Source organism: Haemaphysalis longicornis, unplaced genomic scaffold (genome assembly GCF_048455015.1).
Source record: "Haemaphysalis longicornis isolate Haplotype H1 unplaced genomic scaffold, Haemaphysalis longicornis Haplotype H1 scaffold_1, whole genome shotgun sequence".
NCBI classification, from domain to species: domain Eukaryota; kingdom Metazoa; phylum Arthropoda; class Arachnida; order Ixodida; family Ixodidae; genus Haemaphysalis; species Haemaphysalis longicornis.
In genome coordinates this window covers 376,559,277-376,621,706 of record NW_027526203.1, presented here as the reverse complement: position 1 = coordinate 376,621,706, position 62,430 = coordinate 376,559,277, and the positions used below count along the sequence as shown (strand labels likewise).

The 62,430-nt window shown below is 47.9% G+C and overlaps 1 protein-coding gene and 2 long non-coding RNA genes across 7 annotated transcripts; 1 reads left to right on the top strand and 2 right to left on the bottom strand.

The window, feature by feature from the left end:
* Window positions 1–7,099: 7,099 nt before the first annotated feature.
* LOC144155128 (uncharacterized) lies at window positions 7,100–26,758 on the bottom strand. 3 transcript variants are annotated; one of them, XR_013319511.1, is made up of 6 exons: window positions 26,491–26,758; window positions 8,858–8,941; window positions 8,030–8,093; window positions 7,795–7,929; window positions 7,569–7,664; window positions 7,101–7,469 (listed from the first exon to the last, which is right to left on the bottom strand). It is a non-coding gene; the product is annotated as an uncharacterized LOC144155128 (long non-coding RNA). The 3 variants fall into 3 exon arrangements; XR_013319510.1 differs by lacking the exon at window positions 26,491–26,758 and having other exon boundaries at window positions 7,100–7,469; window positions 7,795–7,949; window positions 8,858–9,739; XR_013319509.1 differs by lacking the exon at window positions 26,491–26,758 and having other exon boundaries at window positions 7,103–7,469; window positions 8,858–9,739.
* LOC144155127 (uncharacterized) lies at window positions 9,878–26,327 on the top strand. Of its 2 annotated transcripts, XM_077686381.1 has the most exons (4): window positions 9,878–10,254; window positions 24,788–24,992; window positions 25,559–25,692; window positions 25,909–26,327. In XM_077686381.1, the coding sequence occupies exons 1-4, from the start codon at window positions 9,997–9,999 to the stop codon at window positions 26,179–26,181; spliced, it is 870 nt and encodes a 289-aa protein (XP_077542507.1). In that variant the 5' UTR covers window positions 9,878–9,996; the 3' UTR covers window positions 26,182–26,327. The 2 variants fall into 2 exon arrangements, with proteins under 2 accessions (XP_077542507.1, XP_077542508.1); XM_077686382.1 differs by lacking the exons at window positions 9,878–10,254; window positions 24,788–24,992 and adding an exon at window positions 24,999–25,482 and having other exon boundaries at window positions 25,909–26,131.
* LOC144171678 (uncharacterized) lies at window positions 13,057–17,057 on the bottom strand. Of its 2 annotated transcripts, XR_013322963.1 has the most exons (5): window positions 16,806–17,057; window positions 13,568–13,694; window positions 13,410–13,489; window positions 13,268–13,354; window positions 13,057–13,198 (listed from the first exon to the last, which is right to left on the bottom strand). It is a non-coding gene; the product is annotated as an uncharacterized LOC144171678 (long non-coding RNA). The 2 variants fall into 2 exon arrangements; XR_013322962.1 differs by having other exon boundaries at window positions 13,268–13,489.
* Window positions 26,759–62,430: the final 35,672 nt, after the last annotated feature.

Below are 62,430 nucleotides of genomic sequence, written 5' to 3'. Positions count from 1 at the left end.
CCCCCCCCCCCCCCCCCCCCCCCCCCCTTCCAAAGTGGCCTAAATTAATCTCAAAAGCAGCTTTGGTGCATGCTTCAACTTGAGCTTTCAACCTCCTGCCCTTCCGCTGCTGGAATGGCAGGTGCAGCTGTAGTAGTAGTTACATTTATTGGAGGTGTGTGCGAGTATTCGAAGCTTGGAATTTTCTATTTGAATTATTTGTATTCGATTCGAACGACACATTTAATTCAAAATATTTGACCCCCCCTCCAATTTTTAAAACGTTCCAATTCGAACGAGGCAGTCGACGAAGACTACCTACTTCGAGGAGACAGAATCGAAGTCGGTAACAATGCAGGATATCTTGCTGTCCAAACTATCAAGTGACACCAGCACCACCTTTTTGCGTATTAATGTTGCTACAAACTAACTTTGGGCCCTATTCTCGACGCACTAAATTCACCATGAACTGTGAATTTGCCGGAAGCCTTTTTTGATTGGCTTTCAATTTCGGTCACGTGCTTCTAGTTGACAAAGGAGTTGTGTTTGTTTTCGTCATTTTAAAGTTTTGTGACGTTTACTGGCACCAGTTCTAAAAGTTTGCGTTATTTCTCTCAATTGAAAATGCATAATTCTTGGTCGGCAATGTAAAACTAGACGAAATGCAGCGGACATGACAATGTAGGCCTGTCTTTGCTATTCAACAATACGGCTTGTATGTAACGCCCTCTCTGTGATTGGCAGAGAAGGCGTGACATAGTATGATGAGTTGGCAGGAACGCTTATGTCACACACTGGCAACGTAAAAATGACATGATACGTAACAGCTTGCGAATGGCTGTTGCTGTCGCCATGAATAAGGGCAAAAAATTTCATCGACCTTTGGCGCTGTAAAATCTCCGTGAATTTGCAGCAGGCGCAATTTCGCACAGTGTGCAATGTAAAACTGTTTTCTAGCAAAAGAAATAATTCTTTTGACTGTTTCTAAGTCAGCAATAACGGTGCATAAAAATAACGTCCTGTATTTTGTTTTTATGTTTCGCAATAAAATAACGATTATTTGTTTGGCATAACAGTAACATAAGAGCAGTACAAGCCTCTCCATCACGAAGAACCCAACGCATGGCATTTCGCCACACTCCTCTTAGTTGTAGAGACCATGCTCCTGGTAGGCTGGTGGGTCACGTGATCAAACTTAAAGGGGCCCTGAAAGGCATTTTGAGCACACTAAATGAACTATCGCAATCGTTAGATTGGGTCGTCAACGTCAGCTGTGCCAAGTATTACTCTTTTACAAGCAGCGGAAAGCTCACACTTTTGTTGCAAAGTTTGTCGCCCTTTTCTCACCCTTCCCTGCGTGTTTTTGGACGCCGCCATCTTCACGTCTACGTCATCGATTCCCGGATGTTCGTCATGAGGTAGACATCCTGTTATTGGCCGGCTTTTTCACGCACTTCCGGCAAAGAGATGAGTCGTCTGCTCAGCGTCGGCTCGCCAGCTGATCTGCGAGCGGAGTGCCGGAGTGCTTGGACATTTTACGACAAACAAAACAAGTGTAAACAAATGCTTAACCGCTTGTATTAAATGACGGCCATAACACGACATCGATATTATCTTACGTGAGTATGCACCATAAAGAAAGCGTCGAAGCCCCGTGGCACTTTTTTCGTGCAATCGCATAGAACGCCCTGAGCCGAATGCCTGGGTTTGACGCATACATTTTATCCAACTTCAAAACAATCCAGAGATGCGTTTCAAACGAACACAACGTCACAACATGCGTTGCAAGTCTAAACCGCGATTTACAGACGATCGGTTGCTTCCTCCTGCCCGTCGTAAATTCGGCACTCACCTCTCACCCGGTTTGCGGGGACGAACAGCAAGTCACTTAACTCTGGTGCGCAAGCCGAGAAGGCTTTTAGCCAGGCACACTACAAACCCCATGCGAGGTTGAGTCGTAGGTCGCTCGAGAAAGGTAATCCAAACCATGGGAAGCGCTATCCACCCGCAGAAGTACCACGTCGCATTTAATCGCGAAACGAACGCGTCCACAACACAGGAGGCGACACACGCACGCACGCGCGTGCGCTAATGCATACAGCGCCATCTGTCGAATGGACTCCAGCCCATCTGGGAGTGAATGGGAACGAGATGGCGCACGACCTCGCGCGAGAAATGACACGCCGCACGAGGAGTGCAGACACCGCCTCGGAGAGATTTACTCCCCTCCTGACATATACAGAAATGACGCAACATCTACGCCTGGCCCGATGCACCCTTCCCCCACCGCACCGACACCTATCTATCAAGCTGGCACACCACTACCGTGCCTTGCAAACAAACACCTTTCCCCACCCAAAAAGAGTCTACCACTACTCCAAAGAAATTACGTCCCCTAGGTGCCCCTTCTGTGGAGCAGAGTGTACTCTCTTCCACATGGTTGGTGGATGCCCCTCCCACCCTCTCCCCAAGCCGAATCCTTACAACTCTCCCGAGCTCTGGAGGCGCGCCCTGTCCAGCTCATGCCTGTCCGATCAGCTTCGACTGGTGGAGCGGGCTGTAGCGGCTGGCAAGGCATATGGGGTCCTAACCTGAGGACTCCACCTCCTGAAGACGCCACGCAACCTTTTCCCTCAATAAAGATGTTTATCCTCCTCCTCCTCGAATGTTTTGCGAAATGACTCGCCGGCTGATCTGCTAGCGGAGTGCTTGGACATTTTACGACTATCCAAACAAGTGCAAACAAACGCTTAACACATGGGTGCAGCTTGTCAGAACACAGGTGCTCGCTGCTCGAGTGCGGCGCTGGTTTGCTCTGCACCTTCCCGTTCATCGCCACCGATAAAGCGATCCGATCCGGCGCGTTTTGTGTACGGGTTCTGTGTCGGTTTAAAATGTCTTTTTCACATGCCGCCGCTAGGAATTACCACCGCCGCAAAATAAGACCCGGCACCAGCGGGGCCATATCTGAGACGACTTTTTGGATAAACAGTGCACGGTGCATCAAAGGGAACGAGCACACGATTTTCCCCGTGCGGCTGTGAGTTCGCCGCCGATAGCACCTGCCGCAACGTACACCGCGAAAGGGCAAGGCCAGGCCGCACACATGTGGCCAGGTCTTTCGTTCGCTTTTCCAGCCTTGAGCGGAGTGCGGGATCGATGTCCATGGTGTCAATAAAGATGAAAAGGCCGAAAGAGCTTGCCCGTAGCAGACGGCAGTCTGAGGAGCGCAATAGCGGAAGTACGTCACCGCTGAGGAGCGCAGCATCATGGGAGGGAAGGCTCGCACGCCGACAGCAGCGAAAAAAAAGTTGAAAGGAGGAGGAAATACGGCGCGACGATAATGCACGGTTTTTTATTTACAATTTCTCAGCTAATTCTCATCACTTTAACACAATTTTTGCAGGAGGAAATTGCTAATACATTGCTTTATTTGGTTACATGTACATCCATGCATCGGCGGAAGGTATTCCAGGACCCCTTTAAGAAAAAATAACAAGGAAAACTGACTGTTTTAGTCATTACTGCACCAATTGAGGTCGAGCTTTACGAATTAGTGAATCGACAGCATTGGTACGCTTCGCCGTTACCAGGAGTAGCGTTTCGCTGTCCTAACCATGTCATAAGATGGCCACTGCCGTCTTTTTCTGTGATCATGCCATAAACTTGCAGCGGGGAAAGTGAAATGAACAGGTTGTGTTTCACTCATACAGTGTATCGGCCCGCATTAAATCTATCGGTTTTGTCGCTCTTTGGCAGATTTATTGGCTACATCTCATAGACAACTGCAAGTTCATATATATAATACGTTTTCTGCACAGTTTGCTGCTCCCATATGTTCTGAATAGTTGCTTTCCACGCATGAAATAACAGCAGTGAAGCTGCCAGTCTCATTGGATAACGATGATTGAGATGGACAGCGCACATGCGTTTGTCACAAACTCGGACAAATTGAGCAGCATCAGACAGCCTAAGAACAATTACAAATGAACAGAAACGAAACTTGAAAACAAAAGTACCAGTTGTTTCGTTACACTGCGAGTACATATGAGTATGCACGCGCGCATGCATATTGTCACGAAGCCAAAGACGAGGACGCAGTTGTCTTGAAAGAAAAACAAGTTTATTGGAGTGAACTTGTGCTCCCCTAACAACTCAAAGAATACACAGGCGGCAAAGCAGCTGTCAACGAAGTGATGTGCGCGGGCGGGTGTCAGCGAATCGTATGCCGCGGCGTCTGCTCTGCAACCAACTCTCGCCGATGACCTAGCTTCGTCGGATCAATTTTCGCACACCAAGACTGGCATTGATGTGATGAGCTCAATGCTGTGTTTCAAGCATGCTTCGAGGGGCTTCGTAAGCTACGGACAATCCGAAAGCAACGCATCATAAAACTTCAAGGCATGCAGCAGTCGCACTAGCTGCTGGGTTGGATAACTTACCGGTATGAGTTCCCACTTTTTTTTTTTTCCTGCCATCGCTTCTTCCTTCTCTTTTCGATGCCGGCGTCATGTACGAAGGGTAGTATAGGAAAACACTAGGCACAGCATCTTGCATCTTTTCGTGTCACTCCAAAAATCTTCCTGCCGAAAGTGCAGACTGCGCAGACCACTGAGTAATTGGACGATGAGTTGGGTTCCCAGTTCTTTCTAGCAATGTTCTTTACACATTGTGCTTTCAGGGCTTCGTTCACTGAGAACTCGTGGTAGGAGACATCCGGATCCTTCCACACGCTGCAGAATGGGATGCAAAAGCATCACATTCTTCGGTTTTAAATTTCACAAGAAAGCCATCGTCGGTTGATTAGTAGGCAGGTATTATTTACACGAATTTTGGAGGTAGGTATTCTCGCAGATAAGCCGTTCACTGGCAAAAAGCGGGAATGCTCAGTGCGTGGTTTGGCCGCGGATCGTCTGCTAACATGCGACCTAGCGGGAGAGGATCGGTGGGTGGTGCCACCATGCGAAATTCAGATGCAGTGGGCGAGGGAAGGTGGCCACGCTTTGTGGTGACGCCGCAGGCATTGAAATAATAAAGGGGGCAATGGTCTGCGTTGTTGTTGCGTTCGTGACCACTGCGCCGTTCCAATTCGTATTTCTTTAACGCAGTGTCTAGAGTGCCGTCCGACAGCACTCTAGCTGATCGTTTCAGGCATGGCTAGAGTGCCGTCCAACGACATTCGAATATTTAACACTAGGCTAGCACCAGCCGAAGAGTCTATCGTCGTAGTGTAGAGGATCCGTCGGTGGTTCTAGACCGGCTCTTGCCTCGGTTTTTTTTTTTTTTTCATTATTTATTTAAGTGTAGTTTTCATACCTTAGGTTAGTTTTGGTGTTTTAAATGATTTTTTTTTGTGCGTTAGGTTATTTTATGTTATGTTTAGGTTAGGTTGCCTAGCTTTACGTTATCTAGCGCGATGTACTGCCAAACGCGGCAATTTTGTTATAAAACGCTGGTGGACGTCGATATAGTGAAATGCTTATAATACCGTCGGACGGCACTCTAGACACTGCCTTTCTTTAAACGTCTGGGGCTCTAAAGCAAAACCCTGTTCTGTGGCAAAACGTAAGCAGGCCTCTCAAGCTTGGACGTTCCCTGTCTTCCCTATAGGCGGCGTAAAATCGACGCCCCACGTGACCAACCTAAAGCGCTGTTTTCGACCATCAAGCCCACCAGACGGCGCAGGCAAAATGTTACTTTTGGTATAGAATACAAAACATTCATTCCGTGACTCAAAAAGCCCACACAGTTCGCTTACAATGTGTTATTTAAAAATACTATTAACAAGTTCCGCATCAAACATCCGTTGAGCAAAAATGTACGCAACTTTTTACGAACAGCCGACTGGTGCACCACCTCGTTTCTGAATTCGCAACCACAAAGCCGCCAATTCAAATTGAAACCGCTGCAACGGCCGACCGTTTCAATGTGCGCGGAGCACCGGTTTCGTGACTGTTATTGCTGTTATGTGCTTTTGCGTCCATCAGTTGTTGAGAGGACTGGCAAAACACGGGAATTGAGTGCTTGTGGAATGACAAATGTGGGAAATTCCGCATCGGAAGGCAGCTGTCGAGGCCAGAATATTCGATTCTTCCAACAGAAGGTGAGTGTTATGCACTCCGCTAGAAAGACGGTGCAAAGGAAACCGTTGTCGCCGTCAATACTTCATTTGTGCCCTTCGTTCGAAATCTTAGCGCAAGTGAACGAGTTGTTATGGCAAAAAAAAAAAAAATGTTGTCACGAAAGCGACGTACAATTGCAGCGATCGAAATGAAATGATGTCCTGGCCTCTAAACTTGCGGATGTCAATAAACGATTTGTTCTCACTTGCTGCTCACTGTGGTCTGTGCCAGTCGAGGCCATCTGGTCACCTGGCGTAACATCACTTCCCCAAGTAGCACCAAAACATTAGAAGAACGTATTTTTTTTGTTTGGTGCTAACGTTAGAGCAATGTTCTTAATGTCATTTTTTTTTAATGTTTAAATAATGTTATCAAAAACGTTGCAGTAATGTTTTGTCAAACATTATGTAAACGTCCACAAAACATTTTTACAACTTATTATTAATGTTAGTGTTACATTTCCCTAACGTTGCAGCGAACAAGCTAATAACGTTCAAAAAACGTTTAAAAACAATGTAAAACGTTACATCACATTTCGCCAAACGTTATGCGAACAGTAAGAAAGCATTTCTACAACATATAAATACTTTTGGAGTTACGTTTACCTAACGTTGCAGAAGCACCCTACAGAAACATTTTAAGAACAACTAAAAAACGTTACAGTAACGTTTCGTCAAACATTATTAGAACTGTGAGGAAGCATTTCGACAACATAGTAATTATGTTGGATTTACATTTACTTAACGTTGTAGAAAACACGCTTGAAACAATCTTTTAACGTTGCAAAACCTTTTCAGAATGTGGACCAGGAACGTTACAGTGACGTTTTGCCAAACGTGTGGAATGTGTATCGTGGAGCATTGTTTCTGTTATCCACGTTTGCCGGTTACGATATATTTTAAAGCATTTTCAAAATAACAAGGAAAAGTGAAATTTCAAATGAAATTTTATTTTATTTTTGCATGGTTACAACATTTTTTTTTATTTACATTTCATTGCTGCTGCTGTGCAGGAGAGGAGGCTCCATCCAGGGGCTCGCTGCGTCTGTGTGGAAAAAGCAAACAATTCCTACTTCAGTACGCTGCGGCAGTAGGCGGTTTTTGCGCGAAAAAGTAGTCGCCGCCTAAGGATTTGTTTAGTTAATGAGCGCACACACGCACACACACGCACATGCACACACGCACGCACTAAAAGGAGAATAACTGAACAAGCAGCTACGCAGCAACTCGTGCTAACCATATGACCAGAAGAAAGCAAGCGCACAAAATTTTGGGTCACCTGACTCCCAACTTGAATCTCCCGAGTCAGTAACCTATACAGGTTAGTGACTGTCCGTCAAAGTCGCTCGCTAGCGGAGTGTTGTGTCTTCTGCATGGTTCAAGTATTTTTATTAGGCAGAGATTAGGATGAAAATCATTTAAATATAAATGCACAATTAAATTTTGAGAATATTAGTTTATTGCTTACCTTGTGGGTTCCTGTAAGCCCAATATTCGCAAAGTGGATCCAGTCACCAATGATGTGGCCCGCTATCGACTGTGACCTGCGTCACACCAGCAGCAGCTGGAAAGCATAGGGCGCGACTAGTTATGGGCTGCATAGCAGATCATAAATTGAACTACTAAAACAAATCAAAATACGCTCTCAGAAATTTTCTACACTCACCAAATACTACTCGGGAACGGATACTAACCTCTCGGACCTTTTTCTTCTTTTCTTCCTGTCCAACTGTATATAGATGACCGCTACCTCAATCGAAACAACCCATCTGAAAATTCGCTTGGTTGTAGAAGCGACGTTTACTCCTCCAGTCCGGCAGATCTTTCACCTAAAAAAGAACACAAAGTGCTACAGGGGTATTACAGATGGTTCACACAAAAGAAACACCCATTAAACACGAATGTGTATAATGGTCCAAGTTTACTTACGTAATAAAGGGAACCAAAGTGGGAACTCATAAACGAACAACTTCGATCCTAGTCTTTCTCAGCACTGAAAAGAGTTGTGTGACATGTTTAATACATGCTTGGAACAGGCTAGGGGAAGAAAGGAGGAAGAATTTGAGCATTTTACAACAACCCGGGCATTCTTCTTTTTTTTTTTTTTTTTTGCACGAATGCAGGAAGGTTCTGTTTTTCAGTCAAAGCCATGCGTATCATTGCAGCCACTAAATTTGTTAGCGTTCACTTTAACCATGGTTTTTGTTTTTTCACGCTCGGCGTTGTTACCTCGTCATATGAAACGCACCCTGTTATTCATCACTGCTGAGCATTTACAGGATTTTTCAAAAGTTGGGAAGAGCGCCTGGAACCACGGCTGTAAAAGCCTTTGATTCAAGCTGTTCGAAACCGCACCACGGATGAACAGTACTAGAACTAGCCTTTTAGCTCGAAGCATGTCGGTTTTATTTCGGCGAACGACGGCTGTGCATGATCAATGCGGCCCCAATGAAAGCGTTTTGGTTCCAAACTTCTGATAAAGTACGCGCAGTAGGCAAAATTCTGTATCCAGAGTGACCTCTTTTGGGCGTAACGGTTCCCTTTAGAGGGAGTGGGTGATCGCTAGCATGACCAAGTACCTTTCACACCTCTTAACCCCAATTCCCCCCTTCGGATCTTTATCGGCTTAGTTGAAAGTGGCCCCTGCCCTGGTCATTCCAGCTCCTGTTGTGCTGTGCGTTATCGATTGAATTCGCTTTTCCATTTTGATTCGCTAAACCCGCTAGCCATTTACACAATTGAGCAATATTTACTTACCAGTTTCTATGGTCTCGGGATTGGCACTCATCGTCGATGAACTCCGCGGCTTTCCCGGTTTGAGGGTATCTTGAAAACCATAGCCTGCAATGAAAGTGACTTCGACTCTTTACCAGCTGCTATTTACCAGCCTTTTGGGGTGCATTTCTCACAACTCAAGAACGCGCTATGCTGCTTTAATGCATTTCAAAAATGTAAGTCGCAAACGAACGCATGTACTCGAACAGCGCACTTTTTCCCACCCTCTGTGACACCTTCAGCCCTCAAAGTGGCCCTTTCTAACAAAGTTGGCTATATAGTCACGCAGGTTGTCTGGTTGCTTACTCGCCAGCGAAGAAAGCTACGACAAAAGGCTCAGGTTTGCAGCTTTTAACAATATATCCCAGAAGTCTGACGAACTTTTTGCGATAGGTACACCGTCATACCGTCTAAGTTAACCAGCGGCAAAATAGGCTACCAAGGGGTGCATTCTGACCTGTTCGTTTGCATTTGTATCGACTACATTCCGAAGTAGCTGCACTGGCTGCACCCCCCCCCCCTTTTTTTTTTTCACGTTAAGGAACCCCGGCGTTCCCAACATAATTATCGCATCGCCAGGCAATTAGGGGCAAACGTAATGCTTTTTTTTTTTCAAAATTTCGCACAGCGAACTAACGTGACACGCACATTATTTTGTTTCGCGTGCCCAAGCCGCTACCTCACTTGCCCGGCTGAAGTGAAGATCATTCGAGTGTGGGCGAGGTTAGTTATCCGAATTCACTTTGCTTTGCACAAAGCGCGCAAAAATCGTTTCCATGCAACGAACAAAAATCGTTTCCATGCAACGTACCCGTAACATCGATTCTTCCATCAATACTGCCTACTATATAGTTCACGAAACATATAAGGCCCGTTCCCACTTGCGACGATGAGACGCGATTTCGGAAAATTTTGCCGCCCGGCGATCCGTTTTGTCGTTCGGTCTCGGCCAATTTGTCGCCGCGACAGAAATCGCGTTGTTCGTCGCAAGTGTGCACGGGGCCTCGTGCGCTCGTTTGGAGGCGCCACTGAATTGGAACCGGTGGCGCCCCCTCCGGCGCCGCGCCGCATTTTTTGCTTGTCCGCCGTTCCGTGCAACGCAGCTCCGCAAGGCTTTCTCTATGGCTCGGCCGCGTCCGCGCGAGGCCAGCATGACGGCGCCAAGCGGATCGTGCGCGCTGTATTGCGGTTTTAGTAAAATACAGAGCCCTGAGAAGTATTTCAAGGGAAGTTGCTTCAGGCGCGGCATCAAGCTTTACGCGAGCAACCACGTGTACGGCGTAAAAGAAGAAATCCTCAGCGAGACGGCGCCGTCTGAAATCGTGGCCAGGTGCATTCCGCAGATGAAGAGCACTTGCGACTACGACGTGCGGCTGGAGGTGAGTGAATTGTATTTGAGATACCCTTATGTGCTTATTTCACGTACATGCCCTAGTAGCACAGAATGTTGCCCGAACATTTCCACAACGTTTCCCCTTAACGTTGCCAAAACGTGGCTAATGTCCGCTTTTTTTAACGTTAGTGCAATGTTTCCCAGAAACATTGCGTCAACATGATATTAGCATTGCTCCAACATGGGGGCAACGTTTTAAGGGTGTTGTTTTAATGTTTGGATAACGTTGTTTCTGACGTTCGTCAACGTTGCTACACTCTTGGAGCAACCTTCCAGCCACGTGCGGGACACATTTGAACAACGTTATGAGACGTTTTCTGATGACATTGCAGCAACTTTTCAGCTACATTTTCGCAACGTGCATACCACATTTAAGCATATCCCTGTACCATTCGGACGTTGTGATAACATTGCTACAATCTTGCAGCAACTTTATATCCACACTTTTAACATGAAGTTAGCATACAAAGAACGTTGCTGCAACGTTCAAGCAATGTTTTTATGAAGTTGCAATAACATTCCTACAATTTTGCGGTAACTTTCCAGCTATATTTTTCCAACGTGCGGGTAACATTTAGAAAACGTCGCTATCATGTTCAAGCGATGCTTCCTACAACGTTACCGCGACTTTACAGATACGTTTTTTCCCCACGAGGACCGCATCCGCGCACTGTTGATATGACGTTCAAGCAATGTTTCTCTTACGAAGCGATGATATTGCAGCAATGTACAGGTAACTTACAGTTACATGTATCTAATATACATGCAACAATAACTAGATGAAAATATTATAGGTTAACTTTTTCCTAGACAGACGATTGTTGACTGCATGATAAGCGAGCACTTCACACCTCGTCCTCATAAACTCCTAAAAGGTATAAACTGGCATTTTAGACTACATGTTCATACATTTGATCCCTACACTAACCAACACACACAATTAAGGCAGTCCGGCAAAATAACAAACTAAGAAATGGCGGAATTTTAAAGCAAGGAACATGCCAGCTAGCGTAAATAACAACACTGACACTCTTTAAGATGAAAGAACATGTGCGTTTTATTTTACCATTAACAATCGATCCGAATACGTATTGTGTTAAAGGGACACTGAAGTGATATGTAAACATTGCGGGATTACTAGCGCAAATTGTAGTCCGGAGTCCCCAGGCCATGTTTCGACCACTCTAGGCGCGTTTACGCGATTTTATTTAGTAGAAAAACTAATTCGAAAACGCTGTCCTCCTCTCTTTACGCTCGCCCATTTTCTGTGGCGTTTTCGTGTGACGTCAGGAGGGGATGAGCTGGCAATTGGCTGCGCCACGGCTGCGCTACTACACGGCTCCCCGGCCGACAGAGTCAGTCGGCCCAGCGTTTCGTCCGCCGGCCGCCGGCGGGTCGTCGCAATCAAGGAGGTTAAAAAAAATTGCTTGGTCGCAATTCGTTCGCTTAGTTGAAACGAAGCCAGGACACGTTTGTGAATGGAAGAATGTGCCTTTCTTTACTTGGTTTGTTTGTACACTGTATCTAGCTCCAAGTCAAGGTCGCTTCACACAAGCGCTGCACATGCGACGCTTCGCTGACTGGTACGCCAGTAGGAAAATATAAGGCCTCTTGAAGGCGGGAGAAGAGTCAGCGAAGTCAATATAGGTACTAAGCAAATAAAATCAACTGATATTTTTACCGTACAGCGTAAAACTAGGGCGCGGGAAGCATTTTTTTGCGCTGGGCGAACAAGCACAGCGGTCAGCAGCACGACTACGCATCTGCGAACGCTTTTCCGTCTACGAAATGCAATTGGTAGACGTGAGCTACTGTGGAAACTCGGGCGACGCTTACTGCACGATCGCAGTACAACAAATAGTCGCCTAAGCGGCTTGAAATGCCAAAACTAAATAAAAGTGTAAACCGGTTGTACAATATATACCCTATATTAGCGAGGCATTCCCGTCCCGCTCCGTGGCCTAGCAGTCTGGGGCGCTAGGAATTCACCCCAAATGTTTTGCGAGGCACGAGTTCGAATCCCCGCGTGTACGTGCTTTTTTTTTTGTAAGTTCACTTTTTTGTTTTCCGCCTATGTTTTCTATATTGAGTTCACCTTTTTTGGGGCCGCAACGTTCATGGCTACACGAACTAGTTCACAAAACGCGCGCAGGCTGGCACTGGCGCGCTAGCGACTTCTCGTTGGCGTGCTGTTGCCATAAGCACCGACTGCTTGCAGGCAGTGGGCACAGGCCAGAATGAACAGACCCTTGGCCTGGTGCGAACACGCTTTTTACGATACAGGCATGAGGGAGGCAAGCTCCAAATATGGGGGAAAAACGCATGACATTTGCGCGTCTGCGGGTACGCGGAGGGCGTTCATGCACTGCGTAGGTCTCGGCTAGTGAATGCTACGACTACAAGCCGTCCTGGGAGGCTTATCTTGTGCATTTTGCAGCCGACAACATGGCAGAAGCGCGGTACGATGATTACTGAGATATTGAGAATGCCCATCCAACAAAGCCATTGGTTATGTTTTACAGAACCGAAACCGAAACCGAAACTTGTGTGATTGCTAACCTTGGGCATCGTCCAATCACGGCGCCCCTCCTCTCAACGTCACAGCCTTAGTTGGTGCGGCCGCCGCAAACCGCGCATGGTAGTTTTTCTTCTTTCGCGCTTTGTAAAATAATTACCGATTTGTCAACCGTATAAACGATGAAAAGTGTGCTAATTTGAGCCAGTCTACGCAGTGCAAGCAAAAACGGGAGCTTGACAAATTCACTTCAGTGTCCCTTTAAAGCAATTGCAATTTCGCAAGTACGCTGTTTCAGCCGTTGTCTTCGTTTTTCTCCTCCTGGGCTTGCTTGTTCTTCTGCCTTGACAAGTCAGTTTGATGACATACTTGACGGCCATGAACCCAGTAACATGGGGTTGTTACTGCCACGCTTCTGCGAAATGAAAAAAAGCTGTAGTTTAGGAGAAGTTGCAAAGTTGTTACAGCATAGACAATGTCTCACCTCTCAGAACACCAGGACTTTTGGCATACAATATGGCCTCATCAATTTTCTTGTACTGGCACTTCAAATGAGGTTTGACTGCCATTCCTGGAAAACAAACAAAATGGCATTGCTCTAACACACAGGGTGCTCAGAAGCTCACCTGCAGTTTGGATGACGCTTGCTGCCAGATGAGCTTATTCGTGTGTCAATGTTGTGGTGCTGGTAAATCATAAGGTATTTCTGAAACAAAACAGAGTGTATAGAAGTGGTTCAGAAAACTGAAGTGAAGCAAATTTTAGCTAATAGAGAAAACCTTACCTTTAGGAAGGAATATTATAGCAAAACAGGCCTCTTCACTTTTCACTTTGTCTTGCTTGTTTAACTTTTTCTAATGCCCGTGCCAACTTTATGACGCACATCGCTTGAGTTGGTTTCTCAAGCATCCCTGGAAAACAGAAAAGGACAAAATACCGAATTATATAAAATACCTTACAGCTTTCTTTCCAGGCCATTGAGTAATTAAGTGAAAAGTCTTCGATCAAACAGCTTGCCAGAGAATTTTCAATTAACAAGAGAAGCCGACCACCTGACGACGTGGTACGTCGGCAATCATTGAAAGAGGACGATAATTACCTCAATGGCCATAAACATAAAAACGCAACGAACAAAAATTAGTAAACAGGCAAATGTAAAGAAGGGAAACATTACATGTACAACTAGATAAAATTACAACCGTGTATTTTCTTGGTTGCCTAATTTTACCTTTTGCTCTCGAAAAATGTGCTAAAAACTGGCTTGAGCTGTTTTATTTTCTTATTTTTATTTATTTTTGATCATTTTATTTATTTATTTTTATTTGTCATTTATTTTTTTTATAGTTATAAGCATCCGACGTAGACCAGCCTTTCACATGGAAAATATGTGAATACTACAAAGACGTCAGGCGTTGTTTTACATCGTAGGATGGTTCGCATAAGCAGCTGATAACATATGGTTTAAAGGGAAGGTGAAGCGGTTTTAGAATTAAAAGAAAAGTTGACTAGCAGCAAGTACACATTGAATAGTTCATGTGTACGAAATATTTTCGCAATACATGCAATAGAAGCGGCGCAATGAGCAAACAAAAGTGGCCCGATGCCCCGCCCCCATCTCGCCGCGCGATGCCGGAAGACCGAAGAGCGCGGGCGAAAACCGGCTGAAAAACGTCATACCTGGACTTCCGGCCGGATCGGCCGCCTCGTCCATGCGCTTTTCGCCGTGTTTCCTTGTGAATGATACTTGTTGTTGTTGTGGTTGATAGCACTCATTTGTACAATTTTCGTGTTCAAAAAGTATGCACGAACGCCAAACGAGGCATACGTTATCATGCCGTATTCCTAAGCAGAATAATGCCACGCCGGGATGTTTGATAACATACGGAAGCGACAGCCGAGGTGGCTGTGCTTGATGACAGAGAATATACAACACTACGTTAAATACTTTGTAAACCGCTCCAATGCGTTTTTTTTTTTTTTTTGATGCGACGGACGTGAATGTTCACATTAGATTCTAGATTTAGGAAGGATGGGGAATACTGCTGTACTTTGGCCGGGGATGTTTTGTTTCATTCCATAAACCAAGTCACATTTGTTCAGGAAATACTTGTTTCGTTAAACGCGTCGGTTTTCTTTTCCTATGGGCTCAGGACAGTGTTCAAAAAAACAATTTTTTGGCGAAACTAAAACAAGGGGCCAATCCTGATAGAAGTTCTCTCACGGCTAAGAGGTAAACAGTATTCCTACAAAGTAAAAGAACCAAGGCAACCAGATTACTTATTTTGCAAGTATACATGTCACGATAAGGTGATGTTTGTCTGAAATTAAAAAAAAAAACACCACTCCGAACCACCACCGTGCCATAATTTGTGTTGACTGCGGGGGCCCAATTTTTTGCCCAAGATTCCGTGTGGCTGCATATTATAACCTGGCAAGCACTTGTTGTCACTGAACCTCAAGTGTGCTCCAGTGATAGTTGGTGATATATGTAATGATGATACTAAAAAAATTAGGAGCGAAGAGTAAATATACGGCCTCTGTCCGACTAGCGCGGTAAATGCTTAACTCTAGAAATGCTGAAACAGGTTAACGATTCATTATCACAAACGTTTGGTGATTGTTACCTAAAGTAACGTAACTACAACGTAACTGCTTTGTCCGACTGGTCTGTTAATTGTAACAAGGTGGCCGTAATATTGTAGCAGAATGCGCAACGCACAAGCGAAAATCAAGCCCTACTACAGCCAATAATGCTCAGCAGGCACTATTATGCTGCAGTGTTTTCAGAATAAATGCATGTGAAGCAGTAAGACGCCACTCATCGAAGTGCAGCTAGCGGAGGCGCCGTAGCGCCGCTGCCGAAATAGCGCGCGCGTGTGGGTCTGTGTACGGGGATGAGTAACGGGGCTGGGGTGGGCGACAACGAACAAAGGAAATGCGGAAGCAGAGTCTGCTTGTTGGTTTATGCGTGTACCGGCAAGATGTGTCTCGCATATAGGTTTACAGCGCATGAACGCTATTTTTTTGTGCAGTGCACGTACGTGCTTTTCGCTGGTAGATTGTTTATAAAACGCCCATTAATCTTCGGCATAAATGGTTTTGCGTATAATAAGAAACAGTTCAGGCAGTACCTAATATTAACATAAGGTATAAAATCCCCCTTTGCTGGTTGCCTAATTCAAAAATAATTTGATGGAACCCACTAGTCGACTTCACAGTCACTGCTTTGGGGTTCTCTGTCGTGTAAAGCAAATTTAAGCTCCAAGATAATTGAACCAACAGCACGGGAAATTATAAAACAAACTTCCAGTCATGTGCGAAAATTAAACTGCAAGCGAAATTGCCGCAAAGGCAACCGTGCGATCGTTCGCAATGCTTCCGACAACCCGCGCGGCCGAAGGGTGTCCTCCTTTGACGTCATGACGGGCGCAACCAATCAGGGGCGTCAAAAGACGAAAAGCGCGCGTCTTTCAAACGGGGCCGCGCTTTTTGCAAGATAAATGCCACTTGGACTCATGTACGATAAATTTCAATGTGATATTCGGAATCAGCGCGCAAGAAACTATATAACTGTTAATCTAACTCAAATTTTTTGGAAAGCGCTTCAGCTTCCCTTTAACTGCAACGCTAAATTGTGTTCCGTTTCAGCATGCCGCCGAAACTCGCGTGAAATTAAACATAACAAAGTTATATTTATTAGTTGTATTTTTCGCGTTCGTGAGCAGCTGCGGCGAGAAGTAAATTAAAAGCCAATCGTACATATCAAGGTTCTTGCAGAACATATATACATTCGATTTCAGCATCATAACAAAAAATCTACTACTGAGCGCCCACCTGATTTCTCATTATACTCTTTCCATAAAATTTAAGTGAATACGTGTTCCCCTTTTACAACCGTACGCATTCACAAAAGCAAGGATATGCTTAGAAGTTAGAAACGGGAGGGCAATCTTGTTCCCGCTCTTTTACGAAGTAAACTGCATTCGAAAGAACGAGGTGAGCTCAGAAAATCGAGCGCTTACCTTCACTGGTCGGTTGCTATGAACTTTCCGGCCCGCAAATATTCGCCGTAACATGCGGCCACACAACAATATTTCGTATGACATGGTTCCTTCTCCATTCCGTTTGATTGTCACTATGGCTGCTCCTTTCTGAAAAAAGCGCGCGCATTTCGTCTACTCTTCCCAACCCACCGCCGGCTGCCAGTCGCAAAGGAGCATGAGGGGAGGACCCCTCTGCGAGGGGCGCGCACGTGTGCGCGTATGAGAGGAGGGTAGGACGCTGGCCAAGGACGAAAGCCTTTTCTTTCGGTCTTTTTTTTTTTCGGCCATCCCCCACTTCGCGCTCGGCTGCTGAAACTTACTTCGCGACACACAGAAGGGACGGGACGGGACGGAGCGTCGACGAAAACAAAAAATAAGGCATGCAGGAAGAAAGGAATGCGCGAAACAGCGTGCCTGATTCCCAGCTGAAGTCTCGGAAAAAGGCGGGGTTCCGAGAACGCCTGGCGCCCTGCTGTATTTCGTTTCGCGCCAAGCAGAACGCGACAAGTGTTCGATGCATTGGAACCTCTTACGAATAAAAATTACACCAGGAAAAATCTGAAGATAGTGTGTGCAATGCTATTGGAAGGGAACAAGAGCAAAAATTTTCAGGTTACTTGGAAGGTTCGTTTGTATAATGAGAAAAGATCCTTGAAATAGGCCAATGAGCTTTCGTACAGGCAGTATCTCCTGGAAAATGGGTGTCACACCAGGGTTAGGTCTTTGTTTTGTTTTATTGTTTCATATATGTTACAATATCATGGTGCTCTGACTTTGGCGCTCGAGGTAGGTGAAATGTCTATGGGGAAGTTGAAATATAAAATAGCCCACTTCATGTTGTCTATTTCAAACAAAGGTGCAAGGTGTGGACTAGTTGGAACGTTCGCTGATCAGAGGGGCTATAACAGTGACTAAATGTCACAAGAAGGGGGCAATTTAAAGTACATGAACTTTGGGCTTTAATCTATTTCATAAATCAACCGTAATTACTGCGGCAATGTATATATGAAGGGAAAACACACGATTGTAATTAGCTGGCGACATGTATACGGCTCGCACACCCATATGATGCACAGAAATTTATATAGCTTGCATATAAAATTTCTCCAGTAAATTAATTTTTTCGAGCAATTATGAGGATCCAGCAACAAGGCAATGTTTGAGCCTTCTATCTAGATTATTTTTGTTTGAGGATATACAGGCGGCAACATAAAACAACCCGGCCATGCATGCTTTAAAGGGGCCATAAATAGGCTTCCGAAGGTCGCCATTGTAATCGCGCAATCGCTAGAATACCCATTCACGGCAACATTTACCAAATATTACACCTATTACACCTAACGAATAAAAACATGAAGCAAAAATTTGGTGTCAGTACTCCTTTAAGAGAGAAAGTTAACAGTGCGAGTCGCTTGTGAAAACTTAGCAAAATGGAACTGGAAATTTTCCTTGTCGATGCACGATTACCTTTTTATAATGCAACCGTTTACTACCAAAGGAAGGCGCGCAATGTTTTAACAATAGGAAAGGAAAGTTGGGAAGTCATTTCTGGATGCTGTTTTCAGGCAGTTATGAAAGAAATGTGCGCGAACTTCTTAAAGATACGGCCAACACGTCGAATGAAAAACACGGCGTATTCCCGATCACTTTGTCTTTCCATATGGTGCACGTTTCCCAAAAGAACACATCTCCATTGTAAAGAGGCCGCGTTAAATTTCGGTATGATGTCATGGTGAAGTGAGCGGCTATGGAACGTAAAGGAAGCCAAGTCGGAGTAGATACCATTTGACGATGGCATAAAAAGCTATTTTCTTGTTGAAATTCCAGTTTGTTTATTTATTCAGCAAATAATGATTGCAAAATAACACACGGCAATGAAACCCAAGTTCTCATTCGTGCCTCACGACGTCGAAATGCTGCGCCGTCCGTTTCACGCGCGCGTTGGGTTAATTAGCAGGCGCTGTGCATTTGGTCAGTTTCCTGGATATATGCGGCATGCACATGGACAAAAACGCACCCGAGTGGCATTTGTAAAAGACTCACGAAAACAGCCCGATAGTTGGCCATACGTGACAACGCACAGTTGAGGGTGAAAGCTGCGCGGCTTTATCGGTGCTCATCAGCTGTGTTTTGCTCTTTAAGTTTAATGATGTGTTAAAATCGCCCTAAAATATCTGATTTGACTGATTATGAGGTTTCATGCGCCGACGCTACACAGGCGATGAGGCGCACCGTAGTAGAGGGCTCCGGATTAATTTTGACTACCTGGGGATCTAATTAACGTGCACCGAAATCCCGAACACACGGGCATTTCCGCTTCTCGCCTCCACACACACACACACACACACAAAAAAGCGGCTGCCGCGGCCTGCAATCGAGCCCGCGTCCTCGGGCTCAATCCTTGGACTCAGCGCTAGCACAACAGCCACTGTGGTGGGTTTCTAGAATAACTAAATCACACTATAAGATGAGACAATCAGTATACCAATTGCATGAGCGACACGGCCTGCAGGGGCTGGTGCGAACCGTTGAGCGCACGGATGTTCCAATAAGAGCGCATTCGCAAAATGGAAAAGTTGGTTTCGTACATCAGTGAAATTCTGCTTAAAACACGTCATTATTTGGGTGTCATTTACACGGATCTAAGTTGATTTACGCTGCAGGTATTGATTTTTCAGAGCGTGACTGTCGTACCTATATAATTTGATTGGCTTTTTACTAGGTGTGGCACAGCGACGTTTCATTGCACACGTTCACAAATTTCGCGGGGACTGGACTTCACGGAAACGCGTCCATAGCCAACAAAAGCGGCCGCTTAGAGTTATTGTAAGTCCAATCTGTCCTCAAGAAACTCATGTGTCAGATGCACGCCGCCAAGAAATTTTTGCGTGTATACGTCGTATGCGTATATACCTTTAGGAAAAGTGAATGAAAAAAAAAAAAACGGGTATAGAAATAAGGTGCTTCGTTGTTGAGTCATATCTTCAAATTATTGTGGGCACCTCACCGTAAAAAAGTAAAAATTTGTTCATCAACTCCATAAGAAAAGTGCGACTAGCATGACGAGTATAGAAAAGTCATGATTGCTTTTGAAAGTGACTGTTTTTGAGCGATATTACGAAGGCTGAAGTTCAAATGGGGCATATAAATGGAGCAGGGATAAGCAACAAGTAGGGGGCGAGGGGGAACACAAACTTCTTGTTATTGCATGTTTACTGATGAAAACAAATAACGCGCTGCAAAGATTGGCTTAAACTGAGCTTGCTATTCCGTAAAACTAAGAGGAAACATGTAGAATACAGATACAGTAATCCCTCGTTATAGCGAAGTCAGCAAGACGGCGAAAAATTTCGTTATAAGCGGTATATTGATATAAGCAACCACTCGAGAAAAGCTAAACCAGTTTAGCTTATTATACGCAACAGCTGCGAGGAATCAAACCATAATGTATTCACTGAAGCAAAACGTTATTCAGAGTAAGCTGTGGTGGCTGTTTCATGTTCTTGCCGGGCGAGAGCAACCCCTGCTACAATTTGACCATTTGGCCAAGCAATGCAGGAGGCTATGGTCGCCGCCCACAAAAATTGGCAGCAGCAGTGCCCTTTTATAGGGGGGCGTGCGGGCGTCACGAAACGCTATACGAGAGTTTTGCGCTGAAAAGCGCCGCAGATGCCGTGGCTCGAGACGGAGGTTGTTTGTTGAGCTCAAAAAATAAATAAATAGTAATAATAAAAAGATTAACCGCTCATTGGGCGTACAAAGCACAATCATGAAAACTGATCGGTTTCGCATTAGGGGCATTGCATGATCACTGGGAATTGTTTTCCCGAGTTGTGCAGCCGTGAAGTTTGCAACACAAGAGTTCTTCGGCGCCTCGTTGTCGGCGACACTGCCAATTCTACGGTTCGATTGCCAGTGTTCGCGCACCGTCGTGTCCACGCCCTTGACCAATGTGTTGCGACGAAGTTCAATGACCCTACCACGCATTTGGACCGTTTTCCCAAAATGGGGATCACCCGAATCGAGCATGACCGGCTCGAGAAAACCGCCGGCGAAGTACCAGCTTGTGTTGACCTGCCATGTTGACAGCCTGACTCGCCACTGGGTCACCGCGGCACGGCGACGCCTCCGCTCGCGACTTAATTCGCTCTAAGCGGGTCAAGCTCTTCTGGCGCTTCGAGTAATGCGGCCTAAAATGCATCCGTTTGGGTTGGGACCAGAATAAATTTCGAATGAAGCGATATTTCGAATAAAGCGATTTCGTTATAACGACTGACTACTGTATTTATATTTATTGGACGTAGTTTTTCGATTATTATAATAATTACGCCTGCGTGACTAATAATAGAAGTTCGATTTCTTACACGTGGAGGAAATCGCCGCGGGCCCATGTGCAACACAAAGAAATGCCACTGCCAACACGATCATTGCGGGGTAATTTGCGGATGACGCGAGCTCACGCACGACACTGATAACTTAGTGAGGCTAGAAAGTATTGGCTATGATCGGGAATCTGCCTGCCTGACCTGTTAAAATTCTGTTCTCCAACGTAAACGAAGCCTGTTTGTGTATTTTTTTAGCTTTACAAAATGATACAGCAATAAATGAGTGTTTTTGTAAGTTTTTCCTGAACAAAAAAATATTTTGTTCGCGCTCAACCTTCAATCGAAGGTGCCATATTTGTGGTATATTTTCATTAACACCAAGAACGGCGATGAGATTTACCCGCTTACTAAAAAAATGAAATAAAAACGAATTTCATTCATGGAACAGCCGGCGGCCATCTTGAAAAAAATGACCGTCTTAGAACGGTGCAGCACCTGGCTATGTAACGCACGATGCGCGGAATGGCGGTATTATTTTATTCGAGGCTGCATCCACTCTAAGATAATATTGTGTGATCATCCAACAAATTAGGGACTAAAATAAACGGATCTGCCGCCGAGTTTGGCTACGCCATCCGTCGGACCGGCACCACGCGTTTCTTTCGTTTTGAGAAACGTTCAAACGTTCACGGTTCCTTTAAGATTTCATGGGGGAATCTACACGCCCAGCGTGACATTTCTCCACATGCATTTCTGCAGTTTTTCGAGAGCTGTGTTTCTAAATGATCACACATCGATGTAGGGTTTTTGCGGTCTGCCTCTGAACCCAGCAAACCACGAAAGTCCATAGGATATCCACAAATGGTCACAATATCCAATGTCATTTCAGGACATTCATGTGATGTCCATACAATATGTTTCACCCAAGATCATCTGCTTGTGGACATCCATGCGATATCACTGCAAGTGTGTTATAACATCATTACGCGATATCACTAGGACGTCCACAAATTTACATTTTTCCTTGCACTGAGAATTCGCATTCATAGCGCGGTGTACATATAGGGCCCCAGCCACACAAAGTGTGTCTTAGTTGAAATCTCCCCTCATCCCCGTCTTTCCAGCTCCAAAATATTTTCTGGCCTGTTTGTAACTCATATTTTAAATGAAGAGCGGGTAGTTATTTGATTTGGAATTTGAGCGAAATCTGGTTTGCCTTTATGTTTGATTCGCGAATTGGATTCTATATTTTAGGCTGCTTGATTTATGTGGATGAAGAACAAGTGGGACTGTTGATTTTCTCATTCAGTTGTAGGTGAGCACTGGTACGGAGGCTGCAGTACGGAGCCAGTTACGGAGCCTGCTGAGTAGGCAGGATTCTTGTCACCCAAATTTGATGCTTGGGATGCGAGCGGGTGCATTGCATGATGCAACCCACGCGTATGGGTATTGCTTGTTTGGTTCTTGCGCGATGGAGTGGCGGGCCTTGTCCAGTCTTGTAACGTCGGGGGAGATGAGGGTGACGGCCGAGTAATTTTGCAACGTTTTACTGCATCGTGAATAGCCTCGTGGCGTAAGCGGTCGAAGGCTTTGCGAATGTTCAAAAGGACGACAAAGGCCACGGTTTTTGGTAGCCTTCGCGTTTTCTAGTGCAGAGACAAGGTCGGCAATTGAATCCAATGGCACTGCGCTGGCGAGGAAAACCTGTCTGCGGCCCAGGGTTCAAGTTGCAGATTCGTGCATACTTGTAATTCGAGGCGTGCGAGCGCCATGGATTCGAGAATTTTGGAGGCAACGCTCGTGAATGAAATAGGACGAAAAGAGGAGAAAAGTTTGGGAGATTTGTTCTTTTTTAGGATGGGAGGGACAAGTAGGAGGCCAAATTGAGCAGGGAGGGTGCCGGAAGACAAGTGGAAGTTGCAAAGTCAAGAAGGCGCGAGTGCTGCCTCGATATCTCGGCTACGGGCGCACTTTTCCTTTTTGCATTTTGAATGACCCGCACGAGCTCGGCCGCCATGAAAGGAGCTTCAAAAGCCGTGCTCAGGGCGAAGGAGGGAGCCGGCGCGGGGGCGTCAGATTCTTCGTTTTGGGCTGCGGCAGGGTTTGCGCGAGAAGAGAAAGCTCGGCCACGTTTTTTTTCCCTTGCGATGGAGCGGGCGAGGAGGGGGGGGGGGGGGGGGGGGGGAGGTTGTATGTTGGTCGGGGCAAGTCGGGGTCGCGGAGATGGCGCGAAGCAAGTGCCGTGCAAGGAGGAAAGAATACTTTTCTTTCCTGCATGGGTGAGGCCCTCGTCCTGCAGTAGACAGGCTGACGATGGGGATTTCATTTATGTGCGTGCGTGTGCGTGTAAGTGCCGTATTATATGCAGCTAAAGTACAGTAATTAAAGTACACGAGGCGATGGTACAGTGAACCAACATTTTCTAAACCAACCTAATCTAAAAACGTTGCAGTGTACTGTGGCTAAGACGTCCATTGGGCATAACCATTTGAACTTTTATAGGCGACGTAATTTCTCCAAAACATGGGTTAGTGTGGTGTTTCACATAATAAATAAATGGAAAGCTGCTATACATTCAACATTCCTCAATATTGCGACAACCTAGATAAACATGTACACAGACAATGTTAATTTGAAGGTTTTTCGTGAGCATTGCTAAATATGTAGAAACTGTACGTACGCGTTGATCACTTTTAACCACACTCCCGAAATTAACGTATCCTGTAACTATATCGCAAACATTCAAGTGTGCTGTACGGGATCATTTGAATTTTTAGGCAGCTTATGTAACTCCACGTGAAATCGTTTATCATCATAAATATGACATTTGCCAACATTCGGCAACATTGCTGCAACGCGATAAAAGCGTGTAAATGGCAGTTTCTCATGCGTTGTTTTTAAACGTTACATGAATGTATCCAACGTTGGCCCACATTTGGCAACATTGCTGCAACGCAAGAAAATGTGCATGTGGGCAACATTGCCTATGCGTTAAACAGTAGTATTAACTCTATGCGTTAAACGTTGCGTGAATGTTGTTGGATGTGTCCAACACTGATTTTACGTTGGCCCACATTTGGCAACATTGCTGGAACGTGAAAAAACGTGCATACGGGCAACGTTGCCCATCCGTTGTTTGTAAACGTTGCATGAATGTTTTTGAATGGGTCCAACGTTGGCCCACATTTGGCAACATTGCTGAAACGTGAAAAAATGTGCATACGGGCAACGTTGCGCATCCGTTGTTTGTAAACGTTGCGTGCATGTTGTTGAATGTCTCCAAAGTTGGCCCACATTTGGCAACATTGCTGTAACGTGAAAAAACGTGCATACGGGCAACATTGCCTATACGTTGTTTGTAAACGTTGCGTGCATGTTGTTGAATGTCTCCAACGTTGGCCCACATTTGGCAACATTGCTGCAACGTGAAAAATGTGCATACGGGCAACGTTGCCTATACGTTGTTTGTAAACGTTGCGGGAATGTTGCTGAATGTGTCCAATGTTGGCCCACATTCGGCAACATTGTCACCACGTTGTGTAACGTTGCCTAACGTTACACAACATTGGCAACACGGCAGAAACGTTGCGGCAACAATTTGTGCTACTAGGGTGGTGATTTGTTTTGTTTATGTAGTTGTCGCCGAACCCAAGGCGCATTGTGCGAGGCCGCTGTTCGTGCAAGGCTGGCTGCCGCGGTTGGTGTAAACACGCGGCGGCGGTGGCCGTTTTCATAAACAGCCACGAGGAGAAATCGTGCACGGAGTTGCCGCGTGCTTGGGGGAAACCCTCTGCGCGACCGACCCTGGACACGAAGAAACAGATAAAGGAACTATTTGCAAGTAAGCACGAGGAGCGCTTTCTTGAATTGTTCAGATTATTCAACATTGAAGCATGCGTGCTTTTTTGTATTGCATCATACAACTTGATAATTATTTATACAGGTCGCCCCTTGCCTGCCCCAGTACTCAAACCCCTGTGCCCGAAAACGGTACATGCCCAATTCTCGGGCGTGAGGTGTGCGTTCGCGGACATGATCGCGTGCGAGGACAGCCACGACGAAAATGCAGATCCAACCGGTGCTTCCACAGAAGCTGTAGACGAAAGTCTCAATCTCGGCATCGAGGTTGTCAGATCGCTGCTCGGGGAAGCGCGAGAAACGTACGCAACCATGCAGGTGGCGAGCGTGGTACCCCTGACAATAAACAGGTGCAACCTGCTCGCTATGCTGGAGCAGAGAGAGGAAACGTATTACAAAACGTTTGTGAAAAAAAGCGTGGAGCAGATAGCGGAGATCGCGCTTTTAACCCTGGGCCAGGCTGCTGTAGACAGGTTTGTTATATCTGCAGCCTTTATGTGCTTCACAGCGTGTTGTGCATTTTATACAAAATGGCACATTTTGTCGCAGATGGCACCAAGAGCGGAAGCACCGCATCACAAGCACGATGGCCCACCGCATCAAAACGAGGAGGACAGAGTTTGAAGCACTTGCAGCTGCACTCGCTTCACCGCGCCCATTCTGGGCGCAAGCCACAACTTACGGTAAGGATTCACGTATGGGTGCACAACCTTAAACATTTGCTCAATCCGTCCCTTTTACTTGCAGTAAATAGAGTCTTAAATGCACGTGAATAAACTAAATTGCATGAAACAGGTCATATTAACAAGAAGAAGAAAGTTTGTTGAACAAACAAACTTTCTCATGTTAGAACTCCTCAGTCCACATTAACACATTTATTTTCTTTTTTATTTTTGCAGGCAGAAACACCGAAGCCGAAGCCAGGAGGGAGCTGTCAAGAGAAGAAAATTACGAGGCCAAAGATGGAAATAACGCCAGTTACAACACGCAAATGGACCAAAAGAGACGTCAAACGCGCTTGTTTACCTTGCACGACGCACAGCCCTAATCCAGCGCAGCCTGCGCTCCTCTTCGTACGGCTTCCACGGAAAGGAATAAAAACTGGTTTTCGGGAGCTTGTCAGCAGTGTTGGCGTAGCTGTTATGGCATCCGTAGACGCAACAGTACACTGATTTGCGTGTTTTCGCCCGCACAGGCGCCATCCCGCAACACTTCGTTACCGGCGGCGGCTGACTTCGCTAAGACCCGGACAAGCAAAAAATGCCGCGGAGGCTGCCAGGTGGCGCTGCGTGTACGGCCGAAGTAGCAGCGCAAATACTCACGAGTTGCTCCTGCACACCTTCCGCAATTCTTGTTGTCATTGTATGTCGCTCACATTGCCCAAACGCCGCCTCTGGCGCTCGGTTGGATAGACCAGTGAGAAAGATAACTCGGTCGAACAGACTACGACTGAACAAGCATGCGCTTGCGCATATACTTACGTCTACAACTGCAGTGTTCCAGGTAAACGATCCGGTGTAACGACTGGAGCTGGGTGCGCACGGGGTCGGCAGTGGCGAGAAAAGACCATAGAGTTAATACAAGACCCCTTGAGCCCTTGCCCTTTTTTCTTTCCCTCTCATATGGGGCGAGAAGGCAGTGGATCTCCAAGCAACTTTCCGCAGCCGCTGTCTGCGGCTGAAACCTGTCTGAATGAACAAAAAGCCGTGGGGGGATGCTACACAAAGGAACGTCGCACAATGCGACGGGAAACTTCTCCACCTGCCCTTGGGGACAGCGCCGCGAAGTTCGCCTTTTACATCGCAGCCTTACCTGCTCGTCTCAACGAACAGAATGAAGAGGACTCGCGAACAAGATTGACTTTGAACGAGACTGATCGTGATGCCCGGATCAAGGAACGCTTCATAACCAAACATGAAATACGAGTGGTGTAGGGAGAAAATTTGTAAAAAACACCAGTGGCATTTTTTTTTTGTAAACTAGAACTTAAACGTTTTGATTCACTAGTCAGAAATATCATGCTTCGATGAAAAAAGAATTGTGGGCAACTTAACCAGTCCGGCTGGTGCGTACGGAATAACTGTGTGGTCACATAACTACAAAAAAGGGTTTTTTTTTTTTTTTCGTACATGTATGCTTTAAACAAGCGAGTTACCCCTGCAGCCTTGAGCACTATTAGCGAACACGATTACGTAATTTCTCGCCTGATCGCCGATAAAGCATGCCTTCGCCAGGAATGCCTTCGCACATGGAGTCCATCTCTCCCCCCCCCCCCCCCCCCTTCCTCCCCCGTTAAACGGCTCCGAAAATTACATAGTCTCACGACTAGAAATAATAGGATATCATTTCACAGTAAATCACGGAATATTACGCAAATTACGGGATATTACGGCTAGAAACTGCTCTTTCTAATGTTTTCTAAAATGTTTTCTGAGTGAATCTAGAGCAATCTCTCCCCTGCCCAAAGAACCACAACTTAATAGGAAATAAGCCGCAACGAGTAAAATAAATCTGCTTTATAATAGGTGTTGCTTGAAGTGTGTTAAAGAAAAACCTAACAATGGACACAAATCGTAAGATAAACTTTTGAAACGCGGCATTAATATAATAAAAAAATTCAGTAAGTGCAGTAAATAGTCATTCACGACATATGATTTACCAAAATCAAAATGCAACAATACGTTCAAAGCAAATAAGGCATACAAGAACCAGACCGAAGTAGGTGGCTAGTACCAACAAATATATTTTACATGACCTGCTCGAGACAGCTAGCGCACCGCTGGCGTTTTCCAGAAAACTGCACGTGCACTGCTTGCGTACTCAAACGCTTCGTCGTCGTTTTCTACCGTCATTGTCTTCTTCCATCGTGGCACGTTAGGAGCACACTACGAGTAACCATATCTGTTCTTCAAAATGTTTTCGCATCGAAATGCCTTTGAACCGAGAAGTCCGTGCATCGGAAAGCCCGTGCGCCGAAACGTGCTTCACCGAAATGTCCCAGACCCCGTCATAACAGTAACAGGGAGACACTGAGATCGGATGATTCGTTTCAAATTAGCTCGATGGCATAGGCGCCAACAAAGTGGGCGCTGAAAGGCTCGATCCCCCCCCCCCCCCCTCTCCCCCTCTTCCCTCACCCTCCCCATTTTTCGAGGGCTTCGTGTCCTTACGCCGCACACGATGATGGGAAAAATATGGGTACGCAGCTTTTCAACAACAAACGCAACTCAAGGTTTTAAACGAAGTTCGCGTAATTGGAGGCTAAACATTGCGCTTCGGCTGATTATAAGGACTCGAATACTTCCTAATCGTCTTGCCCTTGCCTGTGAGAAGAATTCGGGCTTTGAGTTAGCACAATGTCTGCAAGGCACAAAATGGGAAAAAAGGAGTCATTTCAATTACCAGGATGTAACTAACTTCCATGTGACGAATTCCTGGATTTAACAAAGTTTTTCAAATCCCCATTGCCAGCCTCATTGAAAACGATGCGTTTTCGACCTGACCTCTATATAACGAAGGCATTACACCTTCATGTAACGAATTCGCTACGCTGATGAGCCATCGTTTTTTGCACTTTTTCTGAAAAATTGGCTGGAGATATGCACTAATTTAGCGAACATTGCCCGCGCTGCAAACTACCGTGTGTTTCCAATGTGAGTGCTTAGGTGCTAGGCCCAACTGTCGGTGAGTATATTCTCGCGTCTCCACTGATTTCTGAGGTGTAGGTTCGTTGGTGATGAGTTCTGCTACTAGAAAACAAAAAGATTTGTCTTTTCAAGACAAGCTCGCAATTTCAGGTGCCGTCTCCGCCGGCAAGTAGGATCAACGTTGTCGTTCGGTACAGCATCCCAGCTAGCACCTTCTCAAAAAGTTTGAGTGCACAATTAAATAGCATCAAGTTCGCGAAAAGGCGCCCCTTCAGCACACGTTTGCTCCTTGAAACTGGTTAAAGCAGCGAAGAGTGTCAAAAGGCAAAATTGATAGTTACGTTACGCTTGCGAATACAGGGGTATAAGTGACCTTGATTCTTTGGACTGCCGTGTACTGAAAAACTTCGTGGAAAAGCAGAAGCCGCAAATAGAGCATTTTTTTCACTCTGAAATAAATTCTTGAAGGGAGAGTTCACTGTCCCTGATGTCAAGTATTCTGATTTAGTTTCGGCTTCATTTACGGGTGCCTTAAATCGTAACTTGCATATAATGAAAACCTGCATGTAACGAAAATTTGAATTTTTATCAACTTCTTTACATACAGGTTTAACTGTACGCGTAACTCTATATTTCGACGTGGTGCGTGCTTTTACACGGCGGATAAACCTAGGCTTGCATCAAAATTGACGAATTGATTACGTCTGCCGCAAAGGGAAGTTTTCAAAGTTTCAATTTCGTCGCCAAAATATTTTTATGAAGTTTCATCAAAGGTAATACAGTTGTCAAACATTATAGATTTTGCAGTGAATTAACAACACCGCAGCAGCAGACATCAAAATATTTAGGCAGCAATCGTGCCGCCAGCGCAGCGCTATGGGGAGGAATTAGAGCGACAGCGGAGTGCAGTTTATATACGTAGATGTTAAAAGTTGAAATCCACTCTAGAAATAGTTATGCGGCTACAAAGGAAGGCTGCACAGCTTGGTTAGATACTTCGCAAGGGTCCCGGTGCTTGATTTCACCTTGGGTCCACCGCCCATCGACATCATGAAGTCGATTTCCCGACTAAACTTATAACCAGGGGGCTAGCCGTTTGTAGCGCGAGCGTGAGCGTAGGGTATCATCGATAGTGAGCACTTACGCGCTCGTATAGGCTCAAGGCAGGAGCATGGATATATGGTTAGCAACCGCCACCAAAATGTTACAGAGAGGAAGACGTGAAACGAAAATGTATTTACAAGGCGTATTTACACCCGCCTTGGTGGCTCAGTGGCTAAGGCGTTGTGCTGCTGGGCACGAGGACGCTGGTTCGATTCCCGGCCGCTGCGGCCGCTTTTCCGATGGAGGCGAAAAGCGAAAACGCCCGTGCGTACGAGATTTAGGCGCACGTTACAGATCCCCAAGTGGTCAAAATTAATCCGGAGCCCTCCACTACGGCGCGCCTCATCGCCTTCGTTGCATCGGCGCGTTAAACCCTACAACCCATCAACCAACAAGGCGTATTTACATAACAGAAGGCTCCGCGCAGACCAAGAACGCCAGAGCTTCGGCTTCTTCCTTTTCAATACATGTACACCTCAGAGTCGATATGAGCGCGCCCAGCGTGTTGTTTCGGCTACAGTTTAGCACACGTGCGAGCAGGCTAGGCACTGGCGTTCGTGTCTTCTTCCTCTGTGGCTGATGCACCATAACAATGCTGTTGTACTTTATATGGCTAATGCGAAACAAAATAACGCGAAACTGCGGTGTCGCAGTCTCGCGTTGCATGCGCAGGGCAACTCTGGCTTTCACTGTAGGTGTGAGTTCGTTACAGATCTACCAAATCATCCAATGGGCGTTAATTCGATCGCCGCATTGATAAGAAGCAGCTCTCGCATTTTTGTTTTCTGCTTCAATGGCGCAGAATTTGCGGTGCAAACGTGACAGGAATGTAAAAATTACACATAACACTGACAATTCCTATTCATTTTTTTCTATTCCTATTCATTCCTAGTCATTCATTCATTATTTCATTCATTCATTCATTCATCCTAGTCATTCATTCCTAATCATTCCTAGTCAATTCCTAAAATAAATTTAACTTCATATGATGCTTACTGAAAATAGTTAAAAGCGTGCTTTCGTGTATATTTGAAGTAACCTGCATTTGACTTGCAAATCGTTGTTTACCGGCAACAAGTGTATTTCTCGATGACGCAAAACACCTTCTGCTGCTCTGTGCTGTCGCTCTTTCTTGCGCTCGGTGCAGATGACAGAAAAGAAAAATACCAGGCAGCCTCACGCCGAATACAAGACACAAGAACAGGCTTTTGACGCACTTCCCCTGCAGGTCTTGAGAGGGGGAGCAAGCCCCCACCCGCCGCGCGCACCCGCATGATACACGCCTTGCAAAACGAGGGGAGCGGCGGTTGGCAACAATAGGACTGGTCATAAATGGGACCGGTTGTTGACGGAGCTATTCCTCTGAGGGAACAAAAGGCAACTGAGGGGAAAGCCGCCTTGCCTGAGAAATTTTTCGCGCGGACTCGCAGCGGCCAAAACCACAACTGATGACACGATTGGCGCTGTAATTTATCCTCCTCAACACGTTGGCTTGCCCATGTCCTGGGCTGGGCTGGGCTCATAACACAAAATAAACACGCACGCATACACACTTACAACATTTGTCTCAGCACATCTCCGGCGGCGTCAAAATGCAGTCAAGCACTGAAATAATGTGGCTGCGATTTTTAAAAGCATTGGCGTAGCCAGGATTTTATATCGGATAAGGGGGGGGGGGCGTGGTTTGAGCTGCCAGAGCTGCTCAAACGAGCTGGAAGTTGACCGCGGAAGACACGCCAAAGATAGCAGAATCGGTGGCGACACGCCGACGGCACGAGATGCAAAGTTCTATATATGTGAAATAAGGAAATAACCCGAAATATCCTACCCCCCCATTTAATATGTCAAAATGGTGAAGAGGGAGCCAGAAGAACCGACAGGTACGTGCTGGAGCCTGGAAGCGTTATCTGGCGCGTGCGATTCACGTTCGCGCGAATCACCCGTCCTAGATGACCCCCCCCCCCCCCCTCCCCACTTCCCTCACGAGAAATTTCGGGGGGAGGACTTGTTTTGACCCCCTGTACCCCTGAAGACTTTGGTAAAAGCCAGTTGTATTGTGCAATTAGTTTGAACATTTCGCTAATGCTTCAAGCATAACATCACCCTGCCGTTGTAACATAAATGTTATGCTTATGTTCAGATTTATTATGTTACCTGACAGTATTACCTCGAGCATTTTAATAACGTTAAATTTCTAAAATTACTTCAACGTTATGCCTTGAACATTGTAATAATGTTGCAATAAAGATGTTACATATAACGTTGCTTTGCGGGTACTTCTTAACATTATAATAATGTTTACATTTTTACATCCCATTAATGTTCTGCCGTGAACATGCCCTGAACGTTATTATAATGTTTCAATTCGTACATTACTTTAATGTTGAGTCCTGAGCATTTTAATAACGTTACCATTTCTAACATTGGTGATAAGTTGTTTCCTGAACACGTCCTGAACGTTATTATAATGTTTGTATATTTACATTACTTTAATGTTGAGTATGAGCATTGTAATAACATTAGTATTTCTAACATTGGTTTTAAGTTGTTTCCTAAACGTTAAATAATTGTTGGGAACAAAACGTCAACATACATGTTTGTTTTCAACGTAAAAATAACGTTTCTAACATAACATAAACATTGAATGTTTTTTTTTAAACGTTACATAAACATTGCCTCGTAACATTTAACGTTATTTAAACTTTCGCAACTTCCAGATAACGTTATTCTAATGTTCTGTGCTACTTGGGTCACTAGCGCGGCGCAAGTAAACACGCGACCAGCGTGCCAGCCAGGAGCCAGCAGGAGCAGCCACGGCCGGACTCGACGCCCCTTTCGCGCGCGGGAGGAGGAGAGTCGAGTCCGGCCGTGGAGCAGCGAGCCGGCGGCCGCCGTGCGAGGGCAGCCATGTTATTAAGGAGCTCAAGCGGCCTGTGCAAAAAGCATCCGCCATGTTTACAAAGCCGTGTTTACAGCGCCATCAAGCGGGCGTACTGGGTAGTCCACGACGCCGCCACTACGCTTTTTCTGGCACTACAGGCAAAGCTAGACCTTTGCTTCTCTAAAATCCTCCCTGTTCTGTGACGTAAGCAATCAGTGACGTGATGCACGCATAGCTATTACGACTTGCAGTGTAATTTGATGCTATGCTTATAAAGATCACAACCCACCTATCAAATATTGTGCTTAAAGATACAAAAACACTTGGCATGTATTATAAAAATTAGGACTGCAGCTTAAGTTGGCAAAAGAAACACGTCTGTGGGTTAAAATTGGCGTCAACACCATAAGGCGATAACGTTGATCCAAAAACGAGCGAAAGGCGGGTGTAGTGCTCAAACTCTGCAAAGCTTGCTATGTGTTGCTGCACAATGTTGTAGCAATGAGCTTTGTTGGATGGATGAATAGTAGTCTGGACTATTTGAGCTTGTCTGAACCCTCAGCACCCTTTTAAGAAAACAGCAGAGGCAATTTGCTCATTTTGTTATTTCAAAAGTTGTTGTGGTGCAATGGGATAGACATTAGCTTCGTATCGTGAGGAACCCTGGTTCGATCTTGACCAGGGGAAGCGGTCTTCTTTTCGGAGCCTCCGTTTGGGTGCGTGACGCCGTATGCAAAAAATTAGCAGCTTGTGGGTGGGCGGTGTTGTGACTGAGAATCCCACCACAGTCGCCAAGGTTCAGCCATCAGCCATCCCGACGCTGTCTCCGCTGTTGGCACTGGGCTCGCTCACCGCAGCCACCATTGTTGCGACTAGCCAACCGAGCGCAGCCACCGGTGTAGCGGCGTTGCCTTGCTCCGTCCGCTCCCCGCACGGGGCACCTTGAGTAATCTTGGTGACGGTGAGTGGCGACACCGCGTACCCCGAGTTAAGTTGTTACCTACCGTGGCTAGAAGTTGAAAGGTGAAGGGTTAGAAGCCGTGAACGGTGGCCGTCGGAGCCTTGGTCAAGCTCCGGCCGATGGGCTCCCGCCTGTCTACCAGGCAGGGAGCTCCGGGACCTCTTTGGCTACCAGGGTAAGGTCAAAGAAGAAAGTACCCCCGTCTCCCTGCTTTTATACTATGCTATATGGCATTTTCAAAACCCCCCTCCAGACGTGATCGGCCCCCGAAAAGGGGCCGCACCGAAGTTTCTTTTCCACCACTTCCTGACTTGAGGCCTCCGAAACCGAACAACTATCCTCGCTTCATCGTGATGGAATCTGTAGACCAATCAAAACCTCTTGCTTCACAGTCGGTATTTCTCATTTCAAAGTTTCTTGACGGTATTGTAGGAGGGTCGTATAAGGCCAAAAAACATCGAACCGGTGAAATTCTTGTCGAGGTCAGTAGCCGGGACCAGGCCAATAAACTTCTTGCTCAAACCAGCATCGCCGATCTGCCAATCCGAGTCACGCCCCACCGCAGCCTAAACAGCTCCCAGGGCGTGATTTCCGGGTATGACCTACTAAATGAATCTGAAGCTGACCTGCTGGAGGGCCTTTGTAGTCAGGGCGTAACAGCGGTCAGGCGCATAACCATCCGCAGAGACGATAAACAAATACCGACAAAGCACCTCATCCTAACCTTTGACAAGTTCACCCTTCCAGAATTCATCAACGCTGCTTACATCCGATGTTCAGTCTGGCCGTACATCCCGAACCCGCGGCGCTGTTTCAAGTGCCAACGGTTCGGGCACGGCACAAACTCCTGTCGCGGCCGACTTACCTGCGCAAAATGCGCCCAGCATGACCAACCGTCCGACAACTGTAACGTTCAACAATTTCTTTGCGTAAACTGTCAGGGCCCACACGCGGCGTACTCCAGAAAATGTGAAAAGTTTCAATTAGAAAAGAAAATAATCAACATCAAAGTCACTGAAAACATCACCTTCCCAGAGGCGCGAAAGAGGTTCGCCTCTTTTCCCCTGGGGAGGTACGCCGACGCAGCTCGCCGGGGGGCGGAGCGGCGTCTGGTTTCGGCGGAGACCCAGTACCGCGAGTCGGACTTGGTCCCCCCCCCCCTGGGTTGCCTCTGGCAGCCCAACCCGCCTCCGCACCGCTCGCTGAGCCAGCAGCGGTTGTGGTGGCAACCTCTTCCGTCAGGACCGGTGCCGCTCCCGTCCCTGCCTCCTCATCTTCTAGTGCGTTGGAGGGTGCCATGGACACCACGGGCCCCGCACCGGCTCCTACCGCCACCGCACCGCCCGTGCCACTTCTGGTGCCTCCGATACCTGCGGCGGTGGCGGGTCAAACGAAGGGCCCCCGAAGGGGGGCCAAGTCCGGGGGGGCCGGTTCGACGGGCACACCCAGGACATCGGACGACGAGATGGACGTCGGGCCATTCTTGCCTGCAACGCAGCGCAAGGATCGGCCTCCGACGTCCAAGCCTACAGATAGGCCCAAAAAGCCCAATCCAAGAGTCACAGCCCCGAAAGACGACACATAAACATACACACTCCAGTAGCTCTCACACTAAATAATGGGAAGAGAAAATATTGTTCAATGGAACTGCAGAGGCCTTCTGAATACTCTTGACTACGTGTATGAGATTCTGCATACCAATCAGCCAAGTGTAATGTGTGTTCAGGAGACACATTTGAATTCTAAACACACAAATTTCTTGAATAGTTACCTGGTATACAGGAAAGACAGGGATGGCTGCACACACTCTTCTGGTGGTGTGGCCATAATCGTCCGGAAATCCTTAGCATGCCACCGTGTCACTTTAAACACTATCCTTGAGGCTGTAGCAATACGCTTAATAATATTTAATAGGTTGATAACGGTATGCTCCATATACATTCCTCCTGATGTTACACTTTTGAGCTCTGACTTCGAGGCGCTGGTTGACCAGCTGCCCGAACCATACATTCTAACAGGCGACCTTAATACTCACAATTCTCTTTGGGGCTCTTCTCGTACGGATGCCCGGGGTCGCCTGATAGAGAGGTTTCTTACATCCTCTGGAGCATGCCTTTTCAACAATAAACAGCCTACATACCATAACATAGGACACAACGCATACTCACATCTTGACTTGCCTATTGGTTCGGAAATTCTCTTTCCATGTCTTGAGTGGGGTGTGGGCACCGACCCATATGGCAGTGACCACTTCCCCACTTCACTGACATATATAGGTAAAGGTCCAAGCAGTTCATCTTCCCATAATAGGTTTAATGAGGCACGAGCTAACTGGAACACATTTACAGAGACATCGAAACTACACCACACATCCATAGGACACCTACACGTTGAAGAAGCTACCCAACTCCTCACGGCGCACATCCTCGACACTGCCGAAAAGTCCATTCCCCACGCCTCTGGTGCCCCGCGCAACCAGCGGAGGCCGTGGTGGAATGAGGATTGTAGGCGGGCGCGAGAGGCCCAGAACAAGGCGTGGGGTATCCTTCATAGGTACCCCACGTCGGGAAACCTCCTCTTGTTCAAACGGGCCAAGGCGTTCGGAAAACGTGTGCGCCGTGAGGCAAAACGAGAGAGTTGGCACACCTTCTTGACATCCATAAACCCTTACACAGACACACACAAAGTCTGGACACGAATACGAAAACTAAAAGGACAACAGACACACAGCCTGCCCCTGGTCAGTACAACAGGGGACACACTAAAAGATCAGGCTAGCACACTTGCACAACACTTCCAACACGTTTCCAGCTCTGCACACTACACAAACACTTTCCTGAAACATAAAACCGCTTGTGAAAAAAAGTCCCTACATGACAATAACAGGTCAAAATCTGGTTACAATTCTGAATTTACACTCTATGAGTTGAGGGTTGCCCTGAACACATGTAAACCTTCAGCTCCAGGGGCAGATAAGATTACATACACCATGATACAACACCTACACCAAGACACTCTTGAAACACTCCTACACCTATACAATAAAATATGGCTTTCGGGGCAGATTCCACACTCTTGGAGGGAGGCCATAGTAGTGGCGTTCCTGAAGGAAGGGAAGGACCCTTCCTCTCCCGCCAGTTATCGTCCCATCGCTCTAACAAGCTGCCTGTGCAAGCTGCTCGAGAAGATGATAAATCGCAGGCTCGTGTACTTCCTTGAGTACAACGGTCTTCTCGAGAGCTGCCAGGCATGCTTTAGGGTGGGGCGATCTACCAACAATCAACTTGTTGCGTTGGAATCCTTCATAAAAGATGCATTTGCTCATAAGCAGTTCTGCCTTACGGTATTCTTTGATCTTGAAAAGGCTTATGACACAGCCTGGCGATATGGCATCCTTAGCGACCTGAAGTCCTTTGGTGTGTCAGGTAACATGTTAAATACCATTTCTAGCTACATGTCCACGAGGACATTTCGTGTTAAGGTTGGGTCATCCTTGTCCGGGATACATGTGCAGGAAAATGGTGTGCCGCAAGGAGGAGTTCTTAGCTGCACATTGTTTATAGTTAAGATGAACTCCCTCCGAAAGGCATTGCCACCAACCATTTCCTGTTCCATCTATGTAGACGATGTTCAAATATCTTTTAAATCCTGTAACCTGTCAATTTGCGAACGTCAAGTACAGCTCGGTGTTAAGAAGCTTGCTGGATGGGCGGACCTTAACGGTTTTAAACTGAACCCGGGCAAAAGTACTTGTGTTCTGTTCTCCCGCAAGCGCGGGCTTAATGCGGACCCTGAGATTGCTCCTGGCCGTGCATCTATTCCTGTTAAAAGGGAGCACAAGGTTTTAGGTATCATATTTGATGACAAGCCCACGTTCATACCTCACGTCAAAGCACTTAAACATAAATGCCTCAAAACACTAAATATTCTCAAGGTCCTCTCCCACCAATCCTATGGTGCAGACAAAGAACTACTTCTCCGGGTCTTTACCGCCTTAGTCGGGTCTCGGTTAGACTACGGCAGCGTCGTGTATGGGTCGGCATCAAAAACCGCACTAAAAATGCTTGACCCAGTACTCCACTTGGGCCTCCGCCTTGCGTCGGGTGCGTTCCGCACTAGCCCGGCAAATAGTCTATACGTTGAATGTAACAAATGGTGCCTTGAGGACCAACGAACGTACATGGACTTGCTCTACGCTTTCAAAATTTCATCGATGAATAACCATCTTTTTAAACCTGTTTTAATGATGCATCCATATCACCAGTGTTTGTAAATCGCCCGTCCGTTCCTTTGCCATTCTCACTTAGAGTGAGACAGGAAGCTTCGGATTTCAACATCTCCTTTTCAGACATTTACACATCTTCTTTTACTGACGTTTTACCACCCTGGCAGCTTCAACCTGTGTGTTGTGACTTGTCTTTCATGAATATTGATAAAACCAGGGGACCACAAACTGCAATTTTGCAGCACTTCTTCTCCCTGCAGTACAAGTATCAATGTGCAGAGTTTTATAGTGACGCATCAAAAACTGCAACCATAGTGTCTTGCGCTGCTCATGGACCAAACCTTGATGCATGCAGAACCATGAGCACATACACCACAATTTACTCAGCTGAGGCATATGGCATCTTACTCATTGCACAACACATTCTTGAACACAAAATCTCGAAGTTCATCATATATACAGATTCCTTGAGCGCTGTGCGCGCATTGGCATCATACAAGCCATGCAAAAACAGAATTGTCCATATGGTTTTCAACACTATCATGTCTATATATGCCCAAAAACTTGTTCTGGTGGTGTGCTGGGTTCCAGTCCATGCTGGGATTGCTGGCAATGAGATTGCGGATCAGAAGGCCGCAGTTGCTGCACTCAGGAACACAGTAGATATAACAATACTACCACAGAGGGACCTTAAGCCACAAATTCGACAATACCTTCGTAGGAAATGGCAAGCACAGTGGAATGAACAGACAGATAACAAACTACACGTAATAAAGCCACACTTGGGACGATACACAACTGACTCACACAACAGACACACGGAAGTCGCCTTGGGTAGGCTGCGGATAGGGCACACCCATGCAACGCACTCGTATCTGCGGACGGGATCTTTTAGACCCCAGTGCAGCAGGTGCGGAGAGGCCCTATCCGTAGTGCACATACTAATCACATGCAAGGCACTTCACACAACACGACACAAACACTTCAGAGAACTCTACAGGCAACATATTCCCTTACATCCATCGTTTTTTCTAGGTGACGATGCCATTGTTTCCGTGAAACGTGTGTTTGAGTATTTGTCAGACGTCAACTTTTTAAACCTCGTTTCCTATCACACATAATGAAATCTGGCCCTATACACCAGCCATGCTCATTGTCGTTTTGTGATTTTACTTTTGTTTTTGCTGACTTTACTTAGTGTTTAAGGTTTCACCCCTCATAATGACTATTGTTTTGGCGCTCTTTGCCCCAGTTGGCCTTGCGCCATAAACATCCAACGATCATCATCATCTGCTCCGTCTGCTATCGACGCGGCGTAGAGCAGAGCGATGAAGTTCTCGAGCCGACGAATAGTTGAAGTAACATTTATACACAGTATGTACAAGGGTAAGCAAAAACGTTACATGACTCGCACAAAGGCGACGAAACCTCTCCACTCTGTGCCGCCGAAGAATGCCGCTGATAAGTGCTTCCGGGCGGATTTTTATACCCCCGGAAGTTCGTTGGAGCCCCGAGAAGTTTGAATCGCTCCAGTCAGGACTCTCGCTAGCTGAAGTTTGAAATCCGACGAATGGTAGCGAAGCGATTGCGTCAGCCGAGCCACCACGATGGGGAAAGGGAGGGCGACGCCCACGCCGTCTTCGCGGCGCCGCCCCCAGGCAAGCAGCCGCATGTCGGTTGCCGGTCGTTCACCCAATGCAGGATTCGGCCGAGCCGCCTGGACACAAAGGAGAGGCGACTCTGCGGTGCTGCATGTTTGAGCACGTCGGCTGCAGGTGGTTTGGTCTGGTTTGGACGAGGCGTGAATCGGCCCCGCTGTCGGCGCGTCGACCCGTGCAACGAATTTGGGCCGGGCGCTCTGGCACAACAGCGGTCACGTTTGCTGCTGAGAAGCAGAGGGACCCTAAAGTGCTCCGCACTTAAAACGACAGGGCAGAAGCTCACTGCTAACCTATTTTGTGCAAACAATCATCTCGCTATATATGCAAAGCATAATGATGAAATGGCTGGCATAGCCAAATAACTGGATAAGTGCCTGTCTGGTCATTTTTGTGATAACCGTCTCTTATTACGAGGGGGCCTTTTTTTCTCGGCTTTTCTACGGGTATCACGATATGTCTGTATCCGATAGTATATTATGTGTTACACTTGGCCTAGCAGATTTAGAAAAAAAGTGCTTTGGCAGTTCGAAAATTTTGGGTTTTGAATTCAGGTCCCTCTGCTTCTCAGCAGCAAACGTGACCGCCCGCCCACAAGCTTTTGCTAGGGGTGAGACAACTGCGCATATTGCGCAGTAGTTTTGATACAAATTGGTTTTCTTGCGCCAGGCTGCTCCAAAAGCTTGAATATTGGTAAAACTGCTCCAAAACAGTCTGAGAGCCAAGGATTTTAACGCTCCCATCAGTTTCAGTGGGCGAAAATGCTTACTGAGCGCACACTTTTCCAGCATCCCCAAAGTGAAGCTGTTTGTGATAATTGATTGATCCGCATAAAATTGTTTCCGGGATAGTTTCTTTCTTTTTTTTTTTTTTTCGAAAGTCGGTAATGTCTGGTTGCGCATGTTGTACTTGAGTTTTTAGTTTTCCCATTGAAAACCATTGCAAAGTCCTGCAGAAAAAATACTTATGTGTACTGAGGCGACAAACTACTTGTGCAAGTTGATGAAAAAAACGGCTATTTTTGGAGCGCCGTATTTCAGGAACGCAATTACTGGGCGCTGCCACCTTGGTGTGGTGAAGATTGGAAAGCATGCCCGCCGGGCGAAGCAGGTGCTTAATTTGTGGTTCAGACAGAGTGCTCTTCGCCGATTTCCACCCTGGTTTTGGTTATGGGGGTGGCTGGGTTTACATTTAGTCGTTTGATCTGTTGCGAGAAGTTGCGCGACCCGAAAGACGGGAGTTCATCAAAAACAACGTGGTGCCCTCGAATTCGCAGTGTTTCGGCCTTACGCGGCGGACTCATTGCGGTGTTATAAAACGCCGAGTTATTGCTGCCTTTGACAGCGACCTTGCGAGCGGCGGGAATAAAACGATCGACACTGCAGAATTGGCGGAGCAGGCTACATTGCCGCAAAATGTGCAAGCAGTGTCCGATAGCGGGGCGGGCTATTAGATGCGGCGCTTCTCTTGCTCTGAGGCATGTCCCTCCTGCGTCGTCGGCGACGGCGTCCGTCCGCAGCCCTCCTCCGTTCGCCTCTCCCACAGCTGTGTGCAACACTCTCACTCCGGCGCATTAGCATAACGACAGCTGGCGCGTTTGGTTGGCGCGCGCTTCGCTGCGTTAACGCTGCGTTAACAGCTGCTCCGGCGCGCATGCGCGACTCTCCTCCGCGGTCTCCTCTCCTTCAAGCGCTGTGAATATAAAGCGGGTATCACGCTGGGTGGTGGCCGCTAAAACACGAGTACTCTCTCATTTCGCGTATGCATGTGCATGAAAATGTAAAATTGCCTCCATCGTCCCGTGTATGAGAGCATCCGTATGTGATGGAAGCCATCCTACGAGTCCACGATACGTTTCACGCGATGTAGAGAATCAACCCAATGGAAACGCCAATTGAACCCCCAGATGCGCCGCATCACACCAGCTGGGTTCCCTCGCGGAGAGATGGAGGCAATTTTATTGCACGCTAGTAATAATGGTTCATCTATCTGAAGTGAAATTTAATGACAAAGAGAAATGGCTAAACATACCAATTTTACTCAAATTACAATCGTATATATAGTGATTGTGCACCTAGGGGCTTGAAATGGGAGGGCTGGTGGGATGCGACGGCTGTCACCTCGCTTTGCGCAACTTTTGCCGTGGCTCTATACATTCGTGTGTGAAGCCTAGTCTGGGATTACAAAAATAATAATTTCGGCAGTAAAATGATAATAAAGATATCTTAAGATTGCTTAGTTTTTCAATTAGATATTTTCAACGGAGCTCCAGGTTATTTTTTGTAAACAGGTAGTGCAGTTTGCACCTTGTGATACTCTGGTAGAAAAAACTTTATTGAAATGCCGCTTCAGTGTTATGTACGTTCAAACCCGTTAAAGTGCACTTTTCCCCCAAGTTGCCAAAAAATGTGACTTTTTAGGCTCCTAAGGTGACAATAAATGTCGCTCTTCTGCTTCAAAGTCGAGATTTTGCTGCTCCAAAAACTGCTCCCAAATCTGATTCAGCTGTCATTTTTTGTGTATGTGCGGCCTGTTTTAGGGATAAGAATCCCTGAGCTGCATGAATGGTAATATCCCTGATTGGCACGAAATTATAGTTAAAATGGCATAGAAAATGGGCAGAGTTGTGTCGCCTAGTTGAACAGCACAAGTGCCAGCAGTGGTGACCAGCGGCGTGTCAAAAATCCCTGAGCTGCATGAATGGTAATATCCCTGATTGACACGAATAATGATGTTAGTTAAAATGGCATAGAAAATGGGCACAGTTGTGTCACCTAGCTGAACAGCACAAGTGCCAGCAGTGGTGACCAGCGGCGTGTGAAGAATCACTGAGCTGCATGAATGGTAACATCCCTGATTGACACGAATTATGATGTTAGTTAAAATTGCATAGAAAATGGGCACAGTTGTGTCACCTAGCTGAACAGCACAAGTGCCAGTAGTGGTGACCAGCGGCGTGCCAAGAATCCCTGAGCTGCATGAATGGTAACATCCCTGATTGACCCGAATAATGATGTTAGTTAAAATGGCATAGAAAATGGGCAGAGTTGTGTCACCTAGCTGAACAGCACAAGTGCCAGCAGTGGTGATCATCGGCATGTCAAGAATCCCTGAGCTGCATGATGCAGCTGTAGACGTCTACCTGCCCTGAGTTCAAGAAAGGAATGAAGTGGGTACTGTGTACGTTTTTATAGGAGGGTTTTCAACTCATGCTTACGGTGGTAGATGATGGAGCGCTGCATCCTTAGCTGCTTTTCTGCGCTCAGCTGTTCATGTCGAGCAGTTTTCACTCATGATGATTTTGGCAGGTCCTGACTTGGAACTGCTGTTTTCTTTTCTTGGGAGGCGCGTCGTCTGCTTCTCGCAGGAAGCGGTATAAGTATGCACTGCTGTACTTAAATCGTGCCGTCACACAGAAGGAGACGCAATAAAGCTCCCTTGCGTGTTCGCTTTATCGTATTTGCGTTTTCTTTCAGCGGTACCACGACAACTACGCAGTTACGGCGCTAAACAAGCGTGCTGAGCCTGGGGGAAGTCCGCAACCGGACCTGATTGGGGCGCTTCTCGCGACGCCCGCCAGGTAGCGAGCACAAACGTGGGGTCGCCATTAGTCGCAAAAATCAGATTTTTAGCAATAATTTGGGATTATGCATTTTAATATGAGCATAAAAGTCGGCATGCGGATTTGCAAAAACTTTTAATCGAGAAGGGGTTATAATGTTCATTAAGTCATATACTTTTATTTTAAATACCAAGCACCTATTCCACATTTAAACACTCAACAAAAAGGGTGTTCATTATTGCAAGACCCAAGGGTGTAAAGCTACAAATTAGGGTCTTGGGAACTTAGAAAAAGGGTGTGAGAGACCGCCAACTAAGAAAAAGGGCGTACAAGACTAAACATTTTCTACAAGCGGAGGGATGTGTGGTACCTCACGATGTTTAAAACAATATGAATTGGCAAATTTTATTACCAGCGGAGCTATTTGAGCTTCAGCTAGGTTCTGTGGCGTTAGCCAAAAAATACCAAGAAAAGGAACTGCGCCGTCCGTAAGGGTGCCCCACCGCAGATAGGGTATTGGTAGGTAGGGATCTGCTAGAGTGTAAACACAAGGGTGTAAGCACCCCTCAGCACTTAGCCAAGCGTATCAAGAACATCGCAAAACCTAGCAAAACTTAGCAACACTGGAACAAATAAGCTAGGTCTTCCCCCAGATCCACTGTTTTTTTTTTTTTTTTGCAACTGAACACCTATTTCACACCCTCTCAACACTTTACAGAAAACCAAGGGTGTTGCAGTCAGTCAACACCCTTTTTGCCACACAAAGAAAGTGTAAAGATACAAATTAGAGTGATGGAACTTGAGAAAAACGGCGTAACGACTTTCCAACACCGTTATTTCACTCATACTACACCTTTCTAGTCAATAATATCGTAAGAAAATTTAGTGTTTTCTTTTTTTTTTAATTTAAAAAGTTCAAATTGACGTTTCACGTGCCAAAGCTAAACTTGGGCCATGAGGCGCACCGTATATCGAACCGAGCGATCATTGCAGACGAGAGAAAAAGAGAGAGAGAAAACGGTTATTGAAACAATAGCGGATGGGCATGGTAGAAAGAGTTAGGAGTGGTGGCTCGCCATCCTGGTCCGGTAGGTCGCGTGCCGCGGCTGCCATCCTCGCCCGAAAGATCAGGGCGTCCTGGTCTTTGAGCTGGCAGCTCTGCAATGCGCACTCCCACGGCTCAAGGGTAGGGGATCTGAATGGTGGAGGATTGGTGGGGCGCGTCCAGACGATGTGAGCGGTGGTGTTAGGCTCATCGCATTGGGGGCAGTTAAGTGGGTAGTTAGCAGGAGAGATGTGGTGGAGATGGAGGCGATTATAATACGTATTAGTTTGAAGTCGGCGCCAAATGCGGGCGTCTGCGGTAGAAAGGTATGGGTGGGGGATATGTGTGTTGGGTTGCTCCAAGGAGGTTAAAAAAAATGCTTGGGTTGCTCTATAGCGGTAGAGGATGTCCGTGTAGGTTTGGGAGAGGGTGGTAAGGGACGTCGCAATACCAGTGGCATTGTTGGCCTCTTCTGGGAATGTCCGGTGAAGGAGAGCTCGGGCGGGGGCGTGTGCCACCTCGTTCCCAGGGAGAGCAGTGTGGCTGGTTGTCCACACTGTGCGGGCATGAGGGAGGGTGAGGCATTGAAAAGGATGGCCAAGGTAAGAGCCGAGACTCGCTCGAGTGCAAAACGACGGCAGGCAGCTTGGGAGGCAGCCACTTGTGGCTTGGGTCATTGCGAGAACAGTGGCTGCTTCTTCAGCAGTGGTAGTAGAGGTTGTGCAGATAATTGCAGAGGTGAGGAAGGCATTGTCGAAGCGGGCAACAGCAGCGACTTGAGCGGGTCGTTTAGGGTAGGGAGAGGCGTCCGTATACAGGGTACGTGGTCGGGTCAGTGCCATGTTTCAGTGCCATGAAGTGTGTAAGATGCTGACGACGGTCGGCGGTGTAAGATGCTGACGACGGCCGCGCCATATGCACCCTATAGGGTGCATATGGCGCGGAATGGGGAGGACGTGGATGTTGAGTCGCATTGATGGAGGTATACATTGTGGCGAGTCTGGAGTTTGTACCACCTGCCGGCCTAGCGTTTTGAGCAGATGACGACCGGCAGGGTGATTTGTAGGCGTTGTAGTTGGTTTTGGAGGTGTGGTTCAATAATCTCCGAGAGGGTGTTGTGTAGACCCAGTTTCAGAAAGCGGTTGGTAGAAATGAAGGTCGGCAGGTCGAGGGCTGTCTTGTAAGATTTGCGTTTTAGGACATCGATCTTGACATGTTCTTGCGGTTTTAAGGTAATACAGGGTTCCCTGTAGGTTATGCGGCTGATCAGCATTACTTGTAGGTTGGGGCAGTTATCTGTTTCCGGGAGTCCGCGTCGGCGTGAGAGCATATTCGTTGAATTAGGTGGGTAAGTTGGGAGGAGACTGTCTGTTGAAGTCCGGGGAGTTACGCGGCCCCGGAGCCATCTGGTGGTGGTGCACACCCAGGATAGAGAATTAATATTTTTATTTATCGAGCAGAGGCTGATGTGTGGGCCTCGCCCCGTGGAAGGCGTATCCCTAGTCCGGGATGCCTTTACCCAGGATGGGCAGAGTTTTGACGGTGGGGATTGCTTGCCCGTTGAGAGTGAGTGAGGGGTAGGGGAATGGTTTGGTGGGCGGCCCCGGGTTCGTGTTCGGAGGACGAGTAAGGCGGATTTTTATGGGGCGCAGCAGGGACCACAGGTTTGGAGGCATTGGAGCGTAATGTCGACTGCCTGTTGAAGGCTATCTTGCTCTTGTACGGGAGAGCCTGTGTTGGACCATATGGTGAGGTCGTCTGCATATAATGCGTGCGACACGTGGGGGATTTGTTCAAGTTGTGTCGGGAGTCCCATGAGCGCGAACTTTTTTTTTTTTTTTTGCTTTTGAACATTTCTTACGAGGTGGGGAGGAGGGTATGAGGAGGGTATGAGGAGGGTATCTTTGTACTTCGCAATGCAATTATACATGCATACGTGGCCTTAATCAATCAACAGCTGAACACCTTTTCCACACCCTTAGTGTAGAAAAGGTGTTCCACACACTTTGTGTGGAACACCTAGGCTTTGCTCATTTTTGTTAGGTTTTGCGATGTCTTGCTATAGGCTAGGCTAAGTGCTGAGGGGTGAGGCCTAGTTTAGCCGGATTTTATAAGGCTGTTCCAGTGTGTCCGCACACTGACAGCGGATCCAAGGGGAAAACAAGCTAGGTCGACCACCAGCTCCGCTGTTTCTCCAGCCTTGCACCATTGGTGCAAGCTGCGCCTTCACGGAAGTGACTCCTGTACAACGGAGCAAGCGACCTGTAAAGGGTGCACTCCTGCACACAGTGTCTTCTTGCGGGGAAGCAACCTTTAGTACCAAAGAGTACATTATACTTAGGGTTATTCGCTTTCGGGTTTTATATTTTAACACGAAAGTGTTTTATGCCGGTATAAACCAAGATTTCACGGACGTCATATCCGTCACGGAAATGACGCCAGTACACCTTTGCAGAAGCGACCGGCCAGCAGGACATCGTTCTCCGAGCACGCCCACAAGACAGCCGCCGACCCGCAAATCATGCTCAGCTGGAGATTTCGCTGCACATTTCACTTTCGTGTTTCACCGATTCCTATGACAGAGAAACAACCACAGTTTTTTTTGCGTTTTAATATCCCATAAAGGCTATAGTAGTGCCTTTAAAATGGTATGGTAAGATGTGCGCATACGCCTGCTCCCCTTGTGCTCACGCTAGAGCAGGCTCGAAAGCCGGCTTAAATGTTACAGTACCCTCTGCGGTGGGGCACCCTTTACAGGCGGCGCAGCTCTTTTTCTCGGTGTTTTCTGGCTAACGCCACGGAACCTATAGCTCAAGCTTAAACAACTCCGCTGGTGGTGAATTATGCCAATTCATATTGTTTTAATCATCGTAACGTAAAAAAACAACCCCCCGCTTGTAGAAAATGTTCAGTCCACATGTGTAAACGGGTATAAAATACCTCCGCAGTTGGAGATTTTACACCCTTTTTCTTAGTTGGCGGCCTCTTTGACACCCTTTTTCTTAGTTTTCAACACCCTAATTTGTAGCTTTACACCCTTGTGGGAAAAAGGGTGTTGAAATAATGATTAACTTTTTTTACATGGTAAAAAGGCGGTCACTGTCTCTTCTTCTATCCCCGCTTAGTGCGCCTTTTTACCATGTCAAAGTCGTATCACCAACTAGCACAAATTTCTGCGTTGAATAACCTTTTTTTTGGGTGTTGAAAGAGTGTGGAACTGGTGTGGAACATGTAGAACCCGGGCGACGAGCGAAGCTTGAGACTCCTGGTCTGGGCAGCGCAACGCCTCCTCCCACTAGTCAGATCTATGTGGTAATTACTAGATACAAGTCTCTCGGGCATTCCCAGATAAGGTGCTGAAGGGTGCCGAGGGATTGGCAGCCAGTTTGGTTGGACGAAGGGTATACATGGCAAGGGTTTATGCAGAATTTCGATTTTGGGGGGGGTGTCGGTGGGATGTTTGGTGGGGGGGTTGTATAAATCCCTAGGCAGGGTGCTTGTGGTTGCGGAATCTTTTTTTTGGGGGGGGGGTGTCGAAGTTCTTCTGGGGGGTGTTAGGGGGGTGTATAAATCCCTGATACATGGCTGGATGAATCAGGCGTGATTTTTCAGGTTTGGGAAATGTACAAGACGCTATGTGTGGTCTTGCTGGATGGTGAGTTGGGTAGGCGACGCGCAGGCAGACGGCTCAGCGAACGCGCCGACGATGGAGGAGGATGGAAATGTATTGCGACCACGCGCAGCGTCCTTTTTATCATACTTAAAAATTTGTGCCAGCTGGTGATGCATGTTTAACCACACCGCAAGCGAAAAGACACAGACGTCAGCAAGAGGCAAAACGAAGCGTTGATGTTTTCTCCGGACACCGGCAGCTGGGGCTGTACCACGGCCGCTCGATGTGCTGTACCAACGAACATCGTCCACGTAGCGGCCGAGCCGAACGGCTCCTGTTGCCCAAGCAACGCGGGACCCCCAGAAAACGGGAGTGCGCCAGGCAGGTTTGGATAAAAAAAAATCCGCGGAGGACTTCCGTCAGCTGGCTTTCTTCCTGCCTGCCTGTCTTCCTGCCTGCCTGTCTTCCTTCCGGCACCGCAGCGTGTGGCGGAGTGTCCGAGCGATGCGCACCCGCATTTTCGCGCCCTAGTTACGATTCAGCGCGAAGTGTGTGTTTCGCCGCGACCCTGAGCGCGTGGGATACAAGTTTAGTGCACTGCAGTGAAGTTCCTAGTGTGGCGGTAAATGACACATGGGAGCTTGTACAGCGCGCGGAGCACTCGAGGTCGGGGACTCATGCCAGCAGCGGCCGTGGCGCGCCTGACTCATCCACACCCCATTCTCTTCAGCGAAAAGTGCTGCAGCTTCTGGGGACCTCGCCGCTGATTCTAGGAACATTCGAGCACTGCATCTAGGCAGAGACGCCAGAACGGGGGGGGTGCAAGCTCCCCAGCGCCCCCCCCCCCCCCCCCCCCCCCCCCCCCCCCAGGTGTTTCTGAGCCCCAAGTCTCAACACCACCCCTGGTTCCTGCCCCATCGACATTTCTGTGCGCAACTTACGATCTCCACGCTTGTTACAAATTTGGCTGCTTCCACGACATGATACTAGCCATTTTACGTCGATAACACTCACAAAACACGAAAGCATCCACGGAATTCTGGAACCGACAGGCTGACGCTGGTCTGCTTGGCTGCAACTGGCGCTGCGGTTGAGGAACGCGGAAGCCGTTTGCCAATCTCGTGGCCCTGCAGTCTCAGACTTTTCTTGTGAAGGATCACTATAGGTATTCTAGCTACCGACTGAAATGACTGCACACCCACGTGAGGTGGGTCGGATGATGCGTTGCCCTAAAGCCCCTCCATACTGCTTTCGTCCGCAGATATGTCGTGGGCGTGATGGAGAGCCTTTACGTTGCGCGTTCAGATCATGCATCACGCGTTGTCTGTTGAAGGAGAAGACGGGCATAATAATAATAAAGACAAGGAGCAGCGCACAGTAAACCTTTATTTACCGGAATCGACGGCGGCAAGGTGCGCTGAGTGCGGTTATCTTTCGTGAACCTGGCTTGTTTGTTCAGCAACCTCCTCGCACATTTTGTGGGTGGTTTGTAGGTACTGGAGCGACCACACAGTGATATTCACCTTCTCAAAGAGCTGGTGCTTGGGTCCCATTTTGTGCAGCAGTAACAAGCTATCGCTCAAGCTACCTGCGCCGGCCTGCGCCACTTCGCGGCCGTGGCCACCGCCTGCGCAGCGACCGTACTCCTTCTAGTACACTGCAGTGACCGTGCGGGTCGCTAAGTGCGCTTTTCGTGTCCCTGGCGCGTTTTCGCGCCCAGTGTAATAAAAAGCAATAAAAATAGAGTGCCTTGAATCGCTGTAGAACTTAAATTGCGGCCAGCTGCCCGATGAGCCGATGAAACCACGGCGCCTCCGCCGCCAACGATCGGGTCGTTCGTTGCTCGAGAGCAGAAGCTCCGACCTCCGATTGGAGCGGTGAGCCGGCTAAAAAAGAATTTTAGAGAAATCTAACTGAGATAAATTTTATTAAAAAAAACCGTCCGAAACTGTATGCAAACCTACACGCAACAGGATGTTACCACCATACTCAATAATAATTTTAAGAAAGCTAATTAAGGTAAATTTCATAAAAGGTCATCCAAAATTCTATTCAAACTTTCTTCACCCGCAACAGGATGTTACGACTACACTCAATAAAAATTTTATAGAAAACTAATTGCGATAAGTTTAATAAAAACCCTTCAGAAACTCTATTCAAACCGGAGCCACACGCAACAGGCTGTTACGACTATACTCAGTAAGAATTGTATAGAAAGCTTATTGAATTTTTTTTATAAAAAACCCACAAGAAACTCGCAAGAAACTACATTCAGAGCCGGTAAGGTCTATTGACTTGGCTCTATAGACATTTGATTAAAACGCGGTGGCCAATTTGTAATGGAAACTCAATAGAAATATTCTGTAAAATGTTATAACAAAATGTCTATAATATTCTTTTGAGCAATCTGTATAACAAGTTTATTAAATCTCGGTAAGCATTTTTATGAGGGCATTCCTCACTGACGGGCAATAACTTTGCTCACCAGCAACCCTGCACCCTGTCCTCCAGGCTACTGAGGATACCACACCGTCCGTCCCTCTACTGACTTTTCAATATATTACACAATATTACCTTGTCGAACGACATCACTTCCCTCCTCCACATCCCAAACTCTCAAAAGAAGAAGAATCCCTACTTCGCCGACTGCAGAGCAATACCTTCCCTCACCCAGTCCGCCTCCATCGCATGTTCCCATCGCATTTTCCTGCCAAATGCAAGTTCTCCTTACAACCCGGTATTCTTCCTCAAATCATATTAGTATGCAAGCACAACCCCAACCTCCCCCCTCTTCCATCCCCTCTTACCACCCCTGAGCTGTGGGAGAACCTGGTGACCAGCAGCGATCTGGATGTCCAGACACTTTTGGCCTCCAGAGCGATTCGCGAAGGCTGCCCGCTCATCACATGGCTTCCTGGAATGGGGAACCACTCCCACTTCACCGGCTCAATAAAACGTTTTTCACTCACTCACTCACTCACTCACTCACTCACTCACTCACTCACTCACTCACTCACTCACTCACTCACTCACTCACTCACGTGTGCTTCCGGGTGACGGAGGGCGTTGTGGAGCCAGACACCAGGGGCATCTTTTCGTTTTTGTCTTTTACCCTTCGTCTTTTCGTCTTTCGTCGTTCGTCTTTCGTCTTTCGTCTTTTCCTGTTTTCGACTTTTACCCTTGTGTGTGTTATATACATTGTAATGTCAACCTTTCTCCCCTATCCTCCTTTTCCTATGTATCCTTTCCTCCCTATCCCCCTATCCCCCCCCCCCCCTACAGCAGTAGGCGTTCCGGTGTCCGCTCCCTAGGCGAGACAATTTACGCCTGTTGGTGGATATTCCTTTTCCAAAGGACAATAAATACGGGCATACATACATACATAAAAATACAAAGCAACAATTTCTTTAAAAAACAATAAACATGAGGATGATGGCGTACTCTACATAATTTTCCTATTGTTTTTTTTTTTTTGGTGATATTTTTCCATACGGTTGATCGTCACGGAGAGAGTACACATAACAACCGCATACGGCTGGTGCGTAGCTTAACACGAAAATAATTATCAGTAGTCATTACTTGATAATAGTCGAAGTAGGTGACCTTGTCCTCATGCCCCACCCCGTGCGTAGGCCGGTGGTCTCAGGCGTTCAACTGGACATTCGCATTCTCAACCCACAAGAAGTGCGTAGGTGTCCTCGGACTCCTCTGTGCAGTCGACCATTTTGCATTATCTCCCGGCCATTCTATGTGCCGTCTGTGCCAAGTACACCTTTTTACGTGCAACGGTAAGCTCACACTTTAGTTGCAAAGTTTGTCGTTCTTTCCCACCCTTTCCTGCGTGTTTTCGGACAGCGCCTTTTAAACGCATGCATCATCGATTCTCCCATGTGCGCCAAAAAAGCAGCGGTCCTGCTACTGGGCGGCTTTTTTCTCGCATTTCCGGCGATGCGAATCGCCGTCTGCTCAGCGTCAGCGGGTTGCGGTGGCACCTTTGGTTAATTGGCGCTTCCTGCACCACCCTTACACGCAATCGAAGTCGTCTATATTAACATTTCTACTCTATTACCACACTTCGCGCTACAAGACGTGAGTGCAGCTTGCAAAACACGCGTGCACCCTGCATGAGTGCACGCCGCTGATTTGCTTTGTGCCTTCTCAGGAAGGCCGCTCATCGCGACTGGTGAAGCGGTCTGAACCGGCGCGTTTCGTGCTCGGGTTCTCGCCGCCTTAAAATGTCTTTTTTTTAAAGATGATAGTCTTTCTTGGGCTACTTAAACCCAGAAATTTTGGTCTGTCTGTATGTCTGTCTGTGACTCGATTCAGCCACCCGGCCAAAGTGAAATCGACATTGCGCAATAGTCTTATATACTCACAGCCACATGTAAACGTCTAAGCCCGGTTTATATGTTCATACTTGTCAACTTTGTTGAACAAGAACAAGACATTACGCAAAATAAGACAGGAAATTAGTACACAAGGGATATTTACAGTGTTCCTTTATTAAAAAATTCATGGATGCTTGGTTTTTCGATAGCAAATGATATTCTACATCTACTGCAGAAAGCCACCGCCTCCTGGCGGCATATGAAAAATCACGCGGAAACAGAAACGAAAGTTCCACTAGCTAGGTTCCACGTTCTGCTTGGAACGCACGTGGAGCACGGCCACGCCGCTCTATAAACCTTCTAGTCGGCCGCCGCCATTCACGCGCGTTTCCGCCGTACCGCAGTGCTGGCATCGAGGAACCCGGCCTGTAGCAGTGGAACGCGGTAAATTCAAATCGCCTTGCGCAAACCTTTAGTGTGTTTACCTTGGAGTGAGCGCGACCGTACAGGAATAGCATGAGAGGTGAGCGGGAAAGCAAAGGGGGGCATTTCCTTGGCAAATGTCTACAAAGACTATCGTCTTTTGACGACATTTGCAACGAAAGGAGCAGATACGCGGCCAATTTTTACATGCCGCCGATCCAAATTACCGCAACACCGCAAAACAAGGCCCCGCACCGGCGGGCCGGTATGTTAAACAGCTAAGGTGACCACGTTCGTACCAGCAAAATGCGGGACACTATGACGGAGAGGGGGGGGGGAGAAATTAGCTACTTTATGGAGATCTCTTGCAATGTCGAGGGTGTGCGGCACTGTTTACATCCGCGTAGGTAAATATCTCCTTTTGGCAATGCCGCCAACAATAAGCGTGGGCCCGTGCCTGTCCGTTCAGTTATCGGCACCAGGCGGCTACCGATGTGCTCCGGTTCAGCTATTAGGCCCCCTTTGCACCACCATTGGTACGAAACTCCATGTGCAGAACGCCCGGCGCTTTCCTATTATGAGTGGTGTCAGGACGTGGTCCGCAATGGTGGGGCCATTCGCTTACTGAGCTTCTTGAAATCGCGGGTTTCCCTGCGCGCCATGACTAATCAAACGTGTCGCTCCCCAGTTATGGCAATGCACGCTCCCCGAGGCATAACGTTGGCATCTCCCCGTTCACCCGCAAGACGTGCTATTGTATACTTGCTGACGCCAAGAAGGGCCGTAGTATTACGCGAGGAATTTTAAAGCAAAGCTTTACTAACCTGGTAGAGCCGAGTTTCGCCGTCGCCTGCAATTTGACCTTCATTTTACGGCAACTGCGCCGTAATATTGGCAACACATCAAGTGACTTGCCGAGCTCCGCCCGCCGTCGCCGGCTTGGCGCATGCGCTCTCCGATGCTGGTTCGCCGCCTGACCACGTGACTAGCCGCGCGCCTGGCTGAGAGGAGCGCCGCGCTTGTCTAGTCGGTGCGAGCTCGGCCATGGATGAGAGCGAGAACGGGCCGTCTTCTCTGAGAGTTGAGAGGGAGCGGAAGGCCTTGAGCCGTCGTCGCAAGCGGCGTCTGACCACTTCGCGGATATCGGCCGGGGGAGCTGCTTCACTGGAGAGGGCCAAGAATGCCAAGCGCGCGAAGCTCGAATACAGAGGAAGAGCGAGCGGTTCGGCTCGCAAACGCCGAAAGCGGGACCACAACCGTAGATTTCATGTGTGGCTACCGATGCGTGTCTATCCAAGCCTAATCACAGTCACGTCTAGCCACTGACCTAGGCACAGCCGTCATATTTGGCTTAACGATGAGTGTGTACCTAAGTATAATACCTAATTACAGCTAAATCAAAGGTTAACCATGTGAAAGCAAGGCTTAACCAGACTAAACCAAGCTTTCGCTTTGCGTATCCAAAGTTAGTTGAGCTAAGCCACAGCCATTTTTTAGGAAGGTCACTTAGGCTTGTCTTCTCTCCTTGTGGCGGTTCGGGTCCATGTTTCTCGGGTGAGGAAACACCCGCAGTTTTCATCTCACCTTCGTACTGGGGTCCTCTTTATCGCTGATGTCACGGATGTCGGCGGGGGAGCCCACCCTTGGAAGGAGGGCTCTGCCCGTTTTGGTTTTGTGCACGCTGTCTTTCTGGGAGATTGGCAGTGCTTCCCGAATTTTATCAAAGGTGTTCGATATTCCCAGCCCCATAAGCGTTTCCTTGGATGTATAGTATGTCTCGATTTTCTGACGATCGTTGTTGCTGTTGTTAAAAAACTTGATTCTCAGCCTTGTGGGGGTGGGAATGGTGCCTCATTTCAGGAGCTGATATATGATTTTTTTTCCAGTCCGTTAATCTATCTGCGCTCAATGGTTTTTGAATCTTGGTCACGGTGGCCCCAACGCTATGATCCCATGGTCGCTTCCAAAATTCTCGCCTAGGTTTGTTCAGGTTACGTCCTCTTACCTCATCACTAGGGTTAGGTCGGGGCACGTGTCTCTAGCCCTCTCACCACACACCATTGTGGGGTGGGTGGGGTCGGTGAATATTATGAGGCCGTTGGTGTTGGTCGCTAAAATTATATTGTCTCATTTGTTTTAGTTGCGCTTGTAGCCTCATTCTCAGTGGTGGGGAGGGGGGGGGGCGTTAAAATTCCAGTGACCAAGACCTGATTGTTACTTGATTTCTTTATTCTCTCCCGGAAGATGTTTTCGAATGTGGCATCTCGGCTTGAGGGTGGACTATAGATGTTCAATACGAAACAACGGGTTTTACCTCGAATTGTGGGAAGAGAGTCTAAGGTGAGTATGGATTTCGTTGTGTGGTCTTAATTCGGTCAACAATTTTCTCTTTAATTTGGATTATTACATCCTGTCTGTACAACCTCGGTCGAAAACCGAACATTGTGCACCGTACCACCGACTCATCCAGGCAGAGACAAAGCAGCTGGACACCCTAATCCGCACTGCAGTAAGAACGGCGACAGGCATCCCCATCTACGCCTCAACGAACCTGTTATTACGATTGGGCCTACCTAATACGCCGATGGAAATAATCGAAGCTCAGAAAGTCAGTCAGTTAGAAAGATTGAAATGCACCCCTACAGGGCAACATGTCCTCAAACAACTAGGGCACTCGACGTCAGAATTAGCCCCTCGCGAGCCCAAATTAAAGAGCGACTATAGCAGTAGCATCTGTTAACGGAAGAACGACCGAAGCGAGACCGAAGCCATGGCTGACCGTTACGGGGATCATCCCTTTACTCGCACGGTAAATCCACGATGATAATCATGACTGGCGCATAGCCAGCGGTAGATTTAACATCCTCCCGCGCGCGCAACGTTCGTGCCTGCCGCTGTAGAAGCGCGCTACACACGCCGTACTTGCTGGCCAGTCGACAGCTTCTCCAGCTGGAACCACGACCGCGTATCGGCCAAATTACAACATGGCCCGCAGAGAGTCTCACAGCTAATCGGAAAGCTTGAGCGTCATGTGGGATCTGGTCACTACGCGCTGATGCCTCTCTTTGACACTTCTTGAACATCTCCGTACTCCAACGCAGCTTGAACAAGCGAATCTGGTTCTTTGGAGCTTCAAAACTCTGAAACTTCGCACTGAAACTCTGAAACTGCGGCACGGCGAACACCCGGCTGGGATTTTACCATCCTCCCAGGCCTGCGAGATAGTTCATGGGGAGTAAACAACAGGTCCACAGTCCTAATTCTCGGTTCAGAAGCTCCTTCCTTGTACAGCTGCCGGCAAACGCTGTCCCTTTTCGTTTCCAGCGGTGCTTGCGCCGTCTTGCCGCTTTGAGGACAGCCAAGCGCCTGCACGGTGACGCGGACGACAACCGAACTCTGCGCCCTGCTTCCCGAAAGGCCTCATGTCCTTCAGACTTGCTGCGATTGCCCTGAATATAATGAAGGGCAACCTGGAATGTCTTGGCATGGAGCGGTGTTCCTAGATCAGTTTTGTTCCTCCCTTGGGTTTCCTTTTCTGTAAGTCCCGTTCCTGACGAGCGCATTTCCTTCGTAGGTGTCAGCTCAGAATATGGTTCTCCTGCTTCTCCACCAGGCCTGCCTGTCTCCGCAGAATGACGAGAAATAGTCTGCAAAGACGGTTCAGCCTTTCTGGCTACAAGTACACGGAAGGACACAAACTTGCGTTTGGGTGCAACTTCCCGGACTACGTCTGCAATTTGTGCTATCCGGCTTTCACGAAGGTCCGGTGACCCTCCACCCTTCATGAAGTCGGGAACAAAGATGTACTCCAACTCAAGCTCACACGGTGGCGCCTCGATTCTTTCGTTCGCGTCCTTCACTTCACGCGTTCCGTCGTCTACTTGGGTGGGAGTAGCTGAGTTGTCCTTGTGTTGGGCTGGCGTAGCCTCACGTTTTTCACAGTTGTTTTCCGCTGGAACGCTCGACGCTACCTCGGTGCTGGCTCCCACGTCGTCAATATCTGGAACGTGGCTGTTGTCCGTCGTCTTGACACGGCACCGGAACCCCTTGCACCCTCGCGGCTCACCGTTCAAAGTTGAAACCTGAAGCATCGGCAGGACAACTAGCGAAGTCGACGTGTGCGAGCTGACGTGGGAGGGGTCGTGTCGACGGTGTGAAGTTCCCTTTCCGGTAAACTTAATGCCGGCTGCCCGCAGATCGTTCAAAGTCGATCGCAGCTGACTGAGGACCCCGCATATCCTTTCCTGGTAGTGCGAAATGTCGTAGCAATCGTGTTCGAAATCGTCTCCTACCAGCAGCTCACCTACCATATCGTTCAGCGTCCTTCTGTTCGAGCTCGTTGATAGCCAACTGCTAGTCCAACGCAGACGGTGACGGAACTTGCCGGAGCTCAGTCGCTGCCTTTAACAGCCTCGTAACAGCAGCGCGCAGGACCTTCCTCAACGAACGCAGGGCGTCCAGGTCATCACCAGCTTGGTACTCGGGGGACGTACAGTTGATACCAAGCGTGGTACCCTGGACGTGACGGTGTGTATCTGCGTCCCGTTGAAGGTTCCGGTCGGTCGTAGGTGGAAAGTCAGGGCCAGCCATGACGACCTCGAGCTGAGGGCGGGGCAACGGCGGTCAACGGCAGTCAAATCACAGGGTTCTACGAACCTCAAGCCGAAGAGGACGTCGCTGGTCTCCTTCGCCGCACGTGTTCATTATCCCGGGCTTAACGGCACCAAAATGTTAACGGAAGAACGACCGAAGCGAGACCGAAGCCATGGCTGCATGCCCGTTACGGGGATCATCACTTTACTCGTACGATAAATCCACGATGATGATCATGACTGGCGCATAGCCAGCGGGAGATTTAACAGCATCCATACCCAGAAATGTGCACCCAGTTCAGCGGGCTAAGGCGCACCGGATCTGCGGCAGTAACTCCGACACCCTCTGTACGGATGCTGCAGACTATCCAGCCATAAACGCTGAGGTTGTAACGGTAGCCGACTGGAGGGATGAGGCGATAACATCAGTCGCCGTACGCACCGGGAACAGCATGGAAGCGGAAGATTGTGCAATAGTCCTCGCTGTCATCACTCGGCCTTCAGGCAACCCAATAAATATATCCTACTCCCAAGAAGCATATGCCGAATTTATGCGCACGGACGTATCTCCCCGACCGCCCATCACATCCTGCACCAAAACCGAAAAATTCCACCAGTCCGTCTGATCTGGACTCCTAGACATGCATCGTCCTGGCAATGAGCGCATTCATGCGATATTCCTAGGACTCACCCTCCGGTCACCAGCGGAAGACCAACCCAACCCAGACAGGAAAGAAAGCATCCCATTCACACACACACATATACTACAACACTACAGACTCCTATATATATGACACTTCCTCCGCAACATGCGCTACTCACCCGTGAGGAAGCCGCTGCGTGGCGCCACAGCTCCAAACTAAACACGTTCCCTAGCCTGTCGCTCCAACACACCTTCGACCCTACCATGTGCCCAGACAGATGCTCATCCTGTGGAGGACACCCAAACCTTTATAACTCCCAAACCTTTACCACTGTCGGGGGTGCCCCAAACCCCCGAACCAAACTCTCATACCCAACCCCTCCTTCTTTTCAACGCAGCACTGTATGACCAGCGTGGACTGACCGACAGGGCAAGACGGATCGCATGCAGCAAATGGGGCCTTGGACTGAGGGAACCACCCTCTGAGAGATCAATGCTCATTCAATAAAGTTTACTTATAACAGAGTCCTTTGCATTGAATGACTCTGCTACTACCTCGGCCGCTCCTTTATGCGTGCGCGCGCATCGCCATCTCGGCGTCAACTGTAAGAGCTAGCAGGCTTCACGCTGTTTTGAATGAAGAAGGAGGAGAAAAACTTTATTTGAAGTATGCAATTTAGGGACGGGAGGTGACCACTGGGCGCAGCCCAGCGGTCACTACGGCAGCACGTTCCACCAGGGCTTTTTGGACCCGGGGGTCAGAGCCGCCCAACGCCGCCTCCCATTGATCAACAAAGATGATTGGGGGTAAGGGCTTTTGGGTGCACGCCCACATGGTGTGGCAGATGTCGAAGAAACTGCGCATCTTGTATGCCTTCTCAAAACTGTGAGGACGCGAGACGTACCAAAAATACCACGTGGCCAAATAGCCCTGGCAGTCCAGGCTTCCACGCGCAACGTGAACAAGCAGACGACGCGAGAGCGCCATCCACACTCACGGCCGGGCTAGAGAGCGAGCGGCGCGCGCCGCTCCCTCTCTAGCCCGGCCGTGCCACACTAGGAGCGGTTCGTCCCGCTGCCGCCGGGGGCCGACTGTTCGATCTCGGGGCGAATACCAGGCAGCTGGACGGGTGGCGTCACCACTCGGCGCTCCCCTCGTTAGTGGAATGAGCCGGCGCCGCATCCTTCCGTTGTTTTTGCCGTGTTTGCTTCGTTTCTTTGAATGTTTATGGGGGGGGGAGGGGGGGGGGGTGCGGTGAAACGAAGTTTAGACAGATGTGTTGGGTTTTTAGATGCACTAACGGCAACGTAAACTCGTCGGACGCTTCCAAGGTTGGGTATGAACTATATTAACATGAGCGCTTTTTGCAGTGATCTACACTTGGTTCCACCCGATCTGAGTGTGAATATAACTATTAGTTTAATATTCTTAAATGGACTAACCGCTACGCAAACTTGTTGGACGCTTCAAAGGTTGCATGGGTATACGGGCTGCATTGACATGAGCGCTTTTTGCAGCGCTCTCTGCCTGGCTCCGACCAATCTGAGTAGGAATAATACTATTACTATTTGTATTCATTTCTGCCACTTTATAATAATTTCACTGGTTTGAATGACTACGGTTTCTCCACCAGCCTTAACGGTGAGATACCTCGGTACGTGTGCTTTCAAGACAAACGCACTTACGTACGATTTCGATTACCGTATTGCCGTGGAAACGTCGCGGAAGTTTACACTTTCTGTAACCATGAGCTTTGATCCTTCGGTTTTCGTGAATGACTGTACGGGAGCCTAAGAGCCGAAGCGGAACTCCCGCGTTTGTAGTGGTCATATTGTCAAGAGCCAAAGTAATTCAACCACCCCAGCCCAAGCTTAAAATCTCCCCCATCCCCTCCCCATTTTACCGCCTCCGTGGAATAAAGGCTGGCACCGACAGTTAAAAATGTGGCAGAGTGTTAACGTCAGCCTGTGTTTTAATGGTTACGCATTATTTGCAGAGCACCTAAAAAAATCGTGTAATGCCTTGTGAAGAGACCAAAAACGCGTGACTAGTTGCCTCAAGTAGAGGTGCATCAGCCCGAGTCCTCCGGCACAGACGCATTTCCGACACGCTGGAAGCAGTTAGGATTTGGAGAAGGGGTTCGGGGACGTGAAAAATAAACATAAAAACCCCAGTCCTCCGTCTAACGAATGCGATGGTGAAACGCGAAGCTTTCGTCGGGCTAAACAAAAGGACAATGCTAAAAGTCATAGAGGTTGCGACCAAAAGACCAGACTGCGTGCTAGTCAAATTCAAAGCTCATCTAGTCAAAGTTTAAATCGAGAAGGCAGGCAAGAATTCCCTCACGAGAAACTTTGCGATAAACCATCGTAGTCGTTGTACGCAAGAGCGCATGATTTTTCAAGCGTGGGTGGCAGCTCGTGGAAAACGCGACCGCAGCATTCAGTTGTGAAACGGAGGGCAGGTTTTTGGCGCCCCCCTGTTTCTTGTCCTGCAGTCACACAGTACAGTTAAACGTGGATGTATGTAACGAAGTTGAGAAAAGTTCGCAATTTTTTTTTTACATCCAGGTTTTCGTTACATGCAGGTGAAGCCGAAACGAAAGGAAAATGCGAGAAATTAGTGTAGGTGAACTCACCCTTCATGGATTTATTCCACTGCGAAAAACTGCGCCTTCTGCTTTCGCACGAGATAAGACACGGCGCTCCAGAGAAGAAAGGTCACCTGCACCCGTATTAACAAATGTAACTAAATTATCACTTTTGCCTTTTGACACTTTTCGGCGCCTTAACGCGTTACAAGAAGCAAACTCATGCTGAAAGGGTGCCTGTTTGCGAACTTGATGCTCTTTACCGCACTCAAGATTGTTGAGACGGTGCGAGCTGGGATACTATACCGGGCGCAGCCAAATGCCGTCTCCGCCAGCGGAGACGGCATTTCAAATAGTGCGCGTTTCTCGAAAAGACGCAACTTTTCGTTTTCTATAGCAGCAGCACTCATCACCGACGAACCGATACCACGGATAGAAGTGGAGATGCGCGACTGTACGCCGACAGGACGGCCTAGCACCTCAAAACTGATGTCTGGAACCGAAACCGCATTCACACGTGGAAACGCACGGTAGTCTGCGGTGCCGGCGAAATAAAAATGTGAAGGGTAGTTACTCTTGCTAGCTGGGGGTGTGTAACGCTACACAAGCAGAGCCGGAAGTGATTGCTCCGCCAGCCACGAAATGGTGCTAGCCTCTCCGTTCATCATCATCATCACTGTCTTCGTCGTCGTCATCATCACCGTCACTATCACCATCATCATCATCATAATGACGACGAATTTCGTGTAAAGGAGATTCCAGACGTTTTCATTGCTGCCGGCTCCTTACGGTAGTGCTAGTATTCGCTAAATTAGCTCCCCTCTCCGGCCGATTTTGTCGCGCATGCGCGTGCTCACGCGCACGCACGCGCGCGCACGCACACACACGTACACACGCACGCACTTACACGAGCACACAAAAAACAAAAAAAAAGTAGTGTGGACGTATTGGCACATACGTCCGAGTGCGGCAAGAAAATATCAGAGCTCCTTTCTTAAGATAAAGATGGTTAAAACGCGAAGCTTTCTCCCATGAAACCTGAGTCAAAGTCAGAGTCCAAAATTCGAGCTGCTTCTACGGGGTCGGAACGGCGCAATCGGATAGACGACGGCTTCATAAGGCGCGCGTGTTTTTTTTTTTTTTTTTTTTTTTTTTTTTTTTTTTTTTTTTTTTTTTTTTTGCGGGGGACTTGATATACCTTTGTGGGAACCCATTGTGTAAGTTGGCTTTCCTACCCGCCGCGGTGGCTCAGTGGCTAAGGCATTGTGCTGCTGAACACGAGGACGCGGGTTCTATTCCCGGCCGCTTTTCTGATGGAGGCGAAAAGCAAAAATGCCCGTGTGTGCGAGATTTGTGGGGGCCCGTGTTCCCCTACGCCTCGCCTGCACATGTTTCCGCGAGCTGGGTGCCGCCATTTTGGGTAGCCGGCGCGTCACGTAGGTCGTGTCCTCTTCATGACCCCGCGCGACGCGCCGAACCGGCTTGCCGCGAACGTGTGCGCGAGGGCGCGAGGGAAGGAGGACCAGTTTGTCACCTTCCTTAGCGCCACCCTCTCCCCGACCTGGGGAAGATCTCTCCCCGCCGAGCTGACCTGCGGGACGAACGAGCGCTCCGGCGGAGAGTCGACTGGGCGATTTGGTCGGAGTCGGTTGGCTCGGCTGTGCCTACGCCGAATGCCCCGATGACGGTGAACCCAGTTGGCTCCACGGACTCTGCCGAGAGATTCTGCCCTGATCGGTCGCCTCGGGATGCCTCCCCTGCTCCCGCGGCCGTGATGACGGATATCGAGGTCTGAGCCCAGCGGCTTGAGCGAGCGACAGGAGCCACTGTCTCCCCGCGAGCGATAGTCGTGTTGTCTGGTGTATGCACTGTATCTGCCAGGCAATAAAGCCTCACTTTGGATTGCCGGAGCCTGTCTACCGCATGTGAGTACCCGAACCCGTGCGTGAGTCTTCGGATTCCGCAGGGCTAGTGTACGGCGCGTAGCGTTCTCTAGCAAAGCTAGCCGGGGTCCTCTGCTATCCCGTACGTTAGCCCACATTGGCGCCCAACCAAGGTTTTTTGCGATGACAGGGCGGCACCCCCGCTACTCGTTGCTTGATTCCGAAGTTCAGGGCTGGTTGTCGGACGAGATTGCTTGTGGTAACG

Excerpts from the sequence above, each read along its gene's own strand:
- LOC144155127 (XM_077686381.1), top strand. The coding sequence starts at position 9,997 with ATGGCTCGGCCGCGTCCGCGCGAGGCCAGCATGACGGCGCCAAGCGGA. Across the intron at positions 10,255-24,787 it reads ACTACGACGTGCGGCTGGAG|TTGTCGCCGAACCCAAGGCG; the intron begins GTGAGTGAATTG and ends TTGTTTATGTAG. Across the intron at positions 24,993-25,558 it reads GATAAAGGAACTATTTGCAA|ATGGCACCAAGAGCGGAAGC; the intron begins GTAAGCACGAGG and ends ATTTTGTCGCAG.